General features: G+C 44.6%; 2 protein-coding genes across 5 annotated transcripts; one reads left to right on the forward strand and one right to left on the reverse strand.

Annotated features, from left to right (window-relative positions):
- Positions 1-6,377: 6,377 nt before the first annotated feature.
- On the forward strand, positions 6,378-26,435 carry ddx23 (DEAD (Asp-Glu-Ala-Asp) box polypeptide 23). Of its 4 annotated transcripts, none has more exons than XM_061843476.1 (17): positions 6,378-6,398; positions 12,411-12,568; positions 12,654-12,767; positions 15,070-15,163; positions 15,230-15,295; positions 16,559-16,697; positions 16,795-16,928; positions 18,290-18,402; positions 19,912-20,055; positions 20,178-20,403; positions 21,838-21,983; positions 22,065-22,242; positions 23,600-23,842; positions 23,922-24,073; positions 24,167-24,275; positions 24,450-24,624; positions 25,842-26,435. In XM_061843476.1, the coding sequence occupies exons 2-17, from the start codon at positions 12,411-12,413 to the stop codon at positions 26,063-26,065; spliced, it is 2,415 nt and encodes an 804-aa protein (XP_061699460.1). In that variant the 5' UTR covers positions 6,378-6,398; the 3' UTR covers positions 26,066-26,435. The 4 variants fall into 4 exon arrangements, with proteins under 4 accessions (XP_061699460.1, XP_061699442.1, XP_061699432.1 ...); XM_061843458.1 differs by lacking the exon at positions 6,378-6,398 and adding an exon at positions 9,535-9,631; XM_061843448.1 differs by lacking the exon at positions 6,378-6,398 and adding an exon at positions 9,669-10,001.
- A 4,594-nt stretch (positions 26,436-31,029) lies between these two features.
- LOC133495488 (voltage-dependent L-type calcium channel subunit beta-3-like) lies at positions 31,030-53,033 on the reverse strand. Its single transcript, XM_061810195.1, has 14 exons — positions 52,968-53,033; positions 49,387-49,479; positions 41,131-41,250; positions 39,342-39,464; positions 39,135-39,250; positions 37,535-37,614; positions 37,423-37,442; positions 37,247-37,324; positions 37,057-37,115; positions 36,875-36,975; positions 36,637-36,788; positions 36,472-36,567; positions 35,676-35,846; positions 31,030-33,097 (listed from the first exon to the last, which is right to left on the reverse strand). The coding sequence occupies exons 1-14, from the start codon at positions 53,031-53,033 to the stop codon at positions 32,699-32,701; spliced, it is 1,674 nt and encodes a 557-aa protein (XP_061666179.1). The 3' UTR covers positions 31,030-32,698.
- Between the last annotated feature and the right edge of the window lie 4,857 nt (positions 53,034-57,890).

Here is a 57,890-nt window from a genome sequence, read left to right on the forward strand (position 1 = left end):
CTGGGGCTTCATGCCCCCGGTTGGGTCACCCCGACAAACGGGTCCGAATTGTGGGACCGGACAAAGCATGGCCATGAGACTCCCATGAAGAAAAATACAATCAAGGCTTCCCTTGCCCAGACGTAGCTCACCGGGGCCCCCCTCTGGAGCTAGGCATGGAAGTGGGACTTAAAGGCAAGCGCATGGTGGACTGGCCTGCACCCTTGGGGGCCTTGCCCCGCAAAGCCCGAAAGGGTAACGTGCATGCCCCTTCTCGTGGGCTCACCATCTGTAGGAGGGGCCATAGAGCTCAGGTGCAGTGCGAATTGGGTGGTGTCCGAAGGCGGGGATCATACCGATCCAATAACCGGCTTCTGAAGCTGGCTCTAGGGACATGGAATATCACCTCTCTGGCAGGGAAAGAGCCGAACTGGTCTGTGAGGTCGAGAAGTTCCCACAAAATATAGTTGGACTTGCCTCCACACATAGCTTGGGCATTGGTACCAGTCCTTTCCACTTTGGATTTCCTCAATGTGAAAGGCACCTGCTTGGCACCTGTACTTCGGGGTTCACCCCAGTGGGTAGTCTCTTGCCACCTTCGGGTGGGGGGACCGGTCCTGACTGTTGCACCAAACAGCAGTTCAGAGTCCCCACTATTTTTGGAGCCCTTAAAGGGGGTGCAAGAGATCACTTTGGCTGGGGACGCCATCATTCTGCTGGGGGACTTCAAGACTCACATGGACGATAATGGTGAGACCCGGAAGGGTCAGATGCAGTGCGAACCGGGTGGTGGCCAAAAGCAGGGATCATAGCGATCCAATAACCGGCTTCAGAAGCTGGGTCTATGGACGTGGAATATCACCTCTCTGCCAGGGAAAGAGCCGAGCTGGTCTGTGAGGTCGAGAGGTTCTGACTAGATATCGTTGGACTTGCCTCCATACACAACTTGGGCTCTGGTACCGGTTCTCTTGAGAAGGATTTATTTCCACTTTGGATCTCCTCGATGTGAGAGGCACCGGGCAGGTGTGGGCATACTGAGTGTCTCCCTACTTGGCACATGTACGTTGAAGTTCACCCCAGTGGGTAGTCTCTTGCTACCTTCTGATGGGGGGACTGATCCTGACTGTTGTTTGTCCATATGTACCAAATGGCAGTTCAGAGTCCCCACTATTTTTGGAGCCCACAAGGGGGGTACAAGTGAACGCTTTGGCTGGGGACGCCATCATTCTGCTGGGGGACTTCAATACTCACATGGGCAATGATAGTGAAACCCGGAAGGGCGTGATTCAGAAGAACGGGTTCCCCACCTCAGATCAGAATCCAAAGGGTGTTTTGTTTTTGGACTTGCTCATCACGGACGGTCCATAATGAACAAAATGTTCAAGCATAAATGTGTCCACATGTGCACTTGGCACCAGGACACGTCGCAGTTCGATGATCGACTTTGTGGTCGTGACATCGGACTTGGACGCTCGGGTGAAGGCAGGGGACAGAGGTGTCAATTGATCATCACCTGGTGGTGAGTTGGTTCAGATGGTGGGGGAAGATGCCGGTCAGATGTGTCAGGCCCAAAATGGCCCAGGTACTAAATACATGGAAATTCATATTTACCATGCTCGAATAAATATGAACTACCCCACCCAATATTAAGGGTTGAAAAAGCCATTTTTGTTCCTGCAGTCTAGTTTTTGTTATTGGTATAATTTTGTTGGTGTTATTTAGTCGCATTTGCATTAAGGAAATGGAAAAAAAATGGATGGTGGCACTGCTGACAGGATTACCACCATGTCCAAATCATTTCCTTAGTTGTGTGAAAGTGGGTTTGTGTAGGCCACCAACGACACGTCTGCAGTAAGCCCATGAACTGCCCAGGAGAAATGATCCGTGCAGCCTTGACATTTAGATTTTCCTGGATGGATTCAAGATGGTGACCTAGTCAGGGATTGAAAAACCTGACGGAGGGATGACTTTACACACCATCTGCTGCAAATGGAACTTTCTGGTCACAATTCCACTGACCGTGTTTGGAGGAAGACGATTGATGAGTTCCTTCCCAAGAACACCGTCCCTGCTGTGAAGCATGGGGGTGGTAACATCATCCTTTGGGGGTGTTTTTCTGAACATGGGACAGGACGACTGCACTGTGTTAAGGAGGGGATGACCGCGGCCATGTATTGTGAGATTTTGGGGAACAACCAATTGTTGTCAGTCAGAGCATTGAAGATGGGTCGTGGCCGGGTCTTTCAACATGACAATGACCCGAAGCACACAGCCAGGAAAACCAATGAGTGGCTCTGTAAAAATCACATCAAGGTTCTGGCGTGCTCTAGCCAGTCTCCAGACAAAAACCCAATACAAAGTCTTTGGAGGGAGCTGAAACTCCCAGCCCAGAAACCTGTCTGATCTAGAGAAGATCTGTGTGGAGGAGTGGGCCAAAATCCCTCCTGCAGTGTGCAAACTCGGTGAACAACTACAGGAAACGTTTGACCTCTGTTATTGCAAACAAATGCTACTGTACCAAACATTAACATTGGTTTCCTCAGGTGTTCAAATACTTTCCTTAGTTGTGTGAAAGTAGGTTTGTGCAGGCCAACAATGACACGCTTGGAGCTGACATGTCTGCAGTACGCTCATGAACCGCCCCGGAGAAATGATCTGTGCCGTCTTGACATTTAGATTTTCCTGGATGGATTCAAGATGGTGACCTAGTCAGGGATTGAAAAACCTGACGGAGGGATGACTTTTCACAGGCATCTGCTTTTCATCTAAAATCCCCTTGAGCGTTAGGAGAAAATGGGCGCCGTACTGCGCATCTCACGACCAACGCACGCGCATCTCCTATCGTACACGGCAGTCCGGACAAACAGAAACGCTCAGATAAGGTCGTCTCGTCGAAGAGATACGGCGGCAGAAAAAGCAAGCGCGAGGGTTGACGGAGGCTCGCGACGCTACGCCGTCTGCCTACTTATTAGCTATCTGCACTGACATATAGATCACATTCATATCCCTCGCCAGCGCACGTCCATACAAAATAGTGAGCGGAGCCACAGCTGCAGTGAAATCATCACCACGGAAATGGGACGGGGTGGGGGGCGGGGGTGTATATATATATATATATATATATATATATATATATATATATATATATATTGGGCTCAGCTGGGTACAAAGGGAAATCATCATGTGGGTCAGTCTCAGAGCCGCTAGGATGTCTCTCCACATGCTGTGCTCAACCATCAGTGTATGCCTGCATTCATTTGGGATGATGTCTATCCATCCGTCCATTTTCTTTTCCTGCTTATCCTCACGAGGGACACGGGGAGTGGTGGAGCCTATCCCAGCTCTTAACGGGCAGGAGGCGGGGTACACCCTGAACTGGTTTCCAGCCAATCGCAGGGCACATCGAGACAAATAGCCACAGTCATGATCGCACCGAGTGGCAATAAGAGTGTTCGATTAATGTTGCATGTTTTGGAGATGTGGGAGTAAACTGGAGTGCCAGGAGAAAACCCATGCAGGCACGGGGAGAACATGCAAACTCCACACAGGCAGGGCCAGTATCGAACCCGGGACCTCAGAACTGTGACGCCAACGCTTTATCAGCTGAGCCGCCAGGCTGCCTCACGATAGAATAGCTAACACAAATAGGCGTTCAAGAACAAGAGTAGCCACAACGGCGAATAGTCACCAATCCTGAACGAGTGTTCCCAAACAAGCAAATGTCCGTCCCAGCGGGTATTCCAAGTGAGCGAAAGTTTCAGCCGGTCCAAAAACGAACGGCAGCAGGCGTCCGTGTAGTTAGTGTTCCAAGCGCCGTAGTTTCCCAGAGCAGCACTGAGGTCGTTAGAAGAAGCCACGTTGTTCGTCTTTCTCGTCCTTACATTGGTCATCCTTGAAACATTTCAGACTCCCGCGTCACAAAGGACACAAAGAGTTCGCATCACACGGACCCAAGAGCATTCGAGAAAACCACATCACATCATAAGGACTTAAAAGTATGAAAGTGTCAAGTGTCATCCCTGTAAAAATTCTAAAATAGATATTGAAATGAAAAATACAAATAACATTATTCACTTCAATGTCTACACGATAAAATAATTATGGACGGAGAGCGCGTCATCCATGCGCAAAGTTGCGGAAGTCTCATTCGACGACATCCAAGTGGTCGCCATATTGGCTACATCCCCTGTCCGTGATGTCACCCGGACTTTCGCCAATGAAAACACGCGGTGGATCCTGCTATGGGAGACGAACACGCCCCTTCAGACACGGAAGCTCTTTTCGAAGAAGAGAACATCACACAACCGAGTGAAGTGACCGGGGCAAAATATTACCCTATTGTTTCGAGCCATATTTAGATGACATGCGGATCACGGCCGAACCACCTCCCCGCCCGATCCACCTCCACGCAGCGGTGATAAACGCCCACTTCCGCGGCGGAGATGAACCACCGTGGCGACGAGCCGCCCTGGCCGACAAGGCCGGCAGCTGCCTCGGCCTTGTCGACAAGGCCGGTAGTGATCCACAAGGCCTGTGGGGGCCGTCCTTCAGCAGATGCTGCACGAAACCCTTCTGATGCGCACATTGACACATTTAACACCCCTGATTTACGGATAACGCCCCCCCCCCCAAACTATTATTTTTTTAGTAGCTGTATACAGACTTACCTCTCATTTGGAACCCATGAAGCTCTCATCCTTCGCCCTTGTGCAATCCATTTTTCACAACGAACCGGTCTCTTGGAAACTTATGAAGGGTAAATCCATCCTCCCGAGTGTTCGAGCAATACCCAGCAATACAACGAGCCGACATTTTGGCTAACACGAAGGAACAACGAGCTACCTTCCCGCAGGTAAAACTAATAGAAACAAACGAGTCTGCTAGAGGACGCTCCTGCCCCGTACGTCACTTCCTGCTTCTTCTCGAAAACAAATCCCTTGAGAGGATTTTCATGGCGGGAGTTACAAAAAGCTACACACATCAAAATCATGTTTTGTGGTGAAAAAAAACCCAAATTTTTTTCATGAATAACATACTAAAAATCATGCATTTCATGACAGTGGCCCTTTAATCATGAACCCAAATGCTTATATTATTATTATTATATTATTAGCCAGATGGCTTGTTCTTATTCGTTTTCTCGCCATTAATTCAGGTCTGTGTGTACGCTATTTTGCACACGTGTGAAGCGGCGTATGAATGTGTGTCAAATGTGTCGCGTCTACTAAGCAGTTCATGTCACCCGCGCTGCATATTTCCTCTCTCTCCGGTGCAGTGGGGAAAGCGAGGCGTGTTTGTGAACACGCCGTTCTGCACCTCCAGAACGCCGTCGTGCCAAAACGAAGACACCTTCTGGGCCTGTGGTGCAAGCGGTGAACGGTTTTCCCTGATACCTACATCCCTGCGACCCCCCCACCACGCCTGTGCCCCCCCCCCCCCCCCAGAGGGCACGTCAAGAGTGAGCGCACTGCCAGCGCTTTAATTAGACAGCCATGCTTGGCATCGTAGAGTACCGGAGCGGGGGTGGGGTGGGGGCACAAGCTGCGCCTGAAATTGGGGGTGGACCAGGGTCAGGCTTTGTGCCATCCCATCATGTCCCGTCAGCTAAATCCTGTTCAATGTTTGCTGATGCGTGGCATATTTTCCGTGTTACATGTGTACAGAAATGATTTTGATTATCAACACGGGGATATGAATTAAGAAATGAGTCAACGTTACACAGAACCGACAGAATGCATACGGACCGCAATAATCATGAATGAACTGAAAATGTTACAAGAACTATGAACAACAATGAATGTAGATTTCAAAAGTTCAAAGATGGCGTCTGTTTAGACATTGGTACTTTGATTTTTTTTTTTTTTTATAGGTTTGAACGCACGGCACGGTGAATCAGCTGGTAAAGCGTCGGCCTCACAGTTCTGAGGTCCCGGGTCCAATCCCGGACCCGCCTGTGTGGAGTTTGCGTGTTCTCCCCGTGCCTGCCTGGGCACTCCGGTTTCCTCCCACACCCCAAAGACATGCAACAATAATTTGGACACTCTAAATTGCCCATAGGTGGGATTGTGAGTGCGGCTGTTTGTCTCCAAGTGCCCTGCGATTGGCTGGCAACCAGTTCAGGGTGTACCCGGCCTCCTGCCCGTTGACAGTACTCCCTTCGACCCTTGTGAGGATAAGCGACAAAGTGCACAGGGAGAATAAATTGTTGGTAACCTGCCTGTCACGGGCATGGCCTGGTCACTGCTGTGGGCGGAGCTTACTGTGAGGGGCGTGGCCAGGCCTAACCCCTGGGCGGTGCCAGCTCTCACAGCTCTGTTGCATTTTGGACTCTAATGGACCAAGTACTTAAGCGATAAATGTGTCATCGGTATTTGCCAGTTCGTTGCTCCAGCGCCTCCTGGGTTAGTCCGCTACTGTGCGTAAGTTTCAAGTTTAGTGTAGAGCGACCAAACATTTGTCACAGCGAGCCTGCGCCACCATAGTCGAGCCACGTTTTTGTTCATGTTTCCAAGTTTTGCCATCGGACCTCGTTTCATGTTTTTGGTCCTTGCGTCTAGCCTAGCGTTTTTGCGGCTCTGCCTACTTGGACTGCTTAAAGGTCCACTGTCATGTAATGCATGATTTTTAGAATGTTATTAATGAAAAAACAGCAGCCGGTATGGACCCATCTGTTTTTTTCACCACAAAACATGATTTTGACGTATGCGGCTTTTTGTAACTCCCGCCATGAAAATCCTCTCGAGGGATTTGTTTTCGACAAGAAGCAGGAAGTGACGTACGGGGCAGGAGCGTCCTCTAGCGGACTCGTTTGTTTCTATTAGTTTGACCTGCGGGAAGGTCGCTTGTTGTTCCTGCGTGTTAGCCAAAATGCCGGCTCGTTGTATTGCTGCATATTGGTCGAACACTCAGGAGGGTGGATTCGCGCTTCATACTTTTCCAAAAGACCCGGTTCGTTGTGAAAAATGGATTGCACAGGTGCAAAAGACGAGAGCTTTGTGGCTTCCAAATAACAGGAAGGTGTGTATACAGCTACTAAAAAAAATATGGGTGGGCGGGACGTAATTCGTAAGTCAGGGGTGTTAAATGTGTCGATATGGGCATCGGAAGGGTTCCGTGGAGCAGCCGCTGAATTATGGCCTCCGCCACTCTTGTGGATCGCCGTACCAGCTCGGCCTTGTCAACAAGGGGTGGCTCGTCGCGGTGCCGGGCCGTGGTGGCTCATCTCCGCCGCGGAGGTGGATCGGACGGGGAGGCTGTTTGGCCACGGCGTCGTCACTCAGAGGCGGCGTTGTTTTTATCACCGCCGCATGTAGGTAGATCGGGCGGGGAGGTGGTTTGGCTCCATATGGTTTGGCCGTGATCCGCATATCATCTAAATATGGCTTGATAGGGTAATATTTCCCCGGTCACGTTGTGAGATGTTCTCTTCTTCGGAAAAAGCTTCCATGTCAGAAGTGGCGTGTTCGTCTCCCATATTAGGGGCCACTACGTGTTTTCAATGGCGAATGTCCCACTGTGACGTCACGGACAGTAAATGCAGCCAATATGGCGACCACTTGGATGTCGACTGACACTTCCGCAACTTTGTGCATGGATGACGTGCTCTCCGCTCATATTTATTTTTTCGTATGGACATTGAAGGGAATAATGTCATATGTATTTTTCATTTCAATATCTATTTTATAATGTTTATAGGGATGACACTTGGGCTTTAAACTGCGTATGACCTCAGTTGGGAATAAAACCACTCTGAACATTATGCCTTTGCCTGGCAGTCCTGCATTTGGATCCGCCCCCGTGCCACTGGCTCATGACAGTGCCTTGCAGAGCTCTCCCAAAGAACCTTATTCAACATGAACGTTTGTTTTTCAGAAAACATCATCTGAGGATTTTTTGTTTGTTTGTTTCTTGAGTTGAGATTCCTTCAATGTTTTCATGACGCAATGTGCTCTGGGTGTTGAAAACACGCTTAGAACATTTCTATTCAACTGTGTGCTTGTGATCGCCGCAGCTTTTGATCTTAACAAATGTGGCACGATTTCTCTTGCTTGTTATGCACTCAAATTACAATTATCAACTCGTGTTGAATAGAATAAAATAATAGAACATTTATTACTCTTCAATGATTTGACCTTCCTGTTTTGTTAAGGGATCGTCTTTCATTTGCTTTACCCCAGCAATTTTCTCTTTTTTTTTTTTGAGCTACAAAATAATGTAAACTGTAGACTGAACATGTGACATAATTATGGTATGGTTATACAGTTCTGGCATATAGAACATGAGACCATATTTAAAAAAAAATCCTCAAACAGTGAATATCTTTTCCATTGGTCTACTCTCATGTTTGGTTTCTCTTCCAAGACATCAATTCAACTGGCGCTGTTTCACCTTCATAAGGGCAACGTGGACAGTTCAGACGTTCTTTTGATCTCGTGGAGGGAAAGACGAGACGGGAATGTGAATTGGGATCGCTCAGCCTGTAGTTGAATGTTTTCAAGGTCCTCTATCATTCTGCTGTAGCTATGGCTTATAAAAACCTTGTGGCAAGCCTAAAAAGTTGATTTTTGAAGGTCATTTGTGCTTTTTTCCAGTGGTTGCTTTGAATAATGATTGCTCCTACACATCACTGAAGACATATATATATATATATATATTGTACAGTGTGTGTACACACACACAATGTAAGTGGGAGATATAATAATATCCTTCTTATCTGTTATACACTATTTAGATATAGATATGGACCATTCCTTAGCTACTTAACAAGCCCAAGTCTTCTTTTTTCCCCTTTCGGCTTGTCCCATTAGGGAAAAAAAATACTCTAAACTATATATAAATAAAAATAAAATTATATATATATATATATATATATATATATATATATATATATATATATATATATATATATATATATAAACTACGTTAAATCCTGAAAATCGATCCGGGAGAGAAAACAGGCGCCGTGCATGGTCACCTATTTCAAACACTTTGAACTACATGAACTACGTCCCATTAATTCTGCGTATTTCGTTGACAATAAAACATACACTTTACAGTGAACAAACTCCCGAAAATAAATACATTTTTTTTTTACAGAAACGAAAAACACGCTCGCCACCTTGTGTTTGAAATTGGTATTAAATATAGGTATATGGGGATACTCTGGAGCAGATTACTTCATCTATGTAGCGGCCATGTTGGTAAAGTCGTTCATCTCATGGAAGGCAATGCATGGATCCAAACATTAAATCATAACTTGCTTATTATCTTCATCAAAATGACTTTTTTTTTAAAAAATCAACAATAAAATATATCCTATCAATGTAAAGTAATTTAGAAAAAAATCTGAAATTATGTTTGCAATTGCATCCTTGTCGTTTTATCTGCTACCTTCATATCTGGTGCTCAAGAAAGATTAGCGAGGAGAAGGATAATTACTGTATTTTGAAAAGGCATTTAGGTGTCCATAAACGTGGTCCTCGACGCAGCTTCACCCTGCAGGGAAATGTAGTTTCAAATTGAGGTTCTAACCGACACTTTGGTCCTTCGGTACTACAATTCCCACAACTTCTTGTCGTCTCCCCTTGTGTCCAGTGTTAATGGCGTCTGCTTGAAGCGTCCAATAATCGTGTTTTGGTCACAAGGAATCACGGTAAATTGAAAAAATATCTATATTTTTGAACTCTATTTGAACGTTAAGTTAGTGTCAAACATCCGTATTTTTTTGGTAATACGAATCTCTCCGTTGCTGCGGGTTTCGCTTATTTGCTCCACGCACTGCTGTCGTTCGTTCAAGTATATTTTCATAATGTGCAAATGAGACGGAAGTTAAATGGGGTATTTTTTCTGGGCTAGTTTGCATTCTAAATTTCTGAGTCCTCGTTTAAGTGAGTTTTTTTTTTAAAGTAAGATATGCGTTTAAAGTCCAAAACAAAGAAGGCATGCAGTGATATTTTAGGTACGATACTAAAATTACCAAAATTGAGGATTTTATTGCATAGTGGAGCGATGCACATCACAAGGTGACTTATTTTGTGATAAAGATGAAGGATTTTATGTTGCAAATGGGCTCAAATTTTCTTTCACAGAAGTCATTGTGAATCAGGGAGTTGAGATATTATAAAAATGGATGGTACTTTTTTTTGTTGAAAGGTAAATGTTGTCTTTCAACGGACCTTTTTCCTTTTTTTGGGGGGGGCTGCTTGGATCATACTCAAGAGCACTTTACTTTGAATTTAACATAAAACAACAGTAATAATAGTGAATTACCACCATGAAAATGTGTTGGTAAAGATATTTACCAACGACGTGATGTGAAAAGAATTTCAGTATTACCTTGTGTGAAATAGAGAAAATTATATTATTATTGGTGTTTCTATTTGAAATCCATATGCCCAAAATCTGGCACAAAAAAAGAGAGAAAATGCTGGCTGTTTTTCTGGATTGAATATCTAATCACTTTCTTAACTGCTTATCCTCACTAATGTTGCGAGTGTACTAGTGCCCATCTCCGCTGACTTTGCGCAAGACGGCCAATACACCTTGGACTGCGTGCTAATGACTTGCAGGTCATTTATGTACAGTAAGGCATAAAGACATGAATCATTCACACCTACGGACAATTTAGTATCTCCATTTTACTCTTCCACGTCCACGTCCTTTTTTTGGAACGTTAGAGTAAACCTGGAGAATATCCATAGGCTGGATTTGAACCCGGGACCTCAGAATTGTGAGGCAGATGTGCTCTGTATTTACATATTTCATGAATGGGTTTTCTCGTTGTAGTGCATGCTGGGACTGGTTACACAGGATTAAATATTAAGATTAACATTTCAAAGATTAAGATATAATTGACAGCACGTATGGAATGAAGTTTTTTTTTTTTTTTTCAGTGTCATAACGCGAGTGAATTGCTAGTCACGATCTAATATATTTTGATATAATCTGTACCTAATGCATACTTGACTCCTTGTCCGCTTTGCTTTGTTTTTGTTTGGTAAAGGCTGTGTAATATCAAGCAGACTTTACACCGATTTGATCGGCCTGTTTGTATCGGCCGATAATTGGCATTTTTTTTGCCGATCAATTTTATCGCTTTCGATGTCATAATTCGCCGCTCCGAGAAAGACGTTTGCTCCACGTCGTTGTCATGCACAGCATATCTGAATCTAAAAGCTACTTTATTTTTATACAGCAGCATTTATATAGTTTTTAGGCGGCACGGTGGGCTCAGCTGGTAAAGCTTTGGCCTCACAGTTCTGAGGACCTGGGTTCGATCCCACCCCCCACCTGTATGGAGTTTGCATGTTCTCCCCGTGCTTGCGTGAGTTTTCACCTGGCCCTCTGGTTTCCTCCCACATTCCAAAAACATGCAACATTAATTGGACACTAAATTGCCCCTAGGTGTGATTGTGAGTGTGACTGTTTATCTCCAGGTGCCCTGCAATTGGCTGGCAACCAGTTCAGGGTGTACCCTGCCTCCTGCCCATTGGCAGCCTGGATAGGCTCCAGCACTACCCGTGACCCTTGTGAGGATAAGCGGCTAAGAAAATGGATGAATGGATATATTGTTTTTACGTGTCTTTTGACGCTGTACTGTAAATACAGTCCGCCAGCCAATCAAGATTTAAAATTAAAATCTGCAATGAAAGAGACAAGGCGCCTGAAAGATGGAATGTGGATTCGCGTATCAGACTACGCGCAAGACAAATTTGCCCTTCCAGAATATTGCAATATGTCAGACTACTGCAATAAAATCATGTTTTCCGACAGCGCCGCATCCCAGTTTTTTATGGTCATTGGGTTTTAGCTTGTAAATTCAAATGCGACTTGACCACACGTTACCGTGGGGATGACAACACAAGTGGCTCTCGCCGACTGTATCATAAGAATAAAATGGGGAAATAACGCGTGCTGGCTTGCTTGAGTTCTGTTCGCATACTTTTAACGCGGTGCACCTCGTAAGTTCCCTGATTGGTGATTTAAAAATCCTGATCGTTAAAGACCATTGCCAAATGTCTGTTCATATGAAGACAAGATGCTCAATCATCTAAATTAGAGGTGTCAAACGCAAGGCCCGGGGGCCAGATCTGGCCTGCCGCATGATTTTTACGTGGCCCGCGAAGGCGAATCATGCGTGCCAACTTCCGTGATTCTTGTTAAAATCTGTACCAGTATTTCAAATTGTTATATCATAAATCATAATGTTGAGGTGTTGCAAGGGTTTTTACCGAACATTAACAATAGATGAAAAACCCATTACCCTTGATTTCTGATTCCAAAAATAAATATTCACGTTATAATGAGGCGATGAACGATTTTTATGGTTTCACAGTCACAACGGCCCTCTGAGGGAAACCGTAACGACAGTGTGGCCCGCGACAAAAATGAGTTCGACACCCCTGATCTGTATGTTGTCTTTACGCTTTCAGATGGCAGCCGATTCCTCCGAGAAGAAAGACGCTGACTCTTCAGGGACCAAAGACAAAGAGAGTAAACGCAGCCGTTCAAGGGAAAGAGACAGGAAGCCATCGCCGACACGCAAACGGCGTAGATCCCGGGAACGCAACCGCTCTAAATCTACAGAAAGGTAGGAACTCTAAAAGTCAACGCCCTCGACAACACGCGGCTGTGGTTCAACATGTCTCCAGTCTTGACTTTCATTGTGACTGCAGAGACCGCCGCATAAAAGACAGGGAAAAGGAACGTGACAGAGACAAGGACCGAGACAGAAGCCGTAAGGACCGAGACAGCCATCGGCGTGATAAGGATCGCAGCAGGCGCTCCAGGTACATAGACACCATCATCTACAATTTGGGGAAATTACCATAATTTCCGGCCGACAAGCCGCGACTTTTTTTCCACACGTTTTCAACTCTGCGGTTTATGCGGTGACGTGGCTAATTTGTGCAGTTTTTCTAATGGCCGCCAGGGGGGCACTCAAGCGGAAAAGGTAAGAATGAGACCGGTGGAATATATGTGCCGAGGAAGTGACTTTTACCGTCCGTTAGTGCTGCGCTAGCGTTAGTGCCGTGCTAGCATGTTCCTGCTGTGTTACTGGCGTGTATCAGTGATATTTACCGGTAAGTTTTATTTTAACCGGCCCCGTTAGCGTTAACGCGGCATTAGCGCTAGCATTAAACTCTTTCTGTGTACCGTCATTGTAAATATCTCGAGTTTCAATGTGGGCACTTGCGGCTTTTACACAGCTGCGGCGTATTTATGCACCAAATGGTATTTCCTTTACTCAGTGAGGCTCTGTAGGCCGGGAATTACGGTAAATATTTTGGATGATACTGCATTATTTTGGTTTCACTTTGATCAGAGCTATACACTTCCGAAGATTATGCAGTAAAATAGCAGGCATTGTGACCATGTAATCACATTTTTCGTCTAACTTATCGAGCAATGCTATAAAGGAATGAGATGGCACAATAGTGTAATGGTTACCTACGACATCCACCTAACAATTTACGGGTCGGGAAATTCAAATCCAGGCTCCGGGGCTTCCTCCAGGTCTCTCCATTCCTTGCGTCCCGTATGTAAATATGTGTCATGCATGTGTGTGTGAATTAAAAATGCCACTGGGGGAAACCCCCCCCCATATATAAATATTTTATTCTCTCTCCATTTTTTCCTCTTTTCTTTATTTCTTTCTCTGTACATAAAAGTGTGGAAGAAATAAATTGTATAAACGTCTATACCAAAAAAAAACGTTATGTAGATGTTCCAGGGACATAAAATAAAAATCGACTCTTAAAGGTGTATGGAATATTTAATGTGAATTGGGACATTAGAGGTAAGAGTAGGATGTGATTATGCTCCATTAAGGGTGAAAATATAATGTATAAAATGCAACATTAGAGCTTCATATGCTTTTATGAAGTGGAGATGCTACATTTGAGGTGTAGAAACAGTAAATATAATGTACATATATTTTAGAGGTTTATAGATATAAAAATAATACATTAAAGGTAAACAAATTACATTTTATGTATCCAAAGTAGTTTGACAAACAATAAATATGCTGTAAATATTCTCCAAAAAAGACACGTAAAATTTATTTTTTTATTTTTTGCGTACATATTTTGACTACATTTTTAAATTCACATTGTTTTTTTTCTTCTTTTTTTTTAAAGGGATCAGATTTTCAATAAATGTATTTCAGTTTAACTTTTTGATGTTAACAAATTCGGTGTATAAAATATAATCAACCTTTCAAAATTCTAATGCAATATTTTCAGTCTCCTGAGATTCAACTTCCTAAAATTCGCTGTCTGAAATTCAACGTCTAACTTCAGTGTGAAACAGGCTGGGTTACTTCAGGTCACAGACATTAGCAAAGGCTGTCCGAACACAACACCCAGCCAATCCAGTTACGCTTTCTAATTTTGTACGTCACGTGACTAACACGATAAACACGATGAGAACCGCTTTCAGTATGTACGATTGTGTTTAATGAGGCATTAACAACGGCTCTACATGGACATCGCACCCCCCACCTGTGTGCCCCAGGCACCAGCGGGGCTTTGCTTGCCAATGCTATAGCCGCAGATATTTTTTAAATATTTCTACATTTATTCAGGATGCAACTCTGTCCGCCATTATAAAGTTGACACAATAAATACATTGCAATAATAAATATTGAAGCCGTAATTTGTGAATAATTACAATTGAAGGTAAATATTTGTCTTGTGCAATAGAACAGTATGCAATTATTTTTATCCTATTACTGCTATGCTATTACAAAACTGCTGTGTTCTTGACAAAATTTAGAAAATACGAAAATCCAGACAATTTTGGACAAATTGTTGTGAAAGTTAATTTTTTATCGGTTGGCAGCTATGTTGATTCAAAATTATCCTTTCCTGTGGACGTGAGTGTCAATGACCTGCAATTGACTGGTTTTACCATCCCTCTTTCCCAAAGTCAGCTGGGATTGGCTCCAGTTTATCTACGATAGCAGGGAGAATAAGCAGAATAGAAAATGGATAGGTAGATACAGAAATGAGTGACCCCCCCAAAAACAAAAAAAAAATCAGTACAATAAAACATGAAGTTAAGTCCCTTTCAATATTTTTTTTTCCAAAGGAGTCTCTCACCCAAATCAAAGGACGCCAAGCTAAAGACAGAGAAGGAGATAAAAACAGAAGAAGAAGATGACGACAAAAAGAAAAAAGAGAAGGTGGGGTCTGCCTGAGAATTTTATGCCGTAATCTTTTTAACTTAAACCCGTGTTCCCTCTTCTCAGGTACAGCCGTTGTCTTTGGAGGAGCTTCTTGCAAAGAAGAAGGCAGAAGAAGAAGCAGAGGCAAAGGTGAGACGTTCTCTGAGGAACACTTGCCCTTTTGGCTCCCTTAAAAAAATGAAATGAACTCCTTTCATTTATAGGCGCCTTTCAAGCCATTCAAGGTCACTGTACAAACATAGTTAAAGGTCAACTGGCACGTAAAGCATCATTTTTAGTATCTTTTTAATAAAAAAGAAAAGTCAGCCGGACTGGACCCATCCGTTTTTTCACCACACGTCAGGATGCTGTCGTATATGGATTTTTGCTTCTCCTGCCATGAAAATCCTCTCGAGGCATTTGTGTTGGAGAAAAACCAGGGAGTGACGTTTTTTCGCAGTAGCAGGGTCGAGTTTTTGTATTGGTTAATACCTATTGTGACGGTGAAAAATTAGTTGTTTTTTTTTTCATCGTCTTAGCCAAAATGTTGTCTCTCCGTATTGCTGGATTTTGCTCGAACACTCGGGAGGATGGATTCACTCTTCACACTTTTCCAAAAGACCTGGTTCGTTGTGAAAAACGGATTGCACAGGTGCAAAGGACGAGAGCTTTCTAGGTTCCACATGACAGATAGGTGTGTATAGAGCTATTAAAAAAACAATAGTTGAATGGTACGACGTAATCCTTCTCTTAGAACGTAACAAAAGATCTGCGTCATCATAACTTAATAAAGTACGTAAGTCAGGGGGTGCTAAATGTGTCGATGAGCACGGGCCGGCGTTTTTATTGCCGGTGGGGCCCGGTGTTGTCCATTGCTGTCTGGACCGGGGTGTGGTTATCGCCACGAGGACTGGTGTGTGGTCGCTGCCGCGGAGGTGGATCGGCCAGGGAGGTGGTTTGGCCGCGTCCGGGAGGAGATACAGTAGGAGATTCACCCCCCCAGGGCACACCGGTGTCTGGGCACCCCTGAAGTAGTTACTTCGCCCGGCATGGGTCTCCCTGAGTACGCTACTTACTGTCATACATACTGTCAGGGACTCTGTTGTTTGTTAGAAGTGATCCGCATATCATCTAAATATGCCTTGAAGCGATAGGGTGATATTGCCCCGGTCATTTCACTCGATTGTGAGATGTTTTCTTCTTCAAAAAGAGCTTCCGTGTCGGAAGGGGCGTGGGAAAAATCCGAAAATCTCTGTTGTTCGCGTCCCATAGCAACTTTGCGCTCTCCGATCATATATCTTTTTTCATATAGACATTGAAGCGAATAATATATATTCTTAATAATATCTATTTTAAAGTCTTTAAAAGTTATAGGCATTTCTTTCTCACATCTCACCTTTGTCCTTATTTCAGCCAAAATTCCTGTCAAAAGCAGAGCGAGAGGCAGAGGCTCTTAAGCGGCGGGAGCAAGAGACTGAGGAGAGGAGGAGGATGATGGAGGAGGAGAGAAAGAAGAGAAGGGTTTTTCAAGACATCGGACGAAAAATGCTCGGTGTTTGTCGTCGTCTGGTTCACTCAGTTGCTGTAGTTTTTTTTTTTTTTTTAACACCTGTGGACGTGGCAGTACTAATCAGTAACGTGCGTTGCAGAGGATCCACAAGAAAGGGAGCGACGGGAACGACGCGAGCGGATGGAACGAGAGAACAATGGGAACGAAGACGACGACGGGCGGCAAAAGATAAGAGAGGAAAAGGACAAAGGCAAAGAACTCCAAGCCATCAAGGTTGGGAATTTCTTACGTAACACTGATTTAGCATTTCTATTTTATGTGCATATCGGAGATTGAATTCATTTTTGTGTATGCGTGTTTGTATGTGTGCCAAATATGGACAAAGCTGTTGCAAAACTGGGTTGGGCTGGGTTGAATTGGATTTAATTACATTTCGACACTTTTATACTGAGTCCACGTTAGTCACTCTGTTCTCTAAATAGCCAAAATATGGGACCTTTCATTGAAAACAAATTTAAAAACTGCATTTCATTGAATTGGCATGGCTTATATTTGTCTAATACTTTCATTGATGTGATAATCCTAAACATTGAAATGACTCTACCTTTACCAACAATAGAAAAGCCACGAGTTTCTCTGGGCCTGAGCTCATCAGGGATAGACTCATCATGTAAATGTGAACTGATGTCTAACAAGTCCATGTTTCAAATTGTTTTTGGAAATCATGGACATTGTGTCCAATGGACCAAGGTGGAAAAGGACCATCCGGATTCAAACTTCAAAAGCCAGCGTCTGTGATAATAAGGGAATGTTTGTGCCCATGGCCTGGCTAACCTGCACATCTGTGATGGCATCTTTTTAGCTGACAGGTACATACAGGTTTTAGAGCAACATCCATTATGCTGCCATCCAAGCAGCATCTTTTTTAAGAACACGAGAGTATTAGACTGCCCCGTGAGCTGTCCAGACATGCCTCTCATTTACAGTGTGTGGCACATTAGAAAACACAAAGTACGAGAACGGAGATCACCCCTGTCTGGAAATCCAGAGGTACTGTCCTCATTGTTCAGTGATGCAGAAGTTTGTCAACTAGGACATCCCAAAACATCCAGAGCCTTTAGGCACTGTGGGACAATCTCAATCACCCCTTGAGCCTTGCCACGACGAGCTTTTTAACCACCTTGGTGGCCTCAAAACCCCAGAGATACGAAAGCCCGCCTCAAAGATGTCTTTTTAAGAAGTGGGACCAGAAAGTGTGTTCCAACTACAGGGGCATATTTACGCTCTTCAGCCTCAGATTCAAGAGGAGCAGTCTGGTTTTTGTCCTGCACGTATAACAGTAGGCCAACTCTACACCCTCGACAGGGTCCTCAAGACTGGATGGGAGTTTGATCAACTAGTCCATCACAGTATTACAGTCCAATACGTGTGTCTTGTGGGTTTAGAGAAAGGATTCCACCGTGTCCCTCGGGGGAAACCTGTGGGGCGTGCTTTGGAAGTATGGGGTATCGAACTACCTAATATGGGCTGTTTGGTCCCCGTAGTGTCAAGAGTTTTGTCCGCATTGTACGTAACTGTAGGTGCTAAATGAGAGTGAGTAAATTAGACCTTAGATGGCATTTTTAATTTTACAGGAACGTTACCTGGGTGGGACAAAGAAACGCCGCCGAACACGTCACCTGAATGACAGGAAATTTGTTTTTGAGTGGGATGCTTCTGAAGACACATCGGTTGACTACAACCCCATGTAAGTGAAGTTCAAACGTATCATTACAGTAGAACACATGGACAAAATTGTTGGTACCTCTTTGTTAATTAAAGAAAAACCCTGTGGTCACAGAAATAGCATGAATCTGCCATGAGTAATAATTCAAAGAAACCAGAAAATTAGCCAATTAAAATCAGCATTTTTGTATCGTGGTCCCACAGAATTATTTGAATATACTTAACGGGAGACAGCCTAGGAAGACACCGCTGATAAAATAAATGTTTGCCAAACTGCACGTTAACAATCCAGGGATTTCCTATGGACAGATCAGACAGAACCCTAACTTTTTGGCATGGCACATCAGCTCTCTTCACAGATGGAAAAATATACCATACCAAGAAAACAACACTTTTCTTGCTGTTAAAAGGAACAGAAGGTTCCGTTATGTTCTTGGTTTGCATTGGTGCATCCGGCACAAGGTTTCTTGAATCTGTGCAAAGCACAGCGAAACCTCAATCCTATGAAGGTGTTCTTGAGAGAAATGTGCTGCCCAGTGTCAGAAAGGTTTGTCTCAGTTGCAGGTCTTGTGGCAAAACACAGAGGAACAGCTAAGAGTAAAATGATCTAAATCCTTTTGAACATCTGTGGAGGAAGGTGAAGCACAGCAGTGAATCTTATATCTCGGTGTGGTGTCACTAAGTGGCAGCATACAAACAATGAACCATGGAGGGCGAATTACTGATCCCTGCGGGACTGCGCAAGTGAAGGTCACATTGCCATGGAATACATGCTGTGTCCAAGATTTAAACCATGAAAGTCCTCAGCCTGTCAATACCGATATGAATTTTGAGGTGAGCTAGTAGTATATTGTGATCAAAGGTAGTACTGAGGTTAAGTAATAATAGTATTGAGGAGGTGTCACAATCCATAGTTGCTAAAAGGTCATTCATCACTTTTGCGAGGGCTGTTTCAGTCGACGGGTCTGCCTTGAATCCAGACTTAAATAAAAAAGAAAAGCTGTTGTACTTAAGACTTTTGTTTCAAGGATTTTTGAAAATAATTCTCATGAACCATAATTCAAAAGCAATGTCTGAATATCATTGGTTAATTTTCATAACCAATTACTTCCGTGACCTCTGTGGGTTTTCATTTCATTAACAGCGAGTTACCAACAATTTTGTCCATGTGTATGGCTAACGCAGGCCAGGTCAACCCCCGTTCATTATTATATCCAGCCTGCTGAGTATATGATATATCGGGAGATCTCTCTCCCCATTCAAAATAACATTTTAACATTAAAGAGGGATGATAGAATAGAATACAATTTTATTGTCACTGTTATAAGAATAGTGAAATTCACTGTTATCATTTTGCAAAACATGCTGAAAAAAATTCCTCTTCTGATTTTGTAATATTCTACAATATTGTTTTATTTGTGATGACACAAACTACAAATCCCATAATGTGCCGCAAAAGCTGCTATCACGAACGTTCGGTGACCCACAATCATTCCTTCAGAACAATGTGATCAATGAGATGTGTTCACAGATACAAAGAAAAACACTCGGTGCAGCTGTACGGACGCGGTTTCATCGCTGGCATCGACCTCAAGCAGCAGAAAAGAGAGCAGTCACGTTTCTATGGTGACCTGATGGAGAAAAGGCGCACAATGGAGGAGAAGGAACAAGAAGAGTGAGTGCAGTATCCATTTTTGAATGATCCACCATCAAGCCACTTGCCCCAACTCAATCTGTGTGTGTGTGTGTGTGTGTGTGTGTGTGGATTGTGTCGTCTGCACTCGTCACTGCTCTCAGGACGAGACTGAAGAAGATGCGCAAGAAAGAAGCCAAGCAACGCTGGGACGACAGGCACTGGTCTCAGAAGAAGCTGGATGAGATGACCGACAGAGACTGGAGAATCTTCCGGGAGGACTACAGCATCACCACGAAGGGAGGAAAGATCCCGAACCCCATCAGGAACTGGAAGGAGTACCAGCTGCCAGCCCACATCCTGGAGGTCATCGACAAATGTGGTTACAAGGTCAGCCAATGCTGAAATACAGACTTACGTGTCACTTGTTGAATGTTTAATTTCTGTGAGTCTGTATAGAGCTCGTGCGCCTACGTCATCAAATCTCATCACTGGCCGGAAGTGTCGGTCAAACAAACCATTTTTCAATGCTAAGTCGGTTGGAGACGACACGAAAATACGTCTCCCGGAGTTTTGTCCGATACCTTTAAACGTATAGAAGGTGATAATAACCAAAGGTACGTAGAAAAATGAGAGACACTTGACATAGAGGACCCATATTTAATGCCGAAGTTGTTTTCGCCGATTAGAAAGTGGACTATTACCCCGCTTTTGCTTGTCTTGGACAACTGGATCTACACATGGATCTGGTGAGCAAGTCGTCGAAATTTACACGGAAGAGTTTGAAAGCGTAGAAAAGTCGAGATGCATACGAATACTTTGTTGCTGGATTGGTTCTCAATCAAGAATAAATCCCACATTGCAATGGAGCCACTCAGATTTTTTCAATACAAATAGCTATATTTGAATAAATGTTCCCTCGTTTTACACAAAATCGCATTCATTAACTATGATTCGGGGGGAGGGGGGGGGGTGGACGACAGGGAGTCAGCTCCTCCGTGCACGAAGCGTGTTGCGGCCACACGTTAAACGTCAGTAAACCTCTTTTTTTTTTTTTTTAGATATGCATTGTTCTCAAATTAGTTCAATGCGTATTTAAAAATATAAAATAAACAACTGGGATAGGCCACAGCCTCCAGACACGGATGCGTGTTGAGGCCACATGTTAACCTACGTAAACATCACTGTGACTGACGGTTTATTTTCTTCTTATAAATACGCATTGGACTCGTTTGAGAGCAATGGATATTTTAAAGAAAAAAAAAAAAACGCCTGTTACGGAGAAGTTTACCGAAGTTTTAACATGTGGCTTCAACATACTTCATGTAAATTGGAGACGACTCCCTGTTTTGTTTTGTTTTTTTTAACGTATTGTTCTCAAATGAGCCAACTTGGCATTATAAATATTTCTTGGGAATTTGAGATTGAGAAGAATAATTCCTTCCCGAAATGAAGTGATCGGTACACAGTCGTGTATATTTGGGTACTGTCCATCATTTTTAATACCAAAAATCCATCAATCTTTTCGCATCTTTTCAGCTGGTATTCCATAGAATGATCTCTTTGAATATCTGTCTCGTCTGTTGTGACAACCAGTAGCACAACAGGTCTCGGGCTTTGTGAATATTCTGCTCCGGTTCAATGTTTCCCACGCCGTCGAGCAGCTCTTTTTAACCGGTAATGTGGCGCCGTGAAAATGGTGACGTCACGTGCACGAGCTCTATTTGTACAGACTGACTTGCTTTCTATCCACGCCTCTTTACACTGCCTGCTTTTGTCCGTTTTTTTAAATCACTAACAATTTGTTGTCCTCTTGACGTCCAGGATCCAACCCCCATTCAGAGGCAGGCCATTCCCATTGGCTTGCAGAACCGTGACATCATCGGCGTGGCCGAGACGGGTAGTGGTAAAACAGCTGCTTTCCTCATCCCGCTGCTCGTCTGGATCACTACCCTTCCAAAAATTGACAGGTGATAGGTGGAGTTGTGTGACATGTAAGCATTATTTCCCTCCATGTGACTCGCATCCAACCGAGGCGCTTTTTGGTGCAGGATCGAGGACTCTGACCAGGGTCCTTATGCTGTGATCCTGGCCCCGACTCGTGAGTTGGCGCAGCAGATCGAGGAGGAAACGATCAAGTTTGGTAAACCGCTCGGCATCCGTACCGTGGCTGTTATTGGAGGGATCTCCAGAGAGGACCAGGGCTTTCGTCTCAGGATGGGCTGTGAGGTGAGACGCCGCTGCCACTCAGAGATTTCATTTTGGCTGTTTATTGAATGAGACAACAAAAAAGGAAACACACAAGGAGCATGGAACATAAATTCCATTGAATTTATTTCATTAAGGAGCATAGATTTACGATAAGTAAATGAAGTCATGAGCTTGGTTAGGGAAGAAATTAAACTAGTAAATCTCACTCTCGAAGTTTTTCGTTAAACATGGGGTGTTGAAAAGTAGGGGAAAAAAAAGCTTAGCTAACCAGACTTAAAGGTCCACTGTCATGAAATTCATGATTTTTAGTATGTTACTAATGAAAAAACGGCAGCCGGTATGGACCCATCCATTTTTTACCACAAAGCACGGCTTTTTGTAACTCCCGCCATGAAAATCCTCTCGAGGGATTTGTTCTCGACAAGAAGCAGGAAGTGATGTACAGGGCAGTAGCGCACTCAAGCGGTCTCGTCTGTTTCTACTAGTTTTACCTGCTGGAAGGTAGCTCGTTGTTCCTTCGTGTTAGCCAAAATGCCGGCTTGTTGTATTGCTGGATATTGCTCAAACACTCAGGAGGATGGATTCTCTCCTCATACTTTTCCAAAAGATCCGGTTCGTCGTGAAAAATGGATTGCACAGGTGCAAAGGACGAGAGCTTCGTGGGTAACAAATGACTGGCAGATGTGTATACAGCTACTAAAAAAAATTATAGTTGGGTGGGCCTAATCCATAAATCAGGGGAGCTAAATGTGTCGATGTGCGCATTGGAAGGCTTCCGTGCAGCAGCCGCTGAAGGACAGCCTCTGCAGGCCTTTTGGATCGCCACCGGGGTGGCTCATCGCTGCTGTGAAAGTGGATCGGACAGGGAGACTGTTTGGCATCAGCGTCGTCGTCGCTCTGAGGCACTGTTGTTTTCATCACCGCCGGGCGGAGGTGGATTGGGCGGGGAGGTGGTTTGGCTGCGATCCGCATATCATCTAAATATGGCTCGAAACAATAGGATAATATTGCCCCGGTAACTTCACTCATTTGTGAGATGTTCTCTTCTTCAAAAAGAGCTTCTGTGTCTGAAGGGGTGTGTTCGTCTCCCGTAGCAGGGTCCACAGCATGTTTTCAATGCCGAATGTCCCAGTGTGACATCACGCACAGAAGATGCAGCCAATATGGCGACCACTTGGATGTCGTTTGCGCATGGATGACGTCCTCTCAGCTCATATTTATTTTTTTGTATAGACATTGAAGTGAATAATGTCAGATGTATTTTTCATTACAATATCTATTTTAGAATGTTTATAGGGATGAGACTTGGGCTTTAATGAGTGATGAGGAGGTTGCCCGACACATCACTCGCTCGCTCGCTCGCATGTTCCAACAGATTGTTATCGCTACTCCCGGTCGTCTGATCGACGTCCTGGAGAACCGCTACCTGGTCCTGGGCCGCTGCACTTACGTGGTCCTCGACGAAGCCGATCGTATGATCGATATGGGCTTCGAGCCCGACGTTCAGAAGATTCTGGAGTACATCCCGGTAACCAATCAGAAGCCTGACACCGAAGAAGCCGAGGACCCTGAGAAAATGACCATGAACTTTGAGTCTGGGAAACATAAATACAGACAAGTATGTCATTGTCTATTGTTTCCACTTCCACTCTCTGTTTTTGTTCCGTTTAAACGTTTGCTTGTTGACTGCTTTGCAGACTGTCATGTTTACAGCGACCATGCCGCCAGCTGTGGAGAGACTGGCAAGGAGCTACCTGAGACGTGCCGCCGTGGTGTACATCGGGTCAGCGGGCAAACCTCACGAGAGAGTCGAACAGAAGGTGCTGCTCATGTCGGAGGGGGAGAAGAGGTAAGACCCGTGGCATAAACATCCCTCCGCCGTTGCATGTGCTGCTCAAAGGGGTTTAAACACTTGCGGCGCCGTGTGCTTTGTGTGGTGCAGGAAGAAGCTGTTGGAGGTGTTGGCGCACGGTTTCGAACCCCCCATCATTATCTTTGTCAACCAGAAGAAGGGCTGCGACGTGCTGGCTAAGTCCTTGGAGAAGATGGGCGTAAGTCTTTATGGATTTTGATCTTGTGTAACTATCTGTAGCATCATTCACTCACGGTATGACAAGGGATGCGCAGCCTTCTGGTTTACCAATAAAGAGTGGTACAACGTCAAATGGTTAGTCTTACCATTTCATAGTTCTTCGTAACTGAGGTGTTCCAATCTGGCTTCACAGTACAACGCTTGCACGCTCCACGGTGGCAAAGGGCAGGAGCAGAGAGAGTTTGCACTCTCCAACCTCAAAGCAGGTGCCAAAGACATTCTAGTGGCCACAGACGTGGCCGGTCGTGGTATTGACATCCAAGACGTGTCCATGGTGCTGAACTACGACATGGCCAAGAACATTGAGGGTAAGCACCCCGTACGGGTTGTCCGTTTTTCTTTTCTCATTCTCTGCTGTTGGAGTCACTATTGTGTTCATGGAAAAATACTCCACGGTCCATTTGTCATATCATAGTCACAATCAGCAGTTCCAAATCTGAGACCACGGTCCACAGTCGGAAAAGGGTCGCGTGCTCTCTCCTGGTCGGGGATGAGATCCTGCCTCAAGTGGAGGAGTTCAAGTATCTTGGGGTCTTGTTCACGAGTGAGGGAAGAATGGAGCGGGAGATCGACAGACGGATCGGTGCAGGGTCTGCAGTGATGCGGACTTTGCATCGGTCCGTTGTGGTAAAGCGGGAGCTAAGTTGAAAGGCGAAGCTCTCAATTTACCAGTTTATCTACGTTCCTACCCTCACCTATGGGCACGAGCTGTGGGTCATGACCGAAAGAACAATCCCGGATACAAGCGGCCAAGGGGTGTCCGGGCTCTCCTTTAGACATCGGGTGAGAAGCTCGGTCATCAGGGAGGGGCTCAGTGTCGAGCCGCTGCTCCTCCACATTGAGAGGAGCCAGATGAGGTGGATGGCGCATCTGATCCGGATGCCTCCCTGGTGAGGCGTTCTGGTCATGTCCCACCGGAAAGAGACCCAGGAGAGACGACCCAGGACACGCTCTAGATACTACCATAATTCCCGACCTACAAGCCGCGACTTTTTTCACAGCCACCGCACCAGTTAGAGTTAGCGCCGCCGCGTTAGCATTAATACCGCTGTATTAGCGTTAACAAGGGCGCATTAGCGTTAGCACCGCCGCGTTAGCATTAGCGAGGCTGCGCTAGCGTTAAGCTCTTTCTGTATACCGAGGCTTATCACCAGGTGCTCTCTGTAGGCCGGGAATTACGGTATGTCTCTCGGCTGCCTTGGGATCATCTCGGTATCCTCTGTAAGAACTGGAAGAAGTGGCTGGGGAAAGGGAAGTCTGCGTATCCCTGCTGAAGCTACTTCCACGCGACCCGACCTGACCTGGAGAAGTGGTAGAAAATTGATGAATGGGTGGATGGTCATCCTCCATTGACTTGGAAATGGCTTTCCATCCAAAAAAGGGAAGCATTTTCCAAACACAACTACTCTTTCCACTGCTGTGACTGGACTGCGCTCAAGAGTGCCGTTGTGGTTGGCTTTATTAAACTTTCTGGGTGTCTCGTTTGTATCGCTGGCTAAACCTTCCAACGGATTATTTCTCCCAGATTATATCCATCGTATTGGTCGTACGGGTCGTGCCGGTAAGAGCGGCGTGGCCATGACCTTCCTCACCAAGGAGGACTCGGCCGTGTTCTACGACTTGAAGCAGGCCATCCTCGAGAGCCCCGTGTCCACCTGCCCGCCAGAGTTGGCAAACCACCCGGATGCACAGCACAAACCCGGAACCATCTTGACCAAGAAGAGGCGAGAAGAGACTATCTTTGCTTGAATTCAAGTGCTTGCTTTGCACTTAAAAACAACTTTTTTTTTTTTTCCATTTTACTCCTGCTTAACATTCAGCTAGAACATTTCTTTGCAATTAAATTCAGAAAGCAGAATCGTCGAAAACAGAATTCCCACACTTAATGATCTGTGATGTAAGGGATTAAAAAGACCCTCATTGTCGGAGCTGGAAAGAAGTCCGTACGAAAAGTAGCTTGCGTGGTTTTTTTTTTCCCCTCCCCTAATTACTGTTATTATGGACTCGTCAAAAATCTTTTTTTTTCTGCTTTAAATTTCGAGAACAATACAATGTAACATTTTAATTCTAAACATTTGTATGAAAGCAAGATGTGAATAAATATCTGTTTTTGTTGAAACATTTTATTTAAAAAAAGTAAGCATTTATTACATTTAAAACGGAGGCGATGATCAAACCTTGGCCTCGTGGCTGAACGCCACAGAATCCAGCCACTCGTTTTGCACCCATTCTAAATTAGACTCGCAGGTGAACAGCATTGCAAATATTGTCATGTTGCATCACGTTTCTTTTGCAACCAAAACAAATATTTCGAGATATGATGCAAGACCCATCAAGCCCCCGGTCGTGAGGACCAATATCGTACTATGTACAATACATAACAGTGTGAGGATCAAGTATGGGAACCCTTTACTCTTTAAACTCTTAAACCTCTCCATCATTAGGTGATCATCTTCATCACAAGAATACAGGACCTTTAAGATATACTGCACCCCAATTATGTTTTCATTTGTTGCCAACGATTGCATAAACACAAGAAAGTTAGGAAAAGGTAAGTGAACACTTGATTTTAATAACCGTAATTTCCGGCCTACGAGCCGCGACTTTTTTCACACGCTTTCAACCCTGCGGCTTATGCGGTGATGCGGCTCATTTTTGCATTTTTTTTCTAACGGCCGCAAGGGACACTCAAGGGGAAAAGGTAAGAATGAGACCGGTGGAATATATGTGTCGAGGAAGTGACTTTTACTGGCCCTATTAGCGGTGCGCTAGTGTTAGCTCTGTGCTAGCATGTTCCTGTTATGTTACTGGCGTGTCTGTTATATTTACTGGTCAGTTTTATTTTAAGACCTGTTAGTGTTAGTGCTAGTGTGGCGCTAGCGTTAGTGGTAGTGTAGCGTTAGCGTTAGTGCTAGCGTTTAGCGTTAAACTCTTTCTATGTACCGTCTTTGCAAATATCTCGTGTTTCAATGTGGCCACTTGCGGCTTTTACGCAGCTGCTGCATATGTATGTACCAAACGGTATTTCCTTTACAAATGTACTCAGTGAGGCTTGTAACCAGGTGCGCTCTGTAATCCGGGAATTAAGGTAATGGTTGACCCTCTTGGCAGCAATAACCTCACCTGAAGCCAAACATTTCCTGTCGTTGGAGGTCAGACGCGCACAAGGAACAGGATGAATTTTGGGCAATTCCGCTTTACAAAACTGGGATGTCTGGTGTGAATCGCGCTCTTGACGTAATGGTGCAGCATCAAGACCTGGTATGTATGAGGTTTGTATTTATATTTGCTTCTGTGTTTAGGATCATTGTCCTTTTGCAAAACCCATCCTCTTTTGAACTTCTAATTGTTGGACAGATGGCCAAGTTCTGCAAAATATCTTGATAAACTCTTTTTTTCTGTTGACGAAAACAAGCTGTACAGACCCAGAGGTAGCGAAGCGTGCTGGTGCCATGCTTGATAGTTGACAAGGTTTTAATGACGCTGTGTGTTCATCCTAACTTTGTTGTTATCTGTCCCCAAATTGCTTTATTGTGCCAGTAGTGCTGTGGGACATCCATGTATCTTGAATCTGGTCTGATGTGAGTCCAGGTATTTACTAACAACAATTCTCTTATCTTTATTGCCAAAAACAATACTCTCCTCCATTTTGCTTGCAGCCATGCTACCCTGAGAACGCCTTATCTCATCAGATCTCGGTTTGGCCCTGTTTAGTAGGTGGATGGGAGACCGCTTGGCAATAGAGCTCGTGGACGTGACGTCACCATTTTCACGGTGCCATATTGCCAGTCAAACAGAGCTGCTTGACACTGTGGGGGACATTGAACTGGGGCAGAATATACACAATGCCAAGACTTGTTGCGCTGTTGGTTTTTACAACAGACGAGACAGATATTCAAAGAGATCATTCTACGGAATACCAGCTGAAAAGACGAAAAAAGGTCGATGGATTTCTGCAATTAAACGTGATGCATGGTGCTCAATCAAATATGCACGACTGTGTAGCGATCACTTCATTTCAGGTAAGAATTATTCTTCTCAATTTCCCAAGAATTATTGAAAATGCCAAGTTGGGTCATTTGAGAACGATGCGTAAAAAAACAACAACAACAGGGAGTCATCTCTAACATACACGGAAGCGTTTTGCGGCCACGCGTTAAACCTCTTCCCGACAGACGTTTTTTTTCTTTATTTTCATATGCATTGTTCTCAAATGAGTCCATTTTGTTTCTTTTCTTCCGTGTTTTTTTTTCTGTGTAAATTATATGTAAAAAAAAAAAAAAAAGAAAATAAACCGTCGGTCACAGTGATGTTTACGTTGGTTAACGTGTGGCCACAACACGCTTCTGTGAACAGGGGCTGAAGCCTATCCCAGCGGTTTATTTTCTTTCTATAAATACGCATTGGACTCATTTGAGAACAATGTATATTATTAAAAAAAAAAAAACGGCACGGAGAGGTTTACCAAAGTTTGTTTAGCTGCAACATGCTTCCGTGTATCGAGGAGCTGACTTGCTGTCTTTTTTTTTTTCCCCCAATCGTAGTTAATGAATGCGACTTTGTGTAAAACCAGGGGTCATTTATTTAAATATTATTTGTATTGAAAAAATCTGAATGGCTCCATCACTATGTGGGATTTATTCTTGATTGAGAACTGATCCAGCAACAAAGTATTCTTATCCATCCAGACTTTTATACGCTTTCAAACTTTTCCGTGTAAATCTCGACGACTTACTCACCAGATCCATGTGTAGATCCAGTTGTCCAAGACAAGCGGAACCGAATTAACAGTCCACTTTATCGGCGAAAACATCAACTTCGGCAAGCCCGGATAAATGCAGAGGGTTGCGTCAGGAAGGGCATCCGGCGTAAAAACTGTGCCAAACAAATATGAGCGTTCATCTAAAGATTTATGGATGTGGTGAGGGAAGACATGAGGGCAGTTGGGGTTAGAGAGGAAGATACAGGAGATAGGCTAAGATGGCAAAAGATGACACGCTGTGGCGACCCCTAACGGGACAAGCCGAAAGGAAAAGAAGAAGAAGATGCCAAGTGCCTCTCATTTTTCCACGTACCTTCGGTTATTATCACCTTCTTAATGTTTAAAGGTATCGGACACAACCCCGGGAGACGTATTTTCGTGTCGTCTCCAACCGACGTAGCGTTGAACAATGCTTTGCTCGACCGGCAATATGGCCAGTCATGTGACTTCGGTGACGTAGATGCACGAGGTCTGTACCAGGTGCTGTAAGGTTCTCTCCCCAGCTAAAATGCAGTGGTGTTGCCTCAGGAAGGGCATCCGGCGTAAAAAACTGCGCCAAACAAATATGGTTGGCAAGCTGAAAGGGAAAGAAGAAATAGTCTCCGTTTTGTTGTGGGTTAGGTGGAATAAAATTTGGGCTCATCGAGTTATCTGCTTTCAACAGAGACACAAAACCTTAAATGAACTCTAGTCATCACACACACTCTTCTTCTTTTCCTTTCGGCTTTTCCAGATTAAGGGTCGCCACAGCGTGTCATCTTTTTCCAGCTAAGCCTATCTCGTGCATCTTCCTCTCTTAACACTCGATGTCCTCATGTCCTCCCTCACAACATCCATCAACCTTTTCTTTGGTCTTCCTCTCAGCTCCATCCTCGTCATCCTTCAACCAATATACTCACTGTCTCTCCTATGGACATGTTCAAACCATCCAAGTCTGCTCTCTCGAACCTTGTCTCCAAAACATCCAACTTTGGCTGTCCCTCTGATGAGCTCATTTCTTATCTTATCCAACCTGCTCACTCCGAGCGAGAACCTCAACATCTTCATTTCAGCCACCTCCAGTTCTGCTTCCTGTCGTTTCTTCAGTGACGCCGTCTCTCATCCGTACATCATGGCCGGCCTCACCCCTGTTTTGTAGACTTTGCCCTTCATCCTCGTGGAGACTCTTCTGTCGCATAGAACACTAGACATCTTCCGCCAGCAATTCCAGCCTGCATGGACCTGTTTCTTCACTTCCTTACCACACTCACGATTGCTAGTATTTGAAGTCGTCCACCCTTGCTATCTTCAGTCTTCCTCCTCCGCCCCTCTCATTCACACACATACATTCTGTTTTACTTTAGCTAATCTTCATTCCTCTCCTTTCCAGTCTGTGCCTCCATCATTCTTTTTTCCTCCGCCTGCTCCCTGCTTTCGCTCCAGATCACAATATCATCTGCGAACATCATAGTCCAAGGAGATTCCAGTCTAACCTCATCTGTCAGCCTATCCATTACCACAGCAAACAGGAAGGGGCTCAAAGCGGATCCCTGATGCAGTCGCACCTCAACCTTAAATTCTTCTGCAATACCCCACCACTGTTTTATAGACTTTGCCATTCGTCCTAGCAAAGTCACATAGAACACCAGACACATTCCGCCAACTGTTCCACCTCGCTTGGACTCATTTTTTCACTTCCTTACCACACTCTCCATTGCTCTGTATTGGAGACATGCTAAACATACGATATTTTGAAACTCCTCATCCCAGAATGTTATTAAATGTTTAAGTTCCCCGTAAAATGTTACATTAACGTTGAATTCACTGTCATAGCGGAAGCACATCACGGACACATTAAATACATACAAATACATAATGTTTTTTATTTTGTTGAAGTCATCATTTTCTTAGCATTGTAAATCAGTTTTTTTTTCTCAAAAAGAAAGCATTCTTTACAGCATCAGGCAGGAAATGTCTCACTTTGTACACCTTGTGAACGGGAGCGGGAAGAGGCTTGTTGTGTTACGCTAGGACGCCGCAATCGTGCGCCGGGTACACTGTCAGATTTAGTGCAGTTATTGCATTACAAAGCAACCATCTCCCCAAAAAAGTAGTGCAATCCCCCCCCCCCTTTTTTTTTTGTACTCATACTGAAGAGGAAGTCCAGATGGTGTAAGGCGTTTCATTTTTTTTTTTCAATTTTAGGCTTAGTATTGCATACAGAATAAGACGTAGGAAAGGAAATGATAACCTTGTAAAAATTGTGCTTCATAAATTGGAAATATACCTCAACTGCTTCATCAGTCGTCCAATCGTTGGTCCACTCTGGCAAAAATAGAATGAAAATAGCTAATTGGAGAGCTCAGACATGCAGGACATCAATCTGATCTGGAGACCGTTCCGAGCAAAGGACTTTCAAAGTGCCGTCAAGTGAGTGCCGAGCTCAACTTGAACTTGTGAGGGTGAGCTGGAACGCTTTCTGCGGTAAGCGGAGAAGGAAGCCGCCACAAAGACGACTATCAATGCAATAGAACGGGCAAAACCAGAAACGATGCATTACTGAAATACTTCAAAAGAATCAGAATTCATGCAGCACTTGCATAGTTTTTTTGTCTTTGTTTTTTTTCTCAATCATGCTTTTTTTTTTCTCTCTTCAAAATATACACACAAACACAAGATACATATGCGACGTAGAAGCAGTAAACAAGTAAATCCTTAAGTCAGCCGGTACGAACCCCGCGAGATGCTCGCAGCGTAAGAATGCAATGACGTCGTGTCGTGTCACGGGAAGGTGCTACAAGCTGCGAGCCCTTCGCCGCGCGCTTGTCACGTGGAGCCGAGGGACACCTGAGGGTCGGCCGTGGGGAAACTGCGGTGCACGACGGGTGTGAAAACTGGGGGATGCTACAATCAAAGAATGTGCTACAATCGGATGACGGGGGCGGTGCAGAGGCATGCAGACGAACATTCTCGGAGGCCACCGCTGCCCAGCGTGTCGTAAACAAGCAATTTGGGCACCGACATTCACCTTTTTTTTTTGTTTTACATTCTCTGTGCCCTTCAGCTTTTTCGAGGTGTTTGCAAAGTGATTGTGCGATGCACTGGCGGCGAAAGGGTCGTATGTACATATGTACTGCAGCTCCGCTCTCGCGACGCGCCATTCGTTGTCTCCCAAGTTGACGACAAAACGCGGGCGGCGGCGTGGATCTGAAACGAGCGACCGAATCAAGAAGCGATGGGACTCAACTCCGTGCCCATTCCGTATTTACATCATGTGAAAATGCATTAGTGTCTCCCGTCTGTGGATTCAACAGTAAACATTCCTACGTTGGATTCGCCGTAAAGATCATTCGGCCCCTGTTCTGGCATCAATGTGCAAATCGCCTCAAAATAATGATACTCTAGTCACACATGCAACAGTAAAGATACCTAAACGGGGTTCGCTTTAAGGCCAGTATACTGTATATGGAGACGTACTACAAGAGAGAAACGCAGGCAAAGCAGCACAAGTTTGCCTGAAGAGACATTCCATCGCAGAGTAGCCCTGTTGACAATCTGACAATCGCCCAGAAGATGTCAAAATGTCCCCCTCGGTGGAAATAAAATGAAGCTCTAAAAATAGACCTGCACTTGTGGATTCCTCAGTAGGTGTCTCGAGGCCAGGGGCGACTGCGCTGGCGGTTGTTTCTGTGGTTGTGACCCTGCTGGGCTTCACTCTGAAGCAGCCTGTCCTGCGACTCGTGGCTGTTGGCGTTGTGCCCGACGCCGTGTCCCCGGTGCGCGGGGTACATACCCCTGCACGTGCGGCCGTGGCACGGAGAGGCGTACTCGTCCTCTTCCTCGTCGTCTTCTCCCTCCCTCTGGGATGGACTCCCCCTCTGGCCATGAGACAGGGAGTCGCTAGCCTCGTCTGATGGCATGAGACTGTCCTGCTCTAAGGGGGACAGGGTCTCTTCGCCCGCCTCGTCTTCCTCCTCCTGCCCTTCCTGCGCCTCGGCCTCCGAACCCGCTGCCTCCCCAGGCTGCGGCTGGTTCTTGTTCTGGAAGAACAAAAGTCGAGTGAGTTCAGTGGCACAACGCTACAACAAGTGGCTGTACGCTTCCTGCTTATGAACGCCTCTTTTGTCACGTCAAAGTTTTGGTGAATGCAAACAAATAAGGGTGACAGTGACAAAAGAATCCAAACAACATGTGAAGAAGGACTTACTAGGTGCCACTTCTGATGCCTGTAGAGAAGGCATACGGACACAAATAAAAACAGTTATGTATGCGTCTTCTATTTATTATGGTGCACCGAGGGGGTTGTAGCTCATTTTTGGGTGCAAAATGACATTCAATCATTTACCCAGATTAAATTATTTTTGTATGATTGACAGTGAATATATAAAAAAAAAAAAACAATTTTAGCCACTGTATTTAGCTACCCATCTATCTATGAAGCTGGCTAGCTACCCAGCTAGGTGGCTAGCTGGCTAGCTAGCTACTGCACGCAGTTAGCTGGCTAGCTAGTGGTCCTTTGGCTATGTTGAATGCGACAGACACAGGGATGAGAATTTTCCGAGGATTTGCGGAGTTTTTTCAGCTGAACCCGTAATTTTTGTGAAACCTGCAAATAAATCCGTTGAGAAAATTTGGGTGGGGGTGGGGGGCTGATCAAGACCGGCCGTCAGTATCTATCGGCAACGGTTGTCGTGAAATTAGTCACTGCTGTGATAGGGAGAAAGGGCATCACTATCTGTTTACGGGCATTGCTATATGTTTGCATTAAATTTGCAGTTTATAATAACGACAACATTCCGATTTCCGGCAGCATTTTTGCGGTATTTTGTCGGTATTTTCACTCTGATGTTAACATTTCATAGAGAAGCATTCTGTTTACTATGGCATAGTTCTAACTTCTAGACATACGCACGCATATGTTATTGAGCGGTCTGCACGTTTGCCAGTATGGCGAAAGTCTTGGAGCGAAAATATGAATATTGTGCCAGGGAAGTTGATAAAAACCACGGTGTAAAAAAAAAAAAAAAAAAAACTGTTTCAGATGGGCACGGCTTGAAAAAAGTGTTACGGTGCGGATAGGAACGAAAACTGGATCAACACGTCTAACCGAACACATACAAAAAGTGGACGTTCCCGGCAAAGTGCTGAGCACTCTGTGTTCCGATATGAACAATTATGGAAGCCCAGGAGCAAAAAATATCCAGCAGCATATCCAAAACCAGGAAACACAAAGGTAAGTTGTATGTAAATTTCTCAAATATTATATAATTGACAACCGTTAATACGGTTCGGCCTATCTGTAGGACTGGCCCTGTAGATCACGCATTTCATCGCTCACTTTCATATTTCATGATTTCTCTCGCTCTCTCTCTTATATATATAAACAAATTACTTGCCCTGCTAAGAATTTTCTATAGAACTTTTCTAAAGAACTATAGAACTTTAGGACCCAAGTCCTATAGAATTTCTATAGAAACATTTTGGTTCTGTACAAATTCTACGGAAACTCACAGCAAAGGTTCTACAGAACAAGCTGTTGTGTACAAATTCTATGGAAATCTATAAAATTCTATAGAACTTAACTTAGAACTTCTATAACTTGGGAGTGCAGTAGCCTATTTCATATAAATTTCACTCTCTACATTTTTATGTCAGAAGTTTGGCAAAGTTATTTTGGTTGTTTGGACTCATATTTTAACTTTTCAAAATAATATGATTGTCCTGTATTTACACTGTTAGAAGTAACCAGAGGTCACCATTTAACAGTGTTTTATGAAATATTTTTGTGCCTAAAGGAGGGGGGGGGGCACCCCCCTTTGACCCCCCCTTCCCGAAGGCAAACAATTTCAGTGTTTTTCCAAATTGGTCATTCTCATCCCTGCAGACAACAGACCTAGAAAATGATTTGAATTGTGTTTTAAAAAAAATGCATATGTATCCATTATGTCTTGAATAGTTTTGTTGCGTTCAGTAAGTCCTTTTTAGCAAGGTGTTTGCAAAGTTTTGTCTGTGTGTACAGACACAACAGATTAAATGCCAGTGAAAGAGTGAATATGGAGGGAACGGGGAGGCTGCGTGGATCAAGTGTCGCCGTACTGTACGCATATTGATATTGATATTAATGCAACCGTGTCACGCGACGTACGCATATTGCCCAAAGTGTCACGTGACATCGGGAGGGCTGGCGGCACATTGACGAGGGCATGCGTGGAGACAGACGAGAAGGAGCGATGAGGAAGATTCCGCCAAATGACACGCGTGTCAGGCTCCATGTGTCATTCAAACTGTCGAGTCGCCCGAGACCGCCAGCTCAAGGAGGAGGGGAAGGATGTGGCACACCAATAAAAACACTTTGTCATCCCCATGTTTGCCTCAGGTGTTCAACGTATGTGTGTGTGTGTTGCATACACCCCACTACTCACCCCAGCTGGTCAAGCCATCATTCAATTATTTCCTGTATTTCAGAAAATGTTAAGCATGAATGAGCGAGAGGACACACAAGCGGAGACAATTAAATCAAAAACACAGGAGTGAGAATTGGGCGACGTTGAAAACGGCGACGGCGTAACACAAAAAGTCTCGACGGGGGACAGCTGAGAGCGGCGAAGAGCAGCTGACCTGCAGGCTGGAGTTGGCGGATGGCGGGCTCATCGGACTCTGCTCTAAAAGAGGATTGAGAGGGGTAGTGCCTGGGAGATGAGTGGCCCGCCAGTAGATCTCCAGGTACTCGGCCAAATGCTCGCAAGCGTCCTCCAGCTGGTTTTCGTCCAAAATGACATCAAACAAATCCTACGGGCAAAAGCGCAAATTTGAGATGGCAGAACGTGATTTGAACAGAAGTGGCGGCCACTTGGGCAGCTGTCAGCCTATCCATTACTACCCCAAACAGGAAGGGGCACAGCGCGGATCCCTGATGCAGTCCCACCTCCGCCTTAAATTCTTCTGCCACACCAACGGCACATCTCAGCGCTGTTCTCCTGCCCTCATACACGTCCTGTACTATTCTATATAAGATATTTCTCCGCCACACCAGACTTGCGCATGCAGTACCACAGTTCCTCTCTTGGTACTCTGCCATAGGCTTTCTCTAGGTCTACAAAGGCACTATGTACCTCCTTCTGACCTTCTCTGTACTTTTCCACGAGCATCCTCAAGGCAAATAATACATCTGTGGTACTCTTTCTAGGCATGAAACCATCCTGTTGCTCGCAGATACTTCTGTCCTGAGTCTCGCCTCCACTACTCATTCCCATAACTTCATTGAGTGGCTCGTCATCTTTATTCCTCTATATCTAGCTAAATAGTAATCATAAAAAAATGCCATTGTGACTATATTTATTTCACAGTAGCTATAGCATGTCAATGGTGAATATTTACCACCCTGGTCATTTGGAGCCTGACAGGGAACACTTACAGGCGGGCACTGAGCGAGTTTGTCTGCAGCCATCATCTGCACGTTCAGGTGCTTGCTCTGAGACTTCCCCCTGGACTTGATCAACCTCTGGAGCACCTGAGAGAAGCCCAAAGAGAAGAGGTTGCCCACGCGGACGTCGAAAAGGGAAGTTGTTGTGGACGCTACCTTTGGCGAGGAGACTTTTACGTAAACAACGATGGGTGCGAGGGAGGTTTTGGTGAGCTGCGCGGGATGGTTGATGGTGTCCGCGTCCAGAACCACCAACTGCAGCGTTTTGGCCAGTTCAAATATCCTCTCGATCTCGCTTTGAACCTCCGCTGCATTAGGCACAAACATTTTCCGTGTTCACTCCCCTGAACGTCTGATCATCGAAAAGTCCTCATCTTTTTCTGGTGACTTTTACCCAAACTGGAGCGAGTGTTGGACCTCTCCATTATGGGTCTTTTATTGAGGACAGATCTCTTGGCTAAAGACAGGTCGGCAGTGACACGGGTGATTGAGATTCTGGAAATTGCAGTGAATGGCCAAAATGTGCAATCAGTACAATATTTGGGACCGACTGAGGAAAAACGGTATTCTACCGACCTTCCTTCAAATCTGTGTTTCAGGAAGTCAAAAAGGGCTTTCTGCATCATATCTGTAACCTGGGGGTGGGGGGGGGGGGGGGACATACATTTTTATTCCGATGAGCATTCAATGGAGCAGTGACAGACGAGTTTTAGTGGAAAGTGTTTGTGTTATTCCGTAGCCCGGAGGTCAAACGAGGCCTGCTGACCTCATAACCTTTGAGCGACGGTCCCACGAGGACCACCGGCCTCATGGAGGGCACCACATCGTATGGAGGGACGTGTTCCTGAAACACACACAAGGCGAGGCGACAGTCGAAAGGGATGGTGGAAAAAGACTCGAGGAAAATCAAATGTCAAGGAGGAAATGGATGCGTGAATTTACCTGTTTTTGCTTCTGTTTAGCTTTTGAAAATAAACAAAGTGATTGAAGTTGATTCAGATAAAAACAGGCCGTCGTCAGTCTGACAAAAAAGGCCTGCGCGTCCAATACTTACATTCACCTGCAGATGGTGGTGTGGTCCTCCAGCTCCCAGTCACCATGTCTCCTAAACTCGAGGAGTTGCCCCCCGTTTTTCTGTAATGCCAAATATTACATAATCTCCATAGATTAAAAAAAAATGACCAAAGTTTGTTTGCACAATGGTACTGCTGAGAGATTTGCATGATATACAGTATCTTCTTATTTTTTCCTTTCGGCTCGTCCCGTTAGGGGTCGCCGCGTGTCATCTTTTTCCATCTAAACCTATCTCGTGCATCTTCCTTGCTAACCCCAACCACCCTCATGTCTTCCCTCACAACATCCATCAACCTTTTCTATGGTCTTCCTCTCGCTCTCTCTTTCTTGGCAGTTCCATCCTCGGCACCCTTCTACCAATATACTCTCTCTCTCTCTCTCTCGTCTCTGAACATGTCCAAACCATCTAAGACTGCTCCCTCGAACCTTGTCTCCCAAACATCCAGCTTTGGCTGTCCCTCTAATGAGCTCATTTCTAATCCTATCCAACCTGCTCACTCCGAGCGAGAACCTCAAGATCTTCATTTCTGCCACCTCCAGTTCTGCTTCCTGTTGTCTCTTCAGGGCCACCGTCTCTAATCCGTACATCATGGCCGCCCTCGCCACTGTTTTAGAAACTTTGCCCTTCATCCTAGCGGAGACTCTTCTGTCACATTGAACACCAGACACCTTTCCCCACCTGTTCCACCCTGCTTGGAGCCGTTTCTTCACTTCCTTACCACACTCACCATTGCTCTGGATTGTTGACCCCAAGTATTTGAAGTCGTCCACCCTCGCTAGCTTCACTCTTCCCCTTCATTCACACACATATATTCTGTTTTACTTCGGCTAATCTTCATTCCTCTCCTTTCCATTACGTGCCTCCATTTTTCGAATTGTTCCTTCACCTGCTCCCTGCTTTCACTGCAGATCACAATATCATCTGCAGACATCATGTTCCAAGGGGATTCCAGTCTAACCTAGTCTGTCATAATATACAGTATATGTACTCATGTGTTGCAGGGGTGTCAAACTGAGGAGAAGGGTTGCGTCAGGAAGGGTATCCGGCGTAAAACTGTGCCAAACAAATGTGCGTTCATCCGACATGACACGCTGTGGCGACCCCTGACGGGACAAGCCGAAAAGAAGAATAAGAAGATTGTTGTTTGGTAACACAAGAATGCTTGTAATAGCTCAATGTTATCATTTATGATATGACAATTTTAAATTTTGTTACAGGACAGTGGGTGTTAAGAGCAGAAGATGCACGAGATAGGCTAAGATGGAAAAAAAATGACACGCTGTGGCGACGCCTAACGGGACAAGCCGAAAGGAAGAAGATTTGAACAAAAAAAAAAAAAAATCATGGAAGTTGATACACATGATTTGCCTCCGCGGGCCACATAGAATCACGCGACGGGCCAGATATCTCCCCCGGGCCTTGAGTTTGACACCTGTGTCATGGAGAATGTTCAGCTTCCATTCTATTTTGTTTGCTGCTCAATATTTATATTTTTTTTCATCACAGCACCACTTCTGTTTCTTGCTAAAAACCAATTCATGTCCAGGAAAAAAAAAACCCCTCTAAGAAGGCCGAGTACCTCTGTTTCTGCTCTTGTTTGAGTCTCATCGCCTCCAATCTCAGCGGGCTCGGGATGAAGGCGATGTCGGCTCCCTCTTTGACCAGTCGGCCGATCCACCAGTCGTTGCTGAACTTCTGTCGAAATGAAAACCCACCTCAGCGTCGCGCAAAGGTTTGCTTGTTTGAACAGAGGGGGACTTAGTTGGGATGTGTATGAAGCGCTCACTTCTTTGATGTGCAGGAAGTCTTTGGCATCAAAGTTGACTGCAGCTCCTTGTACAGGGCAGTCCTCATCCAGAGCGCCACAATAATTCACATTGGTCTTGACTGCAAACGCTACAGGTTTGGACTGGCAAAAAAATATATAATAATAATAACTAAGCCACCTGATGTGAAAAATGGGATTGATTAATTAATCAGATTTTTTTTTAAATCAGTTTAATCTGTAGACCCATCCATTTTCTTAGCCACCTATCCTCACAAAGGTCGCGGGAGGAGGCATGCAGGATACACCTGGAACTGGTTGCCAGCCAGTGGCAGGCCAAACGGAGACAAACAGCCGCACTCACAATCACACCTAGGGGCAATTTAGAGTGTCCATTTAATGTTGCATGTTTTTGGCATGTGGAAGAAGACCGGAGTGCCCGGAGGAAACCCACGCAGGCACGGGGAGAACACGCAAACTCCACACAGGCGGCTCCGGGATCTACCCCGAGATCCCGGAACTGTGAAGCCAAAGATCTAACCAGTTGCATCACAGTGCTGTGTTTGTTCAATTAATCAGATTTTAAAAAGATTTCCATCAGTTTATTCAAAAGCAGGAAATGATTTCTATTTGACAAAGCTAGTGAGACCGATCCATTCTGACTTCGTTTCTGGTTTGGTCGGTAACAATCTTCCAGAAAGTGAGCAAAAATGAGGGTGATTTTTTTTTCCAGAGTAAAAATGTCTTATTTTGATGAAACATCATCATCAATTATCAGCCTCCTTTATTAATACAATAAATTAAGATCAACTGTTTTATGATTATAATATATATATATATATATATGGGCAGCATGGTGCTTCAGCTGGTAAAGCATTTGCGGAGCTTGCGTCTTCTCCCCGCGCCTGTGTGGGTTTTCTCCGGTCTTCTCCCACATCCCAGAAATATGCAACATTAATTGGACACTCTAAATTGCCCATAGGTGTGATTGTGAGTGCGGCTGTTTATCTCGATGCCTCCTGCCCGTTGATAGCTGGGATAGGCTCCAGCACTCCCTGCAACCCTAAGCGGCTAAGAAAATGGATGGAATATAGGTACACATATATATATATATATATATATAATATATATATATATCCTTAACAATATTTATTATTGAGAGGTTAAAATTCTGAGAATTCGGGCAACTGCAGTTTAAGTCTCTAAACCATTAATTGATCATAAAAACCATTATCGATGAATTTGATAACTGATTAGTTGTCAATTAATAGTTGCACCTCTCCTCGTATTGGTTTTAGGAGACTGGCCTTGTCCTTGTCTGGATCCCCCCCCCCCCCCCCAAAAAAAAAAAAGTCTCCATCTGATACTACAAACTTCATCCAAGTCTTTGTTTGTCACCCAAAAATGTTTACTGCGCCAGCAAAATGTTTGCAGAGTGACAGTAATACTTAAAAACAATAAAATGAGTGGCTGCGATTGGCTGGCTGCCAGTTCAAGGTGTGCCTCGGCTCCAGCACACCTGCAACCCTAATGAGGATAAGCTGTATGGAAAATTGGATGTCTTGAAAATCCGTGGCATAACTTATCTTTGGTGAATACTGCTTTTTTTTTTTTTTTTTTTGGTCCATCATTGTCTTTATATGAATGTTTTTATTCAGGTTGTGGCATCTTGTACCGTTTTCCCCCGTTTTACATGTACCAGAAGAAAAATGCCCAACTAGTACAGCAAACGAGCAAAAATACCAAACATTTCCCGAATAATTATGACCCGAACAATTATTTCCTGCTACGAAATCAGCGAACGTTCTACCTTAGCCCTGTCGAGCTGAAGTTGCGCCTGGCGCTCGGCCTCACGCCGGTACGCCTCGCGGTCCTCCTCCGCTGACAGGTCGGAATCGGATGGTCTGCTGGTGTAGGATTCAGCCGACCCCTGGTAGGGGGGTGGGGACAGTGTGAGGGAATGGTGGAATTTTTACGCAGTCATTTCCTTATTTGCGCAGCAAAGCTCTCAAAACCATATTTCCAGGGTGTGCTGTATTTTGTGTTGGTTTGCAGGTGTCCGCTCGCCCCAACACAATGTGCTGCTCTCCCACACCCGCCATCCTCTGGAAGACCAAATATAGCACAAAGGAGGAAACTGCTTCCTCTTCTCTCCTGCTTGGCCCCATTCCATCCCATCATCCCCCACAGTTGCTGCAGCACATATACATCCTTTTTTTTTTCCCTTTTCTTTCCAGCCTTGTTTATTCTCCAAAGACATCGCCTCATTAGAAAAATCATATGCTAAAAACAAAGACAAAGTTTCCTATTTAGCGCCGAAAATGGGTTCTATATTTTTGATCCAATCAATGAATCAAAATATGAATCTCTGCATTTCTCTCATGAGGAGAACTGCAAATGAGGTTTCCCCTGCCCGTCTGAAAGATTTCATCCCGGACCTGTCGCCAAGGGTTTCCTGCGTGACGCTGAACAGAACCAGGTGGCGTGCACTTCTCCCGCTTGTGTGTGTTTGTCTATGTTAGATAACAAGTTCTGATTTCTTGCTCTCATAAACTCTGCAAAGCAACACCGCACCGGCGCCAGGCAGCTCTGGCGGAATGGAGGACAAATGAGGTGGATTGATGGAGTCGACCGTCAGACGAGACATACTAAGGTACTAAGAAGACGAGAATATTTACGAGGCATGACTGACGGATTGCTGGAAAGACCAGAGAAGTATCAACAATTTAGAAGTGAGATAAAGGGTCGCGATCCCATGGGGAAGGGCAGATTACAGTGAAGAAAATAAGTATTTGAACACCCTGCTTTATTGCAAGTTCTCCCACTTAGAAATCATGGAGGGGTCTGAAATGTTCATCGTTGGTGCATGTCCACTGTGAGAGAGATCATCTAAAAAGAAAAATTTAGAAATCACAATGTATGATTTTTTTTAAACAATTTTTTTTGTGTGATTCAGCTGCAAAGAGGTATTTGAACACCTGTCAATCAGCTAAAATTCTGACCCTCAAAGACCGGGTACTTTAAGAGTCCACCTCCACTCCATGTATTATCCGGAATCAGATGCACCTATGTGACATCGTTAGCTGCATAAAGACACGTGTCCACCCCATACAATCAGTAAGACTCGAACTTGTAACATGGCCAAGACCAAAGAGCTGTCCAAAGACACAAGAGACAAAATTGTACAACTCCACAGGCTGGAAAAGGCAACGGAGAAATTGCCAAGCAGCTCAGTGGAAAAAGGTCCACTGTTGGAGCAATCATTAGAAAATGGAAGAAGCTAAACATGACGGTCAACCTCAATCGGAGTGGAGCCCCATGCAAGACATCACCTCAGGGTGTCTCAGTGATCCTTAGAAAGGTGAGGAATTAGCCCAGGACTACACGACAGGACTTGGTCAATGGCCTGAAAAGAGCTGGGACCACCGTTTCCAAGGTGACTGTTGGTAAGACGTCATGGTTTGGTTCCCGTGCTTAAACCAGCACATGTCAAGGCTCGTCTCAAGTTTGCCAATGACCGTTTGGATGATACAGAGGAGTCACGGGAGAAAGTTTTGTGGTCAGATGAGACCAAAATGGAACTTTTTGGTCATAATTCCACTAACCGTGTTTGGAGGAAGACAAATGATGAGTTCCATCCCAAGAACACCATCCCTACTGTGAAGCATGGGGGTGGTAGCATCATGCTTTGGGGGTGTTTTTCTGCACATGGGACAAGAGGACGACTGCACAGTTTTAACGAAAGAATGACCGCGACCATGCATTGTGAGAGTTTGGGGAACAAAATCTCTCCCTCAGTCAGAGCATTGAAGATGGGTCATGGCTGCCGGGTCTTTCAACATGACAATGACCCGAAGCACAAAGCCAGGAAAACCAAGAAGCATATCAAGGTTCTGGCGTGGCCTAGCCGGTCTCCAGACCTAAACCCAATATAAAATCTTTGGAGAGAGGTGAAAGTCCGTGTTTCTCAGCGACAGCCCAGAAACCTGTCTGATCTGGAGAAGATCTGTGTGGAGGAGTGGGGCCGAAATCCCTCCTGCAGTGTTTGCAAACCTGGTGAACAACTGCAGGAAACGTTCAACCTCTGCAATTGCAAACAAAGGCTACTTTACCAAACATTAACATTGGTTTTCTCTGGTGTTCAAATACTTATTTGCAGCTGTATCACACAAATCATTAAAAATCATGCATTGCAATTTCTGGATGTTTCTTTTTAGATTATCTGTCTCACAGTGGACGTGCACCTACGATGAAAATTCCAGACCCTTCCATGATTTCTAAGTGGGAGAAAACTTGCAATGTAGGAGGGTGTTCAAATACTTTTCTTCACTGTACATCATGATGCAATGGTGCAAGAGTGGGATGTCAATCTTTGTTGTGGTTCCACAGGCGGGGTCAAGGTGGGGAAAGATCAATGGCAGTCTCAAGCTTGGCAGAGAAATAATATTCCTGTGCCCATCTTACTTAAAAAAAAAAAAAAAAAAATTGCACGTATGGCAAATTCTCCCTTTTCCGAATCCCCGTTGTGTGAAGCAAATGCTCGTTGTCCTGCAGTCGGGAGAACGTTCCCTTTTCCATCTAGTTAGAGACAACTTGAGAACATCATTTCCACCCACTGAAACACATTTTTTGCACTCTGCTGCACTTGCGTTGCATAACGGTAAGCGCAAGTAGCAAAAGTGGAACTCGAATCAATCCCGGCTGTCTTGACATGAACGCAGCAAAATTGATCACACTTGGGGGTGACAATGTGGAGAAAGTGTCATGTCTCCTTTCTCGAATGCTTTTTTTTTTTTCTTTCTTTCAGTCTTTTGTTAGCTGGCTGAGTGCTGGTGGGCGGGGCCTCCTGTTTCACACCTGATGGCAATGATCACCAGTCGGTCATTTTGGATTATTGGATTGAATTGCTCTTTTCCTTTACTCCTCGTTGTTCCAATCATGTTATTATTTTATTATTATTGGCTCGAGAACTGTAGTATCTGTTGGAGTAGCGTTGGTGCCTGACCCAAGACCTGAGTCCCTCCCGATTTGGGAATTCCGGTGGTTTGCATTAACAATATATCCAATAGGTCATGTAATGTTTACCCTATTTTGACAAGATGATGTTAAATACTCTCTCATTTAATTTTGTTTATCGACAATTGCGAATTTTCAGGGGTGCTGCCATTTTTGCAAGTCACATGACAAAAGTGGGCTTATGTCACATGTTACGTGCCGTTCCAAACTCTCAATTACGTGGGACACCGTGATGCGCAGCGCTGATTTCTCGGATTTATCCTCATCCGACGAAGAAATGGCAGTTTCGGTTGATCGGGGAGACGGAGGAATACTTCCATACAGATGTGAACCTGTGGCTGTAAATAATGCCGCCGAGCAGCGGAGCCGTGAGCTCGCTCCTCCGCTCGGCTGTAAATAATGTTGAATATTCAGATGAGCTCACTTCTCAGCCGAGCGAGCGCCTGCCTCGGCGGGGAGCGAGCTCACGGCTCCGCCGCTCTGTATGGAAGTATTCCTCCGTCTTCCCGATCAACCGATACTGCTATTTCTTCATCAGATGAGGATGAATCTGAGAAACCAACGCTGGGCATAAATGATCTCCCTTGTTATTGAGTATTTGGAACGGCACGCAACACGTCACATAAGCCCGCGTTGGTCATGTGACTTGCAAAAATGGCAGGCCCCCCTGAAAATTTGTAATTGTCGATAGAAATCTTCTGAAAACACTCTTAAATGAGAGAGGATTTGACATCACGTTGTCAAAATAGAGGACATATTACATGACCTATTGGATACATTGTTCATGGAAACCACCGGAATTCCCCTTTAACAACGTTTATTACTGTTTATACTTTCACTGCTTCTGCTGACATATTACATGCACTTTTAGTTCCCCTTTCTCCTTGTACGTTATATATGCTCCGCAACCGCATGTGTGCTCTTGAGGTCCTTTTCCCTTTGAAGTCGCACGACAATAAGGCAGTTCATGGAGTACTGGTTGTTGAAGTTTCCCAATTACCGTAATTTCCGGCCTATAAGCCGTGACTTTTTTTTCCGCATGCTTTCAACCCTGCAGTTTTTGTGCCTGCCCCCCCAAAAGCACCAAAACCTGGTTTGATGCCCGTGCCGTCGCAGCGCTTGCTTGACCGGCCGGCCAACTTGCGGCATCGAAACCCCAGTAGGACTCTATGGGGTATTATCAATAGGAAAATGAGGTCCACCAGACCCCGAAAGATCCCATAGCAAGCATCAAGGAAATGTGGACTTCCACAATTCCCAGGCAGCGCCATGGGCTAATTGGCTCAATGCCACCGAGGATCGAGACGCTGATTAAAGCAACGGGATTCCTCACCATGTAGTGAAGATTAACGTATCGTTTTGAAAATTAATTAATTTGAAACTTACTTTAATTAATCTAATGTGAACCTAAAGTATGTCCCGTTTTTCTCTAAAAACTGAGAAGTAAATGATTTATTTATAGTATTGAAATTTTTTCAAATTCCTGATGATGACGTTTGATGAATTGGGAGCCCAAATTATATAAAAATAGACAATTACTTCATATTGGTTAAATTGTGGGCTGTGAAAGTTTACCTTTTTTGTATGATGGAAATACATTTTTCCATGTTCTGTTTTTCGGAAAGGATCTGTGTATGATTGGAGCAGGAGAAATAATATGCAATATTTGAGAACGTTTATTTTGACTTGTATCTATTTGTGTTCCCCGTGTTTGAAAAGCGGCATCCGATGCGGAGCGTACCCCGAGTCAGAACCGAACAGCCAGCCAATCCAGTTACGCTTTCTTAGTATGTGATGTCACGCGACTAAGAAAGCGTAACTGCGATTGGCTGGGTGTTTGGTTCAGACCTCAAGTAAGCCTGGCACAGACGGTGAAATTCAGACAAAGAATTGTCGCAACTATTGAAAATGTGAACACTTTACATTTCAAATTCAGATCCTGGTGGCACTAATTTACTTCCGTTAAAAAAAAACTGAATATACAGTGAAGAAAATAAGTATTTGAACACGCCGTTATTGCCAGTTCTCCCACTTAAAAATCATGGAGGGGTCTGAAATTTTCATCGTAGGTGCGTGTCCACGTGAGGGAGATAGTCCAAAAAGGAAAAAACAAAAATCACAATGTATGATTTTTTTTTTTTTTAACGATATATTTGTGTGATACAGCTGCACATAAGTATTTGAACACCTGTCTATCAGCTCGAATTCTGACCCTCAAAGTTCCATCCCAAGAACACCATCCCTACTGTGAAGCATGGGTGTGGTAGCATCACGCTTTGGGGGTGTTTTTCTGCACATTGGACAAGAGGACGACTGCACAGTATTAAGGAGAGGATGACCACGGCCATGTATCGTGAGATTTTGGGGAATAAAATCTTTCCCTCAGTCACAGCATTGAAGATGGGTCCTGGCTGGGTCTTTCAACACGACAATGACCCGAAGCACACAGCCAGGAAAACCAAGGAGAGGCTCCGTAAGAAGCGTATCAAGGTTCTGGTGTGGCCGAGCCAGTCTCCAGACTTAAACCCAATATAAAATCTTTGAAGAGAGGTGAAAGTCCGTGTTTCTCAGCGACAGCCCAGAAACCCGTCTGATCTCGAGAAGATCTGTGTGGAGGAGTGGGCCAAAATCCCTCCTGCAGTGTCTGCAAACCTGGTGAACAACTGCAGGAAACGTTCAACCTCTGCAATTGCAAACAAAGGCTACTGTATTAAATATTAACATTGGTTTTCTCACATGTGCAAATACTTATTTGCAGCTGTATCACACAAATAAATCGTTTAAAAAAAAAAATCATACATTGTGAATTCTGGATTTTTCTTTTGAGATTATCTCGCTCACAGTGGACGTGCACCTATGATGAAAATTTCAACCCCCTTCATCAGAACTTGCAATATAGAAGGGTGTTCAAATACTTATTTTCTGCACTGTACTATTTGGGAGGCCGAAACAGCTCCCCGCCATCTCCCAACAACAAAAACTGCAAGCGTCAGAGATTTGACACCAAATATCTATTGGGGGAGGGGGGGGGGCATTCTATTAACTGAACAGTCATAATTCAATGTCAAAGAAAATGACGTGTATCGCTTTCTGGTACACGGTGCCATAAATCACAGTGCGGTACATCAATATAAAAGTCGACATATGTCAATTGATCAATCTGAGGAGGAGGAGGAGGAGGTCACCGCCCCCTGCCTCTCCATACCGCACGCAGGCTGACGGAACCGAGGCCGTTTGTCCCCCACCTACGAGATCCGCAAGCGACCCCGCCGAACCCCCCCAAACCGGCAACCCATCTGCAACTCCCGTTCCAAAAACTTCCAAACGAGAGACGAGACAATCCAGGGCCTAGCAACATTCAGTCCTACTTACGGCGGCACGCTGCTGCAGTAATGAGTCATACGGCACAGCTCCTCCACGGACACCCCACCCCACCCCACCCCACCACAGACAAGAAATGATCTGCTCCGTTGAGGGAACACACCCCCGTCTGAGTTCGACACTTTTTGTCACATCGCCGACGGGTGTCGACGCCCGCCGCGCGCGCGGAGACGAGGTAACGAGCGGGAGGCGCTCGTGTGTGAGCGTTGAACCCACGCGTCGTGTCGCCCGAGCCTTCAAAGGGAAGGAAGATCATGAATATTTCACACCACTGCAATATTTTCAGGGGATCTGGAGGTTATCATTAAGACCCCCTCCCCAGCCCGATCAGGAAAACTGATGTTGCCTCCCGAAGAAGGTGTCTGCTCAGTCCCCCCCGCCGCCCACTTCCTTTTTCTTGCAGCTGCCCCACTTCCTCGTGTGAATGCTCTTTGCCACAGAACACGAAGCATAAATACACACGTTCATGTTCGAGCAACAAAGAAAATATCAACATCAAGCGCCAATGTAGTGCGATCCAATTTTGGTCTCGCACGTTGAATCCTGCCTTAGGCGCGAGATGAACCGGTCGGTGTCTTCTCAAAAATTGCGAATCGAGTCCTTCAGGCAGGTTTATGTGTGGCCTTTTGTTAACTGTAGCTCAGTAATACCTCCTCGCTTCTGTCGGGATTATGACTCCAAAAATTATGAACTATAAACAGCCCTAATTTTAAACTGGGACACGTCAAAACAAATACACATTTGACGCATGCGAATAAAAAGTCGCCTTGACGGGACATCATCAAATCAGAAGCAATAACGTAACAACTATAATAACAATTCACCAAACCTTCATTTTGTCTGTCTTTCATGTACTTGAGCCAAACTTTAATTATCTTAATTTCCGGCCTTTAAACCGTGACTTTTTCACACCCTTTCAACCCTGCGGTTTATGCGGTGATGTGGCTAATTTGTACATTTTTTTTTTTCTAACGTCCGCAAGGGGGCACTCGAGCGGAAAAGGTAAGAGTGAGAACGGGCGGAATATGTGTGCCGAGGAAGTGACTTTTACTCGTCTGGCCCTGTGTTACTGCCGTGAGTCAGTGATTTTTACCAGTATATATTTTTTTTTAACCGGCACTGTTAGCGTGGCGCTAGCGTTATCGGGGTGGTAGCGTTAGCCTGGCGGTGCTAGCGTTAGCCTGGTGGCACTAGCGTTAAAGCGTTTTTCTTCGTAAATATCTCGTGTGGGTTTCAATGTGGGCACTTGAGGCTTTTACACAACTGCGGCGTGTGTATGTACCAAACGGTATTTCCTTTACAAATGTACTGGCTGAGGCTTATAACCAGGTGCGCTCCGTAGGTCGGGAATTACGGTACAAATTGAGCCTCTGCTGGGAATTTTCATATTTGAGGACCTCATTGCCCTCTTCTGATCAAAGGAAAAATTACAGTGCAACTAAGGCGCCGTCACCGATAAACAAACGTAATTCATTCTTTGTGACTAAAACCCCAACGCTAAATGTTTTTTTGCTCCAATTTGATTTGATTTTCAAACAATCATAAACAAAATGGCTTGCATAGAACTGGATGACCGCGTATTAATCTCATTCTGTCCCCGCACCGGACGGCAAAGTGGTCTGAAATACAAGCAGAGACGCATGAGAGAGGTCATGAAAAAGGTTTTGACCTGCCGTTTAATGAAACTCGACGTCGTGTCCGAAGACGTGCTGCCATCCGAGCGTTTGAAGCGGCTCTTGCGTTTAGGCAACTTTCTGGGCAGCTGCGTGCAAACACAAAGCAAATGCAACACAAAGACACACACGTCAACATTTCAATACTCCCGTACCAATATCAGACATACTGTATTTTTTAGTCTGCCACTTCTCCGCAACTTTGTGGCCAATCCTCGTTGTACATTGATTGAAAAAAATTAGCATTTTTATTAAATAGCCTGTGTCGTTGCTGCAGTGATCCTGAATCAGTTACATCAGTGGTTTATAATATTGGCGTACCTGTCATGACACCTCGCATCTGGTGTTAGCACTAGCGTCAACGGAAGTAAATATGTGACAGTAGGATTTGAATTAAAAATACCACAGAAAAAAGTTGTACATTTGTCTACATATTTTGACTGCGTTTTAAAGTTCACATTATTTCAAAGCAATCACATTTTCAATACAGGGAGTCCTCGGTCTACGACTGAGAGACGTTCCTAGGGTGGCGACTTAACTGGAATTTCGACTTGAGTCGGATGCCGCCATTAAAGTCAGAATTTACATCAAAATACTTTGTATAAAAAAACAAATACATTGAAATAAACAAGATGACGTACTTAGCATTACTGCTGAGAGGTGGATGGAGAAGAAGAAGGGGAGGCTGCGCTTAGCAATTGCCAAGGAACCTGGTCCTCAATCCTCTCCATCTTGACGAGTATCAAAGAAGCTTTTTTGTGATTATTGTATCCGACATTGGACCGGAACCCTTCACATGTGCTAAAATACGGGCTTTGTCTTTTATAATTGTCACCACAGTTGACCGACTGAAGCCTTGGTGGTGTTGGTGTCTGTCCTTTGTCCAATTTTTTTTATGATCTTGTGCTTTGTTTCCATGGTAATGGATTTTCTTTTGGCTGCAGAAGCATCGCAAAAAGACACGGCTTCCTTATTTGGGGCGATAATGTCTAAAAAGGAGGGCGAAAAACGTAAAGATACTCCCGGCGCACAAACACGGACAAGCATTAGCCAGACAAAATGGCGGACGAGCATTGTATAATCGAAACGTCTTAAGTCGAGACCGTCTTAACCCGAGGACTCCCTGTAGCTGTATTTCAGTTTAATATTTCAATGTTAACAAATTCAGTATATACATATATAAAAAAAAAAAAAAATCAACCTTTCACAATTCAAACGTAATATTTTCAGTCTCCTGAGATTCAACTGGCTATAATACATGTCTGAAATTCAACATCGAAATTCAGTGTAAAACAGGCAGGGTTACTTCAGTTCACAGACATTAGCAAAGGATGTCGGAACCCAACACCCAGCCAATCCAGTTACGCTGTCTTAGTCACGTGACGTCACATGCTAAGAGAGCCCGACCCCGCGGGTAGCTAACGAGAGGCTGGCTGCTTGAAAAGTAGATCTTGGGGTAAAAAAAAAAAAAATGTCTTGGCAATAATGAATAAAACCAATACACAGTTGAGTACTGGTTACTACACGTGCCTCACAGTGCTGAGGTTCAGGGGTGGAATCTTGGCTCCTGCCTTCCTGTGTGTAGTTAGCATGCTTGTGTGGGTTTTCTGTGGGTACTCTGATGGCTACACGCTTGTTAGGTTAAATGGAAACTACTGTATGTATATTATATTGTGCGCGGGTTCAAATGTAGTGCAAATATTTGTCTGCATGTGGCCTACAACGTTGACCAGTTCAAGTTATAGCTGACCTATTGCCCAGTTTTAGCTGGAATAGGCTTCAGCAGCAGATGGCTGCCCACCCACATGGGGTTTGGGGGGTTGGGGGGGGGAGTGTCTGCCCTAAAGTCTACGCTGTTGTATGTCCAATAAAAAGGACTGCAAGCTTTCAAATGACTTTTGATGCAAAATCATTTTAATCTGTGTCTATTTACCAAGATGAGAACGAATGACGAATATTTAACACAGTGCAATTCAGTCAACTTGTCGAAAAAACAATTTCCATTGATAGACTTATCAATTTAAAAAGGGGAATTCCGGTGGTTTGGATGAACAATGTATCCAATAAGTCATTTAATACGTACTCTATTTTGACAATGTGATGTTAAATCCTCTCTAATTTAATAGCGTCTTGAGAATATTTTTATCGCCAATTACGAATTTTCAGGGGCGCTGCCATTTTCGCGAGTCACATGATCAATGTGGGCTTATGTGACGTTACGTGCCGCAACAAAGGCTCGATGACATGGGACTCCGTCTATGCCCGGCGCTTGATTCAAATAGCAGTATCGGTTGATCGGGAAGACGGAGGAATACTTTCGTACAGATTTGAACCTAACCGTAACCCTATCAGGAAGACGGAGGAATAGTTCCATACACAGCCGTGCACGGCACAGCTCGGCGAGGTCGCTCCCCGAGAGCGAGCTCACGGCTCGGTTGATCGGGAAGACGGAGGAATACTTCCATACACCGGTACTGCTCTTTCTTCATCAGATGAGGATAAATCCGAGAAATCATCGCCGGGCATAAACGGTGTCCCGTGTGATCGAGCCTTTGTTGCGGCACGTAACACGTCAAATCCGCCCACGTCGGTCGCGTGACTCGCGAAAATGGCAGCCCCCCTGAAAATTCGTAATTGTCGATTTAAAAACCTTCTGAAAACGCGATTAAATGACAGAGGATTAAACATCACATTATCAAAATAGAGTGCATATTAAATGACTAATTGGATACAATGTTAATGCAAACCGGTGTAATCAGCAAAAGCATTTACTGGTTTAGTGCAAGGTTGACATTGCACTTTTACATTCCATAAACTGTATATTTATTTATTTTTTTTTAAATCACATTGCATTGCTTTTGATATTTGAGATTGAAGCTTTTTGGGGGGGGCCGCAAACCCTGTTAATTAACCATTTTCACATTCTACTTGGACAATTTTAAACAAATTTTCACGTCGTACGCTAAATGATGTCGACGTTGGCATGAAACACGCAGCCGGCGTGGGTCCGTTTCCTCAAACACAAAAGCCAAATATCATCTTGAATCATGCAACGGCCCATTTAGAGCGGAATAGATCTGCAGTTTTACTCTTGCTTTCCTCAGATCACAAATTAAGACTGCAGGAGGATGCAGACTGTACGATATTCTTCGCCAAATGCTCGAAAATGAAGTAGCTTAAAGGCTACAAGGGTCGGCAGATTGAGGCTACAGGTGAGGCAAATTATCACAGTTGTTACCTTTTTTAAATTATTATTTTAGCATTGCCCCCCACCCCCTCCCAAAAAAGACACTTTCGTATACCACAGCCAGCAACTCCACAATTATTGTAATTTTGTGTTGGGAAAAAATGGCTATGATTATGAGGAACCCCCAACCCCCTCATATAGGCTACGGTTTTCCCATCGACTGCAGTTTTTTTTTTAAATAATAATAATAATAATTAATAATAATACAGCAAGAAAGTAGCCTAAATGCCAAAATGCGGCGCCTTCGTGTTCAAGCAGACGTAACAACAGGATGACCAGTCAACCATTCGTTCAACATCCCCCCCGCGCGCGTGCGCCCCCAAAACCTACCTGGAAATAGTGCGACTGGGGCCCGCTTTCCACGGCCGAGAGCGGGTCTACGGGCGGAGTGGACATTGCGACCGCGGACACCGCGGAGCGTGAGCAGGGGTGCGGGGAAGAGGAGGCGCGATGCACGCTGACATGGGTTTACTGGAGGTGGGGGGAGGCGGCGGGCGACGGCGAACGCATCGGGGGTAGCGATTTCGGAGCCCGCGCAGAGGCGGCGATGCAATCGAGATCAGAGGAAAACAAACATACACCCCCACCCCCCACCCCCCCACCCCCCAAAAAAAACAAAACAAAAAACTAATAAACAAAACAAAAACCAGTGTTGGCAGAAGAGGGGAGACGGGAGACGTAACGACGCGCATATGACACCGAAGCTCGGGCTGCCAGCGCGGGTCCGTACTAAGTGCGTCCGTGCCGGGGGTGTCCAAACTGGTACAATATGGAGGAAATATCACCCCACCCCGCACTACTGAGCCTTTGTGATCATTTCCCTTTACATTCAAATTGGTGTTGTATGAATTTATCTATTCAGCTATCTTGTAATGTGGATGGGAGAATTTGTGGGAGAGACTGCGGTTCACACACAAGGCTCTAGAGCATCTTTTCATGTCTGATACCGATAGAGCTCGTGCACGTGACGTCAGTGGCCTCACGGAGCCATATTGCCGGTCAAAAAGAGCTGCCTGACAAGTGGGGGGGGGCATTGAGCAGAATATTCACAATGCCCGAGACCTGTTGTGCTGTTGGTTGTCACAACAAACGAGACCGATGTACAAAGAGGTCATTTCATGGAATATCAGATGAAAAGACGAGAAAATGTCGACGGATTTCGGTAATTAAACGTGATGGATGGTGCTCAACCAAATGCACGCGGCTGTGTGGCGATCGCTTCATTTCAGGTAGGAATTATTCTTCTCAATCTCAAATTCCCAAGAAGTATTTACAATGCCAAATTGGCTCATTGGAGGACAAAGCGTTAAAAAAAATGACACTGAGTCCTCTCCAATGTACATGGAAGCATGTTGCTGCCACACATTAATCCTTGGTGAACCTCTCCCCGACAGTTTTTTTTTTTTTTTCAATATGCATTGTTCTCAAATGAGGCAATACATATTTAAAAAAGGAAAATAAACCGTCGGTCACAGTGATGTTTACGTATGTTAACGTGTGGCCGCAACACGCTTCCATGTGTGGGGGCTGACGCCGATCTCAAAGGTTTATTTTCTTTTTTTAAATATGTATTGGACTCATTTGAGAACAATGCATATTTAAAAAAAAAATATCTGTCATGGAGAGGTTTACTGAAGTTTAACGTGTGGCCGCAACACGCTTCGTGTACGGAGGAGCTGACTCACTGTCTTTTATTTTTTTCCAATCATATTTAATGAATGCGAGTTTGTGTAAAACCAGGGGTCATTTACTTAAATCTTGGTTTTTGTATTGAAAATATCTGAGTGGTTCCATCACTGTGGGATTTCTTCTTGATTGAGAACAGATCCAGCAACAAAGTATTTGTATGGGTCCAGACTTTTCTACGTTTTCAAACTCTTTTGTGTACATCTCGACGACTTACTCACCAGATCTGTGTCTAGATCCAATTGTCCAAGACGAGCGGAAGCAGGTTAATAGTCCAATTTCTTATGGGCGAAAACATCGACTTTGGCATTAAATATGGGTCCTCGATGTCAGGTGTCTCTCTTTTTTCCATGTACCTTCATTTATTATCATCTTCTAAATGTTTAACGGTATCGGGACAAAACTCGGGGCGTCGTGCTATAAGGCGTATTTTCGTGTCATCTCCAACCGACTTAGCATTAAACAATGCTTTGTTAGACCGGCAATATGGCGACGTAAACAAAAGTCACGTGATTTTACGACGTGGGTGCACGAGCTCTACGTGCCGATTGTGCCAGTTCTCGACCACAATCCGTTCCAGAAAGCGGTTCGAGAAGTGATTTGTTCGAAAACCGAATCGATGTTTCCCATCACAATGAATGGGAAAAAGAAATAATGCGTTCCAAGCCTAAAAAAATTGAATTTTTAAAGCATTTGTTTCAGCTTTTCCTCATAATAAACTGCATAGTAGAAATACATGTATAGTTTAAAAACTTTATATGATAAAGTAATTTAAGAAATATATTCATTTTTTGCTTAAAATGTATGCTTTAGTAGTAGAGTAGGCTAGGCTGGGAGTGCATTGTCCTATCTGTAGCGACTCAACATTTTTTTTTATTAACAAAAGTGCAGAATAACTTTAAACAAGAAACTTGCCTTCTTTGGAGCCACGATTGGGGGTTAATACGGTCGTCCTCGATAAGAAGAAAAACAAAAGTCACTACTGGGACATGTTTGTGTACAGAGGCGGCGTTATGCAGAATAACAAAAGTGTGCTGGTTGCGCCACGCGCGTTGTATCATTTCCGTTTTTTTGTTTTTTTTTTCAGGGGGCATTCTAATATACGATAACAAAATGCGACGTGGGTCAGCTGGTGTGGCCCCGCGCTATATGTTATTCCGGGTTTTGTCTGGGGGCGTTCGAGTACCGGTTTTCGTTCGAAAACTGGGACGTTCGAGAACCGTGGCTTTACTGTATCTGCCAGCAACAATAGGCCACTTTTTAAAGCAACGGTATCGTAGGACTTTGACCGCGACGTTTAATGAATAAAAAAAAACATGGTCTCGTATTTTGTAACAGGATATCTCATTTCAGGCCTTCCTGTGTGGAGTTGGCAGGTTCTCTCATGCTATGTATTTGGTACATAGATATTTAGTGGGCGTTGACCCAATTTAGGTTCGTTGTCCAATGACCAAAGTAAAACTTCAACCAATAAAAATACAGTTTACAATTTTTCACCACACATCTAGAACTGAAGAAAATCTGCAAATCTGCAGCTGATTGGTCAACTCAAGAGGAGGAACGGGTGGATTCGACCGACAAAATGAGCACCCAAGACATGGAATTCGGGGAAAAACGTTTTTGCAATCCAAGAAAAACTGAGAACATGACAAAAAGGTCTGTTGGGAATGAGCCATCGCTCCTTTGGTGAGTTCCATCCATCCATTTTCTTAGCCGCTTATCCTCACAAGATTTCGCGGGGAGTGCTGGATCCAATCCCAGCTGTCAATGGCCAGGTGGCGGGGTACACCCTGAACTGGTCGCCACCCAATCGCAGGGGACATCGAGACAAACAGGCACACTCACAATCACACCTTGGGGCAATTTGGAGTGTCCAATTAATGTTGCTTGTTTTTGTGATGCAGGAGGAAACCGGAGTGGCCGAAGGAAACCCACGTAGGCACGGAGAGAACACGCAAACTCCACAAAGGCGGGTCCGGGATTGAACCCTGGGCCTCAGAACTGTGAGGCCAACGCTTTCCAGCTGATCCACCGTGCCGCCCCGTTTCGTGACTTCATCTGTGCAATCCGATCAGCTCCGATCTAGGCGCAGGTACTTACTGTATGACTTTATTTTTGTAAAATGCAATATGTACACATGTTGTACAGTGTAGTTATTCACCGCAGTACAATACAGTAAAATACTTTAAAGTGTATATGCAGTCATTTTGGTTGACGTCACACAGATTTTCTGTATTTTGTAGCAGAAGCCGCGTTGCTCCCGGTAGGCAGGGCACCATAAGGTGTTCAACTGTAGCCGAAATAAAGACATGAACCCTTCATATTCACAAACAATCAGGATGAATTTAGCATAAATAATGTAGGTTTATGTTACAATGAAGGAAATAAATATATGAACACCCTGCTAAATTGCAAGTTCTCCCACTTAGAAATCATGGAGGGGTCTGAAATTTTCATCGGAGGTGCATGTCCACTGTAAGAGAGATAATCTAAAAAGAAATATCCAGAAATCACAATGTATGATTTTTTTTAACAATTTGTTTTTGTGATACAGATGCAAATAAGTATTTGAACACCTGTCTATCAGCTAGGATTCTGACACTCAAAGATCTGTTAGTCTGCCTTTAAACGTCCACCTTTGCTCCACGTATGATCCTGAATGACATCCACCCCATACAATCAGCAAGACTCAAACTTGTGACATGGCCAAGACCGAAGAGCTGTCCAAAGACACCAGAGACAAAGTTGTCCAACTCCACACGGCTGGAAAAGGCTGCGGAGAAATTGCCGAGCAGCTCGGTGAAAAAGGTCCACTGTTGGAGCAATCATTAGAAAATGGAAGAAGCCAAACATGACGGTCAATCTCAGTCGGAGTGGAGCCCCGTGCAAGATATCACCCCGTGGGGTCTCAATGATCCTGAAAAAGGTGAGGAATCAGCCCAGGACTACACGACAGGACTTGGTCAATGACCTGAAAAGAGCTGGGACCACCGTTTCCAAGGTGACTGCTGGTAATACACCAAGACTGGTGTGGCCTAGCCAGTCTCCAGACCTAAACCCGATAGAAAATCTTTGGAGGGAGCTGAAACTCCGTCTTTCTCAGCGACAGCCCAGAAAACTGTCTGATCCAGAGAAGATCTGTGTGGAGGACTGGGCCAAAATCCCACCTGCAGTGTGTACAAAAATGGTGAACAACGACGGGTAACGTTTGACCTTTGTAATTGCAAACAAAGGCTACTGTACCGAATCGCTAAAAAAAAATCATACATTGTGATATCTGGATTTTTCTTTTTTAGATGATTTCTCTCACAGTGGACATGCACCTACGATGAAAATTTCAGACCCCTCCATGATTTCTAAGTGGGAGAACTTGCAATATAGCAGGGTGTTCAAATACTTCTTTTCTTCACTGTAGTGGGCAGATTTGAAGACAAAGTAGAGGTTTGGCAGTGTCCATCACAAAGGGCTATCTCAGGTTCTTGTATCACGCCTCCATGCGTTGCCAGTGCTGTTCCCCGATCTACGCAACTGTGGTCAGGCGAGGTGAAGTCAACCTTGTTGTGATCG

Source organism: Syngnathoides biaculeatus, chromosome 2, assembly GCF_019802595.1.
Source record: "Syngnathoides biaculeatus isolate LvHL_M chromosome 2, ASM1980259v1, whole genome shotgun sequence".
Classification (NCBI taxonomy): Eukaryota; Metazoa; Chordata; class Actinopteri; order Syngnathiformes; family Syngnathidae; genus Syngnathoides; species Syngnathoides biaculeatus.

What these genes read in the sequence shown, in the direction of transcription:
- ddx23 (XM_061843476.1), top strand. Translation starts at nt 12,411, where the DNA reads ATGGCAGCCGATTCCTCCGAGAAGAAAGACGCTGACTCTTCAGGGACC. An exon ending in GTCTCAGGATGGGCTGTGAG is followed by an intron (nt 22,243 to 23,599) that starts GTGAGACGCCGC and finishes ATGTTCCAACAG; the next exon opens with ATTGTTATCGCTACTCCCGG. An exon ending in CATGGCCAAGAACATTGAGG is followed by an intron (nt 24,625 to 25,841) that starts GTAAGCACCCCG and finishes TATTTCTCCCAG; the next exon opens with ATTATATCCATCGTATTGGT.
- LOC133495488 (XM_061810195.1), bottom strand. Translation starts at nt 53,033, where the DNA reads ATGTCCACTCCGCCCGTAGACCCGCTCTCGGCCGTGGAAAGCGGGCCC. An exon ending in ACCACCATCTGCAGGTGAAT is followed by an intron (nt 37,443 to 37,534) that starts GTAAGTATTGGA and finishes TATTTTCAAAAG; the next exon opens with CTAAACAGAAGCAAAAACAG. An exon ending in CAACACTCGCTCCAGTTTGG is followed by an intron (nt 36,789 to 36,874) that starts GTAAAAGTCACC and finishes TGCCTAATGCAG; the next exon opens with CGGAGGTTCAAAGCGAGATC.